The sequence below is a fragment of the Dreissena polymorpha genome, chromosome 3, assembly GCF_020536995.1.
Source record: "Dreissena polymorpha isolate Duluth1 chromosome 3, UMN_Dpol_1.0, whole genome shotgun sequence".
In the NCBI taxonomy this organism is placed as follows: domain Eukaryota; kingdom Metazoa; phylum Mollusca; class Bivalvia; order Myida; family Dreissenidae; genus Dreissena; species Dreissena polymorpha.
The window spans coordinates 117253477-117325565 of NC_068357.1; the positions used below are offsets into that span (position 1 = coordinate 117253477).

Consider the following 72089-nt stretch of genomic DNA (forward strand, 5'->3'; position numbering starts at 1 on the left):
AAATTGACATTTAATTTGATGCAATCCACATTGTTTAGCGGCCAAGCGCAGTATTCCGCTCTCCGCGGCCGATGGTGTATTGCAATATATACAATGAAAAGCTGGGTTTCTGACATTATTTCAATCGTTTTGTTGACGCGGAAGTGCTTTTTGGTGGCCAAAAATACTATTGTTCCCTTTATTTAAACCTAAATCAGTATTTTATTTACACTTGAAGGTTTGTACAGCGGGGATTTCGGTACCGGCGCGGGTTTATGTGCTTGTTAAGAATTACCGAAATCCCCGCTAAGAGGTAACATATTATCATGATTTATGCTTTGATTAAACATTGATAACTAAATTGCAAAAGTGTATAGCATATTGTAAATAAGGTAGTACGATATCGTTTGTTTCATCAGATTTGTTTGGAAAATACTTTCTGAAGACTTATTATTACTATGTCATGTTATATTTACATATACTTTTGTGTAACCAATGTTTTAAATGTACATTTTACCTTTTTTACATTCGTTTATTACATTTTTCACATTAATAAACTATTTAATAATGGAAAAAATATTCTGATAAGAGTGTTTAAATGATTAACACTAATATGATTGTGTACAAATCAACATTAATGCAAAGCCAAAACCCAAACATAATGACATATAGACCCTTTAAGGCGTAATATGGGGGATTGGCGTAAACATGGGTGATTTCGGCTATGGGCGTACGAATGTAGCAGTACCGAAATCCCCGCTAATTATTTTCCAAAAGAAGTAACCGAATGGGAGATAATACATGTCACTGGTTGCTAATGAAAAAAAAACACTATAATAATTTTGTTGACACTTGAAGGTTTGTACAGCAGGATTTCGGTACCGGCGCGCGTTTAAGTTCTAGTGTAGAATTACCGAAATCCCCACTGAGAGGCAACTTAATGCTGTCAAGAGTGCTTAATAATTAAAAAAATTAATATCATTTTTTTGCACCTTAACATTCATGTGAAGTCAAAAACCATTCATACCGATGACCTATTGACCCTTTAAGGCGTAAATATGGGGATTTCGGTACTAGGCGGGCGAATGTAGAATTACCGAAATCCCCTTTTCATCATCGCACATTAGTGTAACATAAATTTTAACACAATATATGTAGGGAAACTCATATGATTCGCGTAATGTGAAAATGATTATTATGCTATAATACGACCACGAAACTTGACGTGACTTAATACCGTACATTATGGAATGGAGCTACGCTTGCCGTATTTGACATAAGACCCATTTTCGCATATTATCTTATCAATGCTTATATGAATTTGATTGCTATAATCTAATGCGTATTCGACACGGAATTATTGTCAAGGTTTTTCATTTTGTCAATATTTATCATAGCAGGGGACATTGCTGACATCAATATGGATACTGTTTTCATTTTTTGTCGAGAAATGATATGACTTATTATCAAGATTATTTTATAGTACGGTAGCGTTCTCTTCACAAGTGAGATTTATTTGTACTGGTAAATTGCTCTTATACTCACCATTCGGACTCGACGATCGGCTCGAATAAAAATGTTAGTCGCTTAAAAGTACAAATTCATCATATTGAGCACGATTATTATTATTATTATTATTATTATTATTATTATTATTATTATTATTATTATTATTATTATTATTATTTAGCTTTTAGAAACTTATACCTTAAAAAAATCCCATTGGAAAAAAAAATCCCATGGGATTTTTTTCCCATGGGACAAAAAAATCCCATGGGAAAAAATCCCATGGGATTTTTTTATTATTTTAAAACACGATTTAACGCGTTGAAATCGCGAGAAATGCTCATCATTTGTTAAAAGGTAGTGTTTCTGAAGGTTACATGAATAAATCTCTAAAAATCAGAAAAAAAATCCCATGGGATTTTGTTTTCCCATAAAAAAATGGGATTTTTTTTCTATCAAAGTAAATTGAACGAAAATAAGCACAAATGCTTTAACAATGCTTAAAATCGATAACTAAGCACAAACGAACGTGTTTTATGTTTTTGAAAATCCCATGGGATTTTTTCTCCCATAAAAAAAGCTGGAGAAAAATCCCATGGGAGAAACCAAAATTCCCATGGGATAATGAAAAATCCCATGGGGTATTACAAAAATCCCATGGGAACCCCAACTTTGCAAATAAAGTTCATAGTGAAGAAAACGCATTTAACAAGCAAAAATAACCAATTATTAATCACAAGTTAGACTTTCATCTTATACGTTATCACAAATAAGCAAACCTTCAAGAAAAAGGATACTTAAGTTTGCGAAATTTCGGTTTCGCAAAGTTTTTCCGGTGGCCGTTTGTTGTATCGATCTCGAGCCATGGATCACACTCAACATAGTGAGCACAACGGGTAGCAACACAATTCATATATTGTACTATGTTGAATAAAGATAACTAATTAACAATTTATACGAAATAACACTATGCATATCAACTTTACTCAAAATATGAAAACATGAACACACATTTAACCGCTGCAAATATATCATATATTATGTAAGTTACATTTGTCTTACAAATGATTACGATTGCGACAGAAATCTTCAAATCTTTGTAATTATAATTGTATGACAAAGAGAATCATACACTTACTGAACAAAACAACTATTAAGTAATAACCATGTATCACTGTTTTACTTACTTATGTTCACTATTTATACTTTATTTAAAAAAAAATCAAGTACATGTGTAATTATTTCTTCATTTAAAGTATTCTATCTTGTTTCTGTTATATATTAAAAAAACACACACACACATGGATGCAAATCACATTTAAAAGCATTTTGACAGATTGAAGTACAGTTTTTCCATAGATTTGAAAATCCTTCTTGAAATTTCCTTATAGAAATGTATGATTAAATTAACGTTAATGGTGTCCCCATATTGTTTGTTGGATTTCTCAAATCCATTCTGATAGAGGGAATATATAATTCACAATGAACGATCGGGAACGACATTTTATTAATAAAGTAAATGAAAGTGAAACAACACTTTTTATAAAACACATACCATCCGGAACACTTTTAAAACGAACTATTTACTGATATCGATAGTAACGATTATATAACTATTTTTTTTACCGTACCTGTTAACCGGAGGGGGAATATGGGTTTACCCTCCGTTCATCATGTTTGTCTATCCGTCTTGCCGTCTTTCTGTCTACGTCTGACCGTATGTAAGTCCATCCGGACAATGTGTCATTTTGATTTGTCTTAAAGTATCGAAATTCCTTGTATTTAATTTAGTTCACGTATAAAGGGAAATACAATTATTATGCTCGACTTCTTTTTCCAACATAATTCTAATTTCAGACAATTGTTATTATAGGTGTTCTCTGTGACAGTCTGTAACTCCCTTTTAAATAAATATTTTTTATTTCTGTATAGGCTGTCAATCTGCAAGAAAGTCATTTAATAGGCCGTTGTCTCGATGCTTTGCTGAGATAGATATATACTTCTGAATATCGTAACAATTACACAACTATTCTAACGTTTTCGATTGAGATCTATTTAATTTGTTCATGTTATTTTTGCAAGATTGTTGATAACAAAACATGGTCAACAAGAAATTTATTCAAGATAATATGCCTATCCGTAAACACTCTTTGATAGGTGATATTTAAAATGCTGAATTGTTTAATACTGTTACGGATTTGTGCTTTAATATGCAACCATTTTCATAGTTGTAGATAAAAATTGTAGTTTTGGCTTCTTTTAATAGTTCTTTTTTGGTATTACAATTTGCTTGAAACATCGCTGACTTGTCGCAACTTAACGGTAGCTTACATAGTTTAATTAGGATAATACCACGTCATTAAATGCTGAAGTTGTGGAATTATAAAACGTTTTTTCTTGCAATATTCAACAGTTGTCCATAATCTAGACAGATTTAGAATTGATATTGAAACATTTCGCCCCTAGGCGTCAATCATATAAATGACTAGACTAACTGACACTCATTCGCGCTGCTAAGTTGCATCGACATCGACTGCGCGTGATACTTGCAGTGTAAAGGGTAAGGGAGCATCTGTCAGCGTCAAATGTGATAGCATTGATATCGACCAATAATATTGTAGCACAACTGTACGTGAAATCTCTAGGATGGTACACATGTTACCGGCTTCATGTTTTTAATTATATTCTCTAATGTCAATTTCAAGGAAAAATTTCGTGTTCAAACTTGCTAGTTCGTCTTGTGAAGGATACACACATTATTATGCATGACTAAAAGAATTGTGACTATGCTTTTAGACTACACTATTATACTATAATTAATTGAGAGTATTGTTGAGCAGCCAATTATATATTTGATATTGTTGTTATAAAGAAAGCTATTTTTACGAAAATTTAAAACATGAATTCATAAAGATTACATAGTTTAATAGCTGAAGCTGTTGTAATAATATTAATATTGGGCATTAACAATCCATGGTGAAGAATAATCTTGGTACAGTAAGACTCAAATGTGTTAACTATAGTGGTTCGTTTTGGTTTATTGGTGGGCTTGAATGGCGAAACCACGACAACACGAAAATACGGCAGAAAAATTCACGCGTCAACACGACAATTAAGAAATTTCTCGTTCATTCGTATCAAGATATGTGTGACGTTTGAACCCGCAAACACACCAGAGCGACAAGTCAGGTGTGCCAACGCCCAAAAAAATTTGCCAAAATTATGCGAGAAACATATGATTTCTCGTTCTGGCGTTTTTGCTTGTATAACAGTCGAAAACGCGCAAACGAGAAATTGCGAGACATATCTGAGGTTACCATCACATCCATTTTTTTATGAATGTGTTAATATGACCTTCCTAAAAACAAAATATATTTCCACTATAATTATGCTTTGCATTTATAATGTTTGTACACTAGCATCATTTTTTTAAATTAATTTTCATGTGAAAAGGGCTCTTTGATGAACAACACATATATTCATTATTTAAATACATTTTTATGAGAATGTAGGTTATTATATTTGTGTGTAATGATGGTTACGCAGCTATGTAATTCTATGTCTCCGCCAACACTTCACACAACTCTTGGTTGGATTTTTGATTTCACATACAAACCCTAATTCACCACTAAAAATTACACTGCGTAAGTCTGATGAATATCCCGTACATAATAAGTTTACATGTCTAAAATCAAAATTCCCAGTGAATTTGCTTAATTTAATGAGTTGAAGTTTTAAATTGAAGCCGTTTTCATCGAGTATGTTATTCATTTTACATATAATGCGAGGCGCGTTTGTTTGTTGATTTCCCAATTCTGTAAGTACATCACTGCCGACATGCTGGTTGATTGTAACAAATGTAATTAAATAAAACTGGAAGCATCTTATCTTGGATATCTTGTAGTTTAATCAGCATAAACTTCACATAATATGACACGCGTTTTCAATTCAGACCTATTTTGTAGAAGTCAACAAACAAGTTTGAATGCATCTCGCAAAAGCTTCTCTGCAGGCAATCATATGTGGAGATGCAATCTGCACCTTTATTAAGATTTACTACTTACAGTTGGTATTACCTTTCCCAATAAGACCATATAAACGATAGAAACAAAATTAAAATAGTGATGGTGGTATTTTTATTATATTTCATAAACTCGAAAATTGTATCTTACATAAACAGTCATCTGACCTCGATTTTAGTAAAGATTTTTTAAGTAGCGGTGATGAGTACGTTCAAGAAAAGATATTATTGCAAGTATTTGGAAAAAGTAAAAATTGGCTTAAAACATGTATGTTGATATCGATTCATTTTAGCTGTCTGTTGCATAAAAACTTATATTGATTAACGTTTATGTAATGTATTAGTTCATAATTATCGGAGATAATTGAATAATGAGGACTTTTGCATTAAACCACGCGGTATTGCTTTTCATACTCAAATTGTTATATCACAATTGAAGCATTGTATAACTGTTAAATAATAACAAATATGCAAGTTCTTCGACGATAAATTTACAATGTGAGTTCAAATTGATGGAAACAACCCCTTTTATTGAATTAATGTTGATGGCCGTAACTATAAAACATTTCTAAATCAACACAGACGATTAAAAATTGCAACCACCATCAATCCATAATCAGCGTGAACAATGTCAATAATTTTTAAAATATTGCCAATTGAAGAGTGAGGTAATTACACGAATGGTCGATGTTAAAAAGTCTTGATGTTTTGCTCTTTGAACAAATATGATGTTTCCTTGTATTAGGCTAGTTCATTATTCGACAATTAATTTTACAATAAATTTACAAAAAGTATAGTTATTCTTAACAAAATGTAACATAAAAAGATGTGCCAGTACCATTGCAAAGAGTTTAATGTTTTGAAATAAAAAGTGCAAGAATATTTACATAAATGTATATGTTCTATGCAATATTCACGTTCGCAAATTGTCAAATAAAGTAAATCAGATACGCATACAAATTAGACCATAAGTCTGATACGTATGCATATCTTGAATACATTATAAACAAGCATATTGCAATTTACCAACGTATGCAACAACACATCTTCAATAAAGCAAAGACAACGAAAACGTTATTATTTTCTAAGAATTTCCTTAACAAAACGCTATTGATCTTGGTTAAACATGCTTTTAATTAACGTGCAATTCAATATTGTTGGAACAACTTTATTGGATGTAACTCAATGCCACTTATGCAAGTATCTGTAATGTATTGTTATTTACTCAACTTGCCAGTCAAGTTTTGTAACACCATTAGTAGTCATGTTGTGGTGTTTATGGTGCCAACACTTTCATAACCTCTCGTCGTTTCTGAAGACTTTGACGACCCGCATGGTAACAGGTTCCTGCTGAAGAACAGGAATATGACTGGATTGCACGCGCTGTTGAGGGGATATAAGCGCTGCAACACTATGTAGTAGCGACCATCCAGCAAGTTGCATTGGTATACGTCTAGGATGTGAAACACTGTTGCCGGAAGCCAGCACAGAAAAAACGCTGAAATATTTTTAGGTACACAAATACATAGTATTTAATATGCGCAGTATTGTTTTCCGCAGTGATGACAATTGTGTTTAATGTCTGACGCGGTACCATACTTGAACGTCTATAAAGGTATTAGTATGATTAAATATCATGCCAGGCGAATGAATATGCTAATCTATAGGTTCAGCAGTTCGATCGTTAGACAACTTGAATTAGGTTCATTTTCTTAATCCTTTTCAGAAAACAATAAAGTTCCATAACTATAATTCTAAAGTCCTTCAGCTCCTGATTAGTTTGTCTAAATAATTGGAGTTATTAATCAATAAAAAAATAAAATAAAACTTACCCACTCATGTTTGTCATAATACCCCTTAGTACACATGACACTTATACTGATTGCAGTTATTAATACAAGTACAATATACGCTACCATTAACATAATTAAGACAATGCAAACCATGTTCCGAAAGTAAATGTAATTATATTATACGATTTATGTTTACTGCTTATAACCTTGTTTATAATGGGATACAAAACATTGAAACTGTTCGAATACTTATAACAATAACGTTAATTATGCGGCTAAAATTGATTTTTTTTAAAACATTGTTAATATGCCCTTGTTATGTTATGATCCTTTTCAAAAAGGCAATTACTCATTATTGTAAACACTATTTGTAAAACGGATGTATACGATGTTTGTGGCCTTTTGAATAGTTTTGTTTTGCATGCAAAGAGTATTGTTTTATTTCAGTATCAGCAATAAATGATTCGTTGCGGTCACTTATAATAGAATTTTGTAATTCAAATGATCTTGCATCGTAAAAAAAGCAAATAATTGTTTGCACATGTTACAACTTATATATTCCTTTTTATGTTTTTGCAATGCAAACTCGTAATGCAGCTGTCATCATAACATGTGTCATTTCTCTCTATCTCATATTTTGTTAAGTGTGGAAAATATTGTTAAATGAGAACAGACTAATTCCAATAACGTTCAACAATATATTGTAGTTGCATTATTATATTTTAATCAAGTGCATACTTTTGTGGATCTACTTGTATTGCAGTATCAACTTGAATGATGTAATTAAAATACAATTTTAAAAAGATACATACCGCAGCATATTATCAAAGTCATCTTTATTGTTTTGATTCTTGCTTTTGGTAGTAAACCATTGTTTTTGGTTTTGTGACATTGCTTGAAAGTGGAGTCTGCAATAATAAACAACGGCATGTCATGCTGACTTAAATGTTACTTTAACACTTTAATAAAGTAAAACATGTTATGTCATGCAAATTGTATACTCATTTATCAAACATGTTCAAATAAAGCATATCAAGTAACAATAAAGCGTGCACTCAAATTAAACAATTTATCCAATTGTTTAAGTAGTGAGATTTTGATTTCTTTATAAGTGTCACGTTATCTTAATTCTTAATAAACGCTACGTTCAGTTATGTTAATGTAAATGCATGTTTATTACATACATATACTTTATTGATTGCAGATTATTGTATAAGAAACCGAAAATATTAAAAGTGATAGTGCGAGCTAAGAAACAGTGATCCACATGTGGCCAATACGAAGCATGCCGAATCTTGCAGACAATATTATGTGCATATGTGGTGCTTATTTTTAATGCAACTATCGTAACTTAACCTTCTAATATAGTGTTCATTTCTGTGAGATTCCTGCTTTCCCGCCAGTGATTCCAGACGACAATTGTGATGCCAATGTAGCAGACAGAGACAGCGAGGAAGGGAATGAAGAACACAAGAAGCAGTGTGAACCAGACATAAAGCTGAAATTAAATTATGACAAATTGTGAAATATTCTTTTTTTAAGAATAACTTCTTACATAAGTAACAAACATTTTTTTTTAATCAAAATTTTGTGCCACCTTTTGTTAAAGTCGAAGTTTTTTTATTATTTTCATTTGAGCACTATTAGTTAAATAAACATACAGTGTTAGAAATGGGTTTATTAATACAACACGCAAATTTCCAATCAAAAGGATATTTTTTGTAATACGTAAAAACTAAGATACAGACATTCCACACATTAATTTTTACACTTGTTTGTAGTATCGTATGTAAGTCAGAGTCTTTTGAATATAAATGTTGCTTAAGCATATAATTTTTCACAGTGCGTGTGTATGGTGTTGATTTTAACATTTTATTTCCTTCTGCAAAATGATTTATAAGAACGTTTACACACCTTCCAACCAAGTTCTGTCGAGATATTTATGTCACAGTAGTGGGTAGTTTTATAAAGGACAGCGCCCGTGTACGGAAACGTCCACACAGGAATCAGAAGGGCCATTATCCATGAGCCGATAATAATGGCTTTGTATGGGCGGTACTCTGCAATGTTAAAAAGTAGAGGAACAAAAGTGCGACAAAGTACAACGTTATTCACACAAATATTGATACTCGTTTTGTATGTGCAATGTCCATTTCATATTGATCAACTTATTTCATCCACTATATTTGTACTATGTACAACTTTATTATGTAATATTTTAATATTAATATTACAGAATCCAATTACGTTGACATTAATTGAGCACGCTTATTTTTGAATCTACAATTGCAAAACAAATCATACAATGGATATGTTGGATACTCGAACTAAAGTATATATATTCCACATAATATACCTCCAGTAATTGCCCTTAGCGGGTATCGTACAGCCAGATAGCGGTCCACGCTCATTCCGATCAGAAGATTGTTGGACACAATTAGGACTACAAACGTAGAATAGCGCCAGGTGCGACACATGACGTCACCCAAGAACCAGTCCCCTCGCAAAATACCGATGAATACCCCTTCACCAAGTACGCTGACTAAGCCGACACAAAGGTCTGAAATATGAGATGAATAGAACGTTCAGTTTAATATGTGATTTCGAATTTTGGACAGAAGTGTTATCAAATTACATTTTAGCGATTTTTTTTCCATTAAACACACCCTGTCTAAGTGCTGAAGTAGTTTTGCTAAACGCTTTACATAGAGATCAAATGTTCACAAATTAAAATATTACCCATTTAAAATATTCAATAAAAATATCAAAACACAATCAATGTACTATACATTGTGTGAGCATTAATGTTTCTTTCAATATGATGTGAATTTCTAGCAAATGTTGTTGATGCAGAAAATATTACGTTCGATACATTGTAATTGTAAAACTATACTGAACTACACTATACTAAAAATAACGTGCATGCCAAATGCAATTACCAGCAATGGCAAGATGGAATATGAAGAAGTGAAGCCTGTTGTTGCCTTTCTGTCGGGCTAAGATGAAGATGACCAGACCGTTGAGGAAAATGATGACTGCCGCCATCAGCAGACATACCACAGAGATGGCCACATAAGATACCTGCACAAAAAATAAGTTAAATGCCTCAAGGCTATGATGAAACAATCGATATAATGCTCATTTATGTCATAGGTCCGTTTCCTTGTACTCATTACGCAAAAATATTCGCATCATAACAAAGGAAGTGCATATTATTGTCATGATGCGCATCATAACAAAACGAAGTACATATAATTGTTATGATAACCCTTTACAGCTGCTTTGATAGTGACTTTATATGAGACGATCCGTTTAAACCATTAGCCAGCTGCCTTTTATGTTGCCCAGATGTTATAATGCAACAGTAATTATACCCTTCGCAAGATAATATTTTGTTTCAGTATTCAAACAGTTTATTAACCGCTGTCAAGTGTTTTGGTATTAGCTTTTTTTCCAGCGAAACTATGAGATGTTATTTCCTTGATTAATATAAACTTGACGGTTGAAAACTTATATATGAACCGTGCTCTGTTAAAAGGGGGATTAATGAATGTGCGTAAAGTGTAGTCGCAATTTGGCCGGTACAGTCCGCACAGGCTTATCCGAGACGACACTGTCCCTTGCCTGGGTTTTTGCTCAGACGAGACTATCTGCAAGCGAAAAATACCATAAAGGCGGAAAGTGTCGTTCCTGATAAGCCTGTGCGGACTGCACAAGCTGATATGGGCGATTCTTTACGCACATGCATTCAACCCTCTACAACTGAACGCGATACGTCTCAGTAAGTGGTCTTCGAACAACTTGACAGAATTGGTAAATTCTTTTGGTATACAACCTTTCACAGTGTTAAATAAAGCACCTGCTAGAATCTGGTGACGTTTTGGTAGATTTGCATGTAGATATTGTGGCTATTTAATATGTAGAAAAAATCAGTGATTGAATCCTAATCGTCTAACATCACAGAGTTTTACGGATCAAATATAGTAAGTGATATATATGTTAGAATATTAAAACGTGTTTGTAAAATGCTTAAAAATCTATCATGATTATATAGCATGTTATGGATTATTGTACGAAAGATGTTAAAACGAAATGACTCGTGTAATGAAACCTGATTTCAGAGATTGTAACGGTGTAAAAATTCCTAGGACACGTTTACAAGATTACGATCATTTTCTCAACAATCTTGAAATTTTACGGTTAATGAAAAACTATACCCATAGCGATAATGTGAATATATAAAGACCGAGGCGAAACGCTTTCAATTGGAACGAACTAAATGAACGCATTTATTTAAATTAAGACTCAAAGTAAAACCTTATTGCGAAACGCATTAGTAATCCGTCGATTTATCTCACTGATCAGTATCTGTTTTAAATAAAAAGGCAGTTTATTTGGCTAATTTCTCGTGGCTGTTAATTACTTGTTTCCTAGAAGTTCAGGCACTTAACCATATATGTGGATTATATCATGGATAAATAGGAGCTAATAACAAAATGTGAAATTGATTAGAACCACTTAGTTTTCATTTGAAAATGCTGAAAATGTACAACCCAAAGCAAGCGATCGATTTAAGTGTGAGGAAACGCGATATCAACTAAATTGATTCCCCTAAATAAAACATACTTGCTATCATGTTTTCGTTAAGATGATAAGATGTTATAATATATACAATACAATTAGAAATTAATTCTGAACTTTTATTATTTGTATTTTTTATTTCATTAAAATAATATTAATCAGCTCAAACATGTCAAACATTAAACATTAAACAATTCGAGTAAGTTGATGCTTTAAGGTAATATATGTGGTAAGAAGAATGGTGTAGGCATTGTTCTCAACAGTTTCTGTGTTAACATGTTCAACCGGTCGTTTAGCAATAAAATAAAAACCATGCAAGTTATATTGATTATGTGTTAATGCACAACCAACAGAAAGAGGTATTGCTCCCGCCTCGCAAACAGACCGTCCCCACAGACATTGAATCATTTCAGACCGTCCTCACAGACATTGAATCATTTCAGACCGTCCTCACAGACATTGAATCATTTCAGACCGTCCCCACAGACATTGAATCATTTCAGACCGTCCCCACAGACATTGAATCATTTCAGACCGTCCCCACAGACATTGAATCATTTCAGACCGTCCCCACATACATTGAATCATTTCAGACCGTCCTAACAGACATTGAATCATTTCAGACCGTCCCCACAGACATTGAATCATTTCAGACCGTCCCCACAGACATTGAATCATTTCAGACCGTCCCCACAGACATTAAATCATTTCAGACCGTCCCCACAGACATTGAATCATTTCAGACCGTCCCCACAGACATTGAATCATTTCAGACCGTCCCCACAGACATTGAATCATTTCAGACCGTCCCCACAGACATTGAATCATTTCAGACCGTCCCCACAGACATTGAATCATTTCAGACCGTCCCCACAGACATTGAATCATTTCAGACCGTCCCCACAGACATTGAATCATTTATTAATTATTTCATGGCTTCAGCTGCACACGAACGCACCAACATAATTCGCATAAATCACGACCACCTAATGGTGTTAAACTTACAAGGGCGTACTGATTATCTTGGCATACATGTATATCCAGAATATAGATATCCATCTTTTTGATACGACGGTATTTTTAATATCTTAATAATATCAGTTATGCTGCAATTTTATTTATTTTTTATTTAAAGTGATAACGTTGCGATTAAGTGTTCTAAAGTGATTAATACAGAGAACAAATAATTGATAACTATCAGAACTATAACGATGGAAATACATTGAAAGATTTCATTATAAAAGCAGTATTTCGAATTCTCTTATGTGAAAGGCTGAAAAATACCGCGTGTACAATGGTAATTATGGTTTTGATGTTTAATTGATAAAAATATAATAAATAACAAGTATATAATAAATGTACTTACGGAAAAATCAGGTTGAACGTACTCGCTTTGATTTACTGTTGAACTGTTAATCTCCATTGGTATAATTTTCCTTTTTTTTGAACATAGTCATATAGAAACCTGTATAGTATTAAATTGCATGTGATGTCTATAGTTTTATCGTTTGATATACTAGTATTGCTTAGAAATTCCTGTTAAAAATTCGCAAAAACACTTTGTTTTTTATAATAACCCCCTGTAAAAACACATGTGTAAAACACGTTTTCACTTTAACTACCTTCACATATTTTCACAACACAGTTTGTCTCTGCTTCTTTGTGACGTTTAAATAGTTCCACATGTGTTAATAACGCAGTCTTAGCACATGCCCCTTCCAATACGTATTTTAAATACCTGATGCTCTCACTGACGGCGAGTGTCAAGTGTATCGAAGAACTGCACGCTGTGCGTGTTTAAGCGATCATCCAGTGGTTGTCTGCTTTCTGTCGTTTTATTTCATTCAGTACAATCGCATAATGTATTATATATATGAAGTAGTATGTACATTTTTATTTGTAATGGTAATTATTTATATAATGTTAAAAGAGGTGCATGCATATGTAAATGCAATGTGTACCTGGTCTGAATATGTTTGTTATTGAAATTTAAGAAATGACTGTACTGTCTTACTTTGTTTTTGCCTCTCTAGAAAATGATTGTAAACTATTTAAACAACGTTCAAGGTCGAGATATGACCAGATTCATTGGATTTTATAGGAACTAAACATAACAGCAAAATTACGCTTTCGATGATACAATTTCCACATTTCTTTCCGACTGAAAATATTTACTAAATATCATATGTGCAGACGTGCCAGTTTGAGGAGTTTACTGATATATGCTCAGACACATGGTATAAATAGTTTTATTGTATGAACACATTCATTATAACACTTCTGTCTTTAAAGAGTCACTAAATAATAAGAAAAACGTGTATCTAATCTTTAGGTTTCTTTTTGCCCCTCACCAAATGATTTTTGTTATTATCAAAAGACCGGCGTCATAGTTTTGTTTTTTAAGCTTCAAGTCGTACACATTGTTTGTAAACACTCTTAAAGAAATAAAAGAAAACGTCATGAAGTCTCAATACAGGAAAACATTGTCAGATTTAGCATAACAATTAAATAAGATCCTCAATTTCCACGAAAAAAAAAGGATAATTATTATTCAGTTTTAAAATGCGAGAACAAGTTATTTTTGTGTTGTTTTGGACACCGTGTAAAATGTAATCACTTTCCTCAAAGTGAACTGTTTGTAAAAAAACTTACTTTGTTATGCCTACTAAGTTTGTATATGTCCACGATTCCACGCTATTATTGAAAATTTATACCTCTTTATGTCATAAGATTAGGGCTCTCATCATTTTGTTCAGAATTTTAATAAATTATATACCTTTGTTCTTTTTCTCATACATTTACTTTATAATTTCCATCAGAAAGTCAATTGCGTACAAAAACATGTTTGTTTGTGTACAAATGTAATGTTTTTGTTAAAAGAGTGTTCATAAAAATGTCTTAACCATTTATCGTATTATTCAATTAAATGCGTATTATACATTACCAGAAATTGACCCCAAGTAGCTGTACTCATGCGTGCAGGCTTCGTGACTGGGGTTTACATGTTCTTTATTTGCACTTGGCCACAGAAAGTTCACAATAACATGCAGATAAACACACGTCCAATCCATTCTAATCAATAAATAAATGTCTTTGTTCATTTATCAAGTCTTTTAGTTCAATCGCTGTTCAAATATTATTTTGATCTGAATATTTATAAGAGTGTATTACTTAAAAGGACCATGGATTCTATTTGAAAAAGTACTGAAAATATACAAGCTGTTTCTTGAAAACTACACAATTATGGCGCCAATTTAATGTACTGTACCAACAATGGTTAAACGACGGCTTATTAATCAATGCCCTGTTGCCTGCGAACTAAACCGTTATGAAACACACTCGCCCTACCGTTCGCATTTGTTTGAGCAGGTTTGTCATGTAATTTAGAGTATGCAACCGGTTCGATCGTGATTATGATAAAATATGGTTTTCAAAGACAAAATTCAATTTTAACATCTCCAACTCTGTTTTGCCCGCTAAATATACCGAAAGACAAATTAATAATTCAATCGCTCGTATTCTAGTGCGAATGGTTATCTGTGAATTTAAAATGTGCAAACGGGGTTTTAATGTGTCTGCGCAACCTCATTGCGGATGAACATTTACGGGAAGCTTAATGACTTAGACAATACAAAAAAAAAATTGGGAATAGTTTGCTTTTAATGTTCGCTAAATTTATATGTTTCTAACATTGTATTGCATGTTGACGGATAGTCGGTTATAAGTGGAATCATGTTTTTTTTGCTTAACTAAGTATAATTAGATATTTGTATCAAATTAATATATCACCCCATTGGTGCAAAACAGTACCATGTGCCTCCTTATTTCAATGTCTCATGGTACCTGTTTGCAACAAAAGGGCAATATGTGCCATGTTATTAAAATCATAAATCTAATGGCTAGGCATGGGTTTAACGTTCCATTTAAGTAATATAATTGGTAATGCTTATACTGACTTAGAGTCTTGACCATACGTTTAGCGATTTCCGTTATAATTATTCGCATGCTAATTTACAATCAGAACCCTGGACAGTGGACATTCATTTAATTACTACATCTATATTAAGACAAGATCTTTCGTCGGTTATTGACCACGGGTTTACCTAATGCGAATGTTCACATGGCCAGTGGTGTAAATGAAAGTTCATGTTTAATTGTTTTCGTCTTGCATATGTCCGTGTCAAGTGTCGAATCCGCCATCATCTTCATCAAAATAGTAATAACGAACATGTTTAGACTAATGAAATATGTATCTGCTTTCTCTAGCATGTGGTTATTATTTATTCACAATTAAACAGTGTGTTTTCTTAAACCATTTTAGTTAGCTACTCAGGCACTTCTAGCACTTACGTTCATTTGTTTAATTTGACGAGTTTCAATTTTTTAATGTGTGGCTAAGAACGAGACTTGTACACATTTGGCGTTGATGTCGTTTTCGAGTTAAATGTAACACTCAGTAAGATGCACGAAATTCTACGTACACTAATTACTGCTTAAACAATATATTTTCATTCTAATATTATAATTGTAAACAATATTTATAGCAAGATGTGAACACATGGTGTTTGTTATGTCAACCTTTGATTCTAAATGTGTTGTACTCAACACATAGCTAGTGAACAGGTGAAACTTTTTAAACAAAACATCGGCATTTATGGTGAGTCGTACAATCATAACATATTCATAACATGATAAGATGTCCGAAAATGTTTGCCAATTTCGGACATGTTTCTTAAAGGTGTCTAAACCAATACCTGAAAATAATGGCGTCCATATTTCTGTTAATGGTTTGAAATGAAATAAGTGATATGTATTCTCCTATTTTCTTTACTCTCTGTTGTACTAAGCGGCAGTCCAATAGATTTAAATAAAAAAGGCAATACAATTGCTTTGTTTCCATAGCAACCAATACATTTTATATTATATTCGGTGTTTGTTTACTTAAATATCCATATTGTGAAATTATTGAACAAAAAATAAATAAACGTAAAGATCGAGAGAACAACATGTGTTTTGATTTGCGGTACCCTTTATGCCACATGGGAAGCGTGCATATTCTTCAACGTAGACGAGTACATTACTTTTACAGTGGCGTAGCCAGACCCAAGTTTTAGCCGAGGCAGTATCTTAGGTCATTCAAGGGGGGTCTAGGGACATGCCCCCCTGTATTTTTTCCAAACCTAGAACGTCTCTGGTGCATTTTAAAGGCCATTTAAACCTCATTTTATACCTTAATTATCGGAATCGTGGAACTACATATGACCGTTTAGTATCAATAACGTTAACTAAAAAATCTGCTACAAGTTTATTGTCAATTTTAGATTATGTTACCATAAACGGTGTTTGAAGTGACAATGGTGTAACAGCCTTAACTACATAAAAATATTTAAAATAGTCATATAATTCATTTGAAGTCAGAAAGAAAAAGAAAAAAAATTGAGACGCAGCTCTTTCATACAAGCCATAATATGTATATGGATAATATAATGTGCTTTATATATTTATTATTGAAATACTAAAATAATATAGATCTACCTTATAATATGAAGAAAACAGATCTATCAAACATTTTAGCGAATAAAGTTTCATAAATTGTAAAAAACTTTTTCACTGTCAGTGAACGCTAATTCAACTCTCCTTTCTCCAGTCGAATCCCACATTTGAAGAATATGTTATCGATCAAAATTCATTAAATTGCCTCAATTTGTTATAAAGATTTTATCCTTTGACCTAAATTTTCCTTTGTTTCCTTGTTATCTCAACATTGCTCTACACATTTTAGGCGAGGCAACTGCCTCGGTGTGCCTCAGCGTGGCTACGACGCTGTTTTAGAACGTGTGTCCATTTTATATGTGTGTGCTTATACAATAAAATAATATGTACACAAAAAGATGACATACGCCAATATGTTCTTAAGCTGCTTTTAAAGTTATGGACTTGCCGTGGAATCGTGATAAATATATTAAATACGCTGGGCTTTCGTTTCTATGACAACAATGATATTTGTTGCATTTTGTCCGAATTATGTTTTGCCCCCGTATGTATTGGACGTGTTTTACAATTTACAAAACATTTATGGTGAGCTTTAAAGCCAGAAAAAAGGTCATAACATGTACTGCATATTACCAAATCATGGTGCATTTTAACGACAAAATGTCAAAAAATCGGTGTTTAGGATCAAATATATACAATTAATGACTTCGCAAATATAAGGAGTTAAGCGCTTACATTTCCGATTTATTTAGCAGATGTTGCACATTCATAATATGAACTAAGCAAAACAAACATGTTTGACATCTCTTTTTAGACACATTTATAGCATTTTTTTTACTGTGTATCAACATAGTTCATAGTGATTTCTGCTTAAATTTGATATGTGCATAAGTTGCTTATTAAAACGAGACCTAGGTTTCTTAAATGCATACCGGTTGTATGCATTTTTAATGCATAAATAAATATTTACAAATGACGGCATCATATTTGTAAGAATAAACATCCGATACAAGTAGGAAAAACTTTCGTATTACATTATTAATTAAACGATGTCATATAAATACAGTTAAAACATATGAACAAGCTGATTAGAATACATAACTTTAATGTTGTTTTTTTAAGACTTGTGAACTAATAAATATAACAAATGAAAAATCCATGCATATTATATAAACGTTCTGCAAGTCCAGTGCGCTGAACGACTTGTAACAATGCTGCTGTTTTTGTTCGGTTCTGATTTGCAAATACAAATGCAATAAACAAATACATATAGGCAATACATTATTACATGATTCAAATACATCGTACATGCCGTTCATCGAAAAAATGTAGAGCAACAATTAACAAATGTACAATTTCTATATGCGTTACTTTTCAAGACTATTTGGTAATTGGCGTCTATAGGTTGTGTTGTTCTGGCTGGAAACAGGAGCAGTATGATATTGCATATTATTAAACACGCGAATCAAGTTCTTAATTTAACATGACAGGTACATTATTAAATTTAAGTATATATGTTTATTTCCAAATTAATTTTGGGTTGTAATTATCAAATGATTCAAATTAATTGACTATATGCTGACAATACTTTTTTCCATATTAGGTCAGTTGATTTTTAATAGTCAGTCAGTAACAATAAACGATGTTACCTAAGTAAAATAATAACGTGATTACATTATATTTATTATTTTATATTATATTATATTTCATTATATTAAGTATAGTATATTATATTTTAATATATTATATCTAAGTATATTTTAGTGTATTGTATTGTTCATTTCAGAAAGCAGCTCAGTACCCAATTTGTTACCATGATTCGATTCCTTCATCCTATTAGTATTATTTTGATTACAAAGTGTAACCATGCTTTAGCGTTTGTCTATGTCATGAATGTTCGGTTACAGTAACCTACTTATCAAATGGATCCCTGAGACATCCCCTTGTTCTACACGTATTTATTAAGAAGAGTAAAAGCTGATGAATAATTACTACTAAGGCAAACAATTTCAGTTACATGTTCATTATAATTTTTAATGTGATAAATTGCGTAAACACATTTTTAAATTGAATCTTTGAACAATACAAAACATATGAAAGTAAAAATAGAAGAAGATAAATGGAATTTAATTGCCAAATGGCGGAATATAATTTACACCAGACTAGCACTAGAGTAAATAAACCTCAGCTATAGACTAGCACTATAACTGAGGCATGTCGAGGAGGCGACCGGAAGTACTGCCCTAAAGATAGCCCAACCCCAGTTGCACTATTGATTTAGCTTCTCGTTTATGCAATCATTGCCACCAGATAATGCACCGCATTATATGCTATTTCGCAAGAGCTCCGCCATGTGCTTATATTTATTTATGCAATTCCTATTTCAACGAACACCGGCTAGTTCGGAAATAGATATTATACATGGGCAATCGCTAAGGCCACCGCAACCGGCCAAATAACTTATCGGTACGCCGTACCGTGCAACATATTGTACATGCGCAATCGCTAAGGCCACCACAACCGGCCAAATTAATTCTCGGTACGCCGTACCGTAGAATGTCCAGTGCAACATATATTAAACTATTCGCAATGCCACAATAATTTCCAAAGCCAAAAAGAGCTATTCTAGGTACGCCTAAGCACGCCGTGCCATCGAGCGAGTACTAGAACACCCATACTATCCCGAAAATAATTTTGAAAGCATTCCTGCCATCCTCACACAGACTAGCACTACGTGATAGATGACAACAAAATGCTAAGTTTACCTCCCCCGGACGTATGTTTATTATTAAATAGTTACATATTTATACTTTTAATGCTTCCGATCACCTCCAAGATATAGACTTTCCGCCTAAATGACATATTGGAATAAAGTATCAAACATAAAATAAGTTAAGAAAGACATATAAGTTATGGTGTCCGTTTGACATAAATGTTCAAAATTAACTGTCGTGGTGAGAACAACATCTCACATAATAATGCAACAACAAAATAACCAATTAATACACATTCATTTCGTTTTAAGAAGGCACACATCTTAGCACTTTTTACACGGCAAGTTAAGTAGCAGAAACACTCAAAACACATTGGATGACACTTTGTTTTCCTAAATTTCGATACTCTAATGTAGCGTCCCAGCGACATCCTGAAAATTGACCTTAATCTGGACGATAGCGATGTATCCCTGCCATGGCGCCGACGCTCTCCACTGTTTGAGGCCCGACGATAAAAACGACGTCTTGCATAAGGGTCTCGTACAGTTAGTGAATGTAACCCGAACGTGTTCCGTGGTTGCCCGTAACAGATTGATAGCAATTCTGTAATAAATATATCGGCAGTACATTCGAACATTACAATAAGGTTAAACAAAACTAACAACAATCTATTTGGGCGGGTGACCCGGTGGTGTTTCTCAATGAAAGCTTCTTCGCAAAAAGAACGAGGTACGTGAAACCCGAGCTTATATACCGCATTAGTGACGTAAAACAGTCAGTACTGAAATCGATTTCACGCATGGATTATTGTCGTCTTCTTGTATCTTATGATCGATACGATATTTAAACCTTTATCTACCGCACATATGTATTCGCTACTTCAAATAAAATAAAGTATTGTATATAGAAATTAATTTTTATTATAATATTTTAGTAAATAATATTTTTATATTATAATTTAGCATATTTTAAAATATTTTATATAATATTTAAGTATATTAAATGATATGATATTATATTTTATTTAAATCTGTGTCGTGTTATTTCGTTGATAATGGGAAATAGTTGTACTCGGCAGTATAAATTCATTAACGACTTCTGTCTGACAATATGGTTGTGCTAGGCTTTCGTCCTATAGCTGTTTACAAAGACTTTGAAACAACATTCGGGTTCAGTTAAAAGCCGTGTAACTAATAATCTTTCGACATTGTACACTTAAATATATATTCACTTTTATAGACTTAGAAGTTCTAAATTATAATTATACCGCTATCCGCGTCTTGTTATTATGGATACAAAAGGACACTTAAAAGAGATTATTTTGAAACAAACAATTAGGGAAGTCTACTGTTGTGAAGGTATTTCCGGAAATTTCATAAACATGTTCAGTAAATTGCACTTGTTTAAACACATGATCAATCAAATAAATACTTTCTTCATTATGACGACACTATATTATTCACGTAGGTTATTAAATAAAATCAACGTCATTTTAAATTGTTTTAATGTTTTGCCGTCACGGATACGAATGTGCGCATTTTTTTCAAGAATATCCTGTATAATACAATAATACATTTTAAGAAGTTTGCTGTGTTTATTTAAATGAATTCACCACACTAACACAAAACACTATTTGAGTTGAACTTACAATTAATTAATTGTCGTTCTTGATAAACTATCTTTATAAATGTTTCTATTCAACGAAGACCACATTTCTGTATATTTATGTTTACGTTTTAAACCAGTTAACATTAAAAACCTCTCCGCATGGTTATCTGGAATTCACAAAGTGTTTAGCATTGACCTTTCTAAAGGCAATACTGTTACTTCAAGTTATGCTAAAAAAACAGAGGAAAGATATAATAAGGTTGTTAGATCGGTCGATGAAACTGGATATAGCCTCTTTTCGTATTAGAACATACAATAATCCAACACAGTGTGATCTATCTTAACGTATATAATATCATTTTGGTTCGTTACATAAATAATCCTTCGATATGAATACATGAACTAAAACATGTTTTCTTGATTGATAAATTATTATGGCGTAACTCGTATCCACAACACAATAACTCCGAACAACAACACAATTCAGAACAAAGGCTTTCATAAAGTTGACTACTAGTTGATTTTGTTTGAATAATAATTATTATAAGATGTTAATGAATTTTCATATAAAGCTTTCAAATAATAAAATTTCAAAGTTTTAAACAATAATTGTTAGTTTCAAATTCATGAATTTAGCAGTAAGTCTAAATGTTCTATTACAAGCTAATTTCAAAATGCGCTAAACTGAAGTACATACAAACATGGCCCTTTTTATAGTAAAAACCACAAATCTACGTTGCTACTAAATATAATACTTAGCGACCTACTACATATGTATATTATCCTGTTATAAATATTCTTATATTATTACATAAAAACTGTCATTTTCGTGTTCGAAGTCAAAATTTATCTACACAACTTATGTCGAATTCCCAACCATTTATATATTTTATATGAAGACTGTCGTAATCTGGATCGTTATTATATATAAATAAATACATGTTTGATGACTTTAACAGGTGATTTTGATATTTTATCAATAAATTTAATTATGTTATTTAATACAAGAGAAACTCAACAACTGTGGCTTTCTATCATGGGCAAGTTTGTAATTATTATCTAAATTATTCATGAAACAATGTAAGGACCCCTTATTTTGATGTTCATATCAACTGTGAAAGGCTTATTTATGCAACCTTAGCTGCTTTGTTGAGTAAAATCAAAATTGTTTACATTTTCCCTTGACAGACATTTGTTTCACTTTAGCATATGTTTACTTTCGTCATTCCATACTGTCTTAAATATCTTAAATTCTTATGATAGAACTTTGCTACATTATGATCATTTAGGGAGAAACAATTTATGGTCGATATTTTACTTACAGCAAACGATATTATTAAAAGCAGAAACGTAAACTACGTTTTAATAGAAGCAGTTTTTTGCCATTCTCTGAAATAGAACTGATATGTAAGATCAGGATGTGTACTCACAATACGAAAGTGCAGTTAAATCATTTCGAAAGAAAGTTTTTTTAAACAGTCCCTGTATGATTTGTCTACATTAACGCCCTCAGTTCAAATTATATCATACAAGAACACTATTTCCCCTTTAAAATTATTATCGGGTGTGGATGATTCTGGTGAAACAATTATATTTATTTATAAGCAAATTATGAGGATTTATTTATTTTCGCACATGCATATTATACTCTAACACATTTTAGAATATTTCTTTTCAACTGTATTCGTTTGCATATAATATATTATTTAAAATTTTTAGATAACCGGTTGACCTTCACCAACATGTGTGTTATTACGAGGAAAGATGTTATTTGGTTATCATTGTGCGAAATGAAAGAAAACACTTGATTCAGACATAATATATTTAAAAAATAATTACCCGCGTGTTGATTCGCGATATCGTGTGTATAATACATGATAAATCGGGTTTGTATAGTACATGATACATCAATTATTAAACGGAAATGAAACTGTACAACATGTAGTGTAATCTCATCAAATCTAAATACGGCTCAATTTAACACATGTGTAATTTTATTTTCATTTGTATATGTTTAAAAACAACACATTTCTAATCAGATTGTATTGGATGACGTAAGGAAAATGCAAAGACAAGTACTATTTACGGAATGTTCAATTATTTATCCGTTGAGAACATCAGGGATTGGTAGCAAATACAGCAGATATTGCGTGTATAACAGGATGAAATCATTTTGCAATCATTAAAATAGCTTTTGAAATATCTTAAACATCGTCATCGGTTTAATGTTGTGGAATATAAAATCGATTTTGCCCTATGATTCGTACAAGACGTAGAACATGCATGAACACAACTATCTGCTCAAAGAAGGAGTAAAATAATATACAATATTGCAGCACAGACGTATCAATAATAAACGTTTATAGTTCCACAGACCTAATTACTATAAAGTCATCTAATATTCTTCCGTTTGTGATTGTTTTACCATCGGTGATGATAAATGCCGTCATCAGCAAACGTATGCAATACTATGTTAGTGTTATTTTGTATTTGCATTTATCCGACGATTTGAACAAAGGTTAACACGGCGAGGCTTGCCGCACTTTATCCTACACTATCTATAAAATATGTGACGATCAAAATATTAGCGTTTAACTGTTTAAATAGTATAAAAATAAAAACATTCACTGAATCGAACCTCTAGCAGTAATATCAAATTAAATTGTGATCTTTCCTGGTTACGCCACGCAAAATTGTCTTTAACAATTCAATGAATAAGTAGAGTAACTAGAAAATAAATCGCTTTATGCATCGATTCAGATTTAATCAGCATTTCAAATGTTACACGCTCAAGTATATCACATAAGTTTTGTAAAAATTAATACTTGATTCAATTGTGCTAAATACCAAAATGGCTGCCAAATTTCAACCTACAAAATATCTACCCCTACGTCACTCATGATGCAGTATTTATTTCCGCCAGTGTTGTTAATTAATAAGTTTCAACACATATACCCACTATCTATTAAATGAATCCATCGTAGACAAAAATAGTCACGAATAAGTATTCCTGCATTTCAAAAAATGTTCACAGACACTCGCGTCCTTGAACTGTCGTAACTGAATGAATCCAGTGTTTTTATGTCAGCAGACAATTGCGTGTAAATTGGTGATAGGTTTTGCTTTTTTGTTAAAGAATCATAAGATTAATAATAAACATATATGGATAATATAAAAATAATTTTTATTTTATAAGATTTATTCATTTAATGTATGACTTTATAGACAGTTTAAAATAAATGAATTAGGATGATGTTACATTTTAACGAGTTTAATCGTCTTTGACATTTAGCCTAAAGTGAAAGTCTACAAAAGGAAGTCCACTATATTCATGAAGTAGGCATATAAAACACACTATGCGTACAACGAAAAGATTTATATTACATGTGAATGTTCATTATATGAATTCATTTCCCGGAAAAATACTGCTAAAAGTAATATGCAGCACAAAACATCGAAAATTTGGTAATTATATTAACCAGTTAGAACTTCATTTGAAAAGGTTTGAATATATAAGAACGTGATTATGAGTTTCTTTTGACAATGTTGCGGATACGTCATATTATGTTATGACACAATTCATAAGTAATAATTTTGTTTCAGTATTTTATGTTGTACATTTTTCTTCAACGTCAAATAGCTGGTGTGTTGTTATTTCTACGACTACAATAAGGATGTCATGTTGATTCCTCGGTTGAAAAAACAGTTAAGCATACGATTTCATAGAACAGTCAATTTACATATATATTTAAACAACAGAAATGAATACGTCTATAAAGTGAGTTACTTTAGCCTTTATCGGATACCTTTACTGAGCTTATCAAATTATTGTTGCGAATTATTTTTTTATGCGACCATGTACAGCAGTTAATTAAAAAGTACACGTTTATCTAATATAATAAATCCTATTCGCAGTCACATTCTTAGAATAAAGAAGAACTTTATGTATGTAATTGTATAATATATGAATCTGATTATGACAAGCGACCGCTTTGTGGTGATGCATGTAACAAGTGCCGTTGTATCATGAATACAATTCAAAACTAAAACATTTAAACAAAGCACGTCGTCTGAAATATAAGTAGTATTTGATGGCTCAGAAACAAATGTTACAAACGAAATATGAAAAATATTAGTTTTTCCTTATCTTCATTCCGTTTTACAATATCTAATGCATGCACTTGCAATTTCTAAGAGCTTGAATGGTCTCTTTTAAGCAGATGTAAAACATAAAACCTATGATGGAAAAATAGTATTTAATCTTTGCTATTCCATGCCAAAACACTTCATAAACACATAAAGACAGCATAAGCTTACCTTTCAAGCAGTGTCACTTGTATGATTGATCCTTGTGGTCCTAAATTAAATAATAGAAGGCTTGAAAATTGATCAATGGAATAGATTGATGTGTATGAATGATACGTGTTCTATTTATTTCAAATAAATTCCGTTATGAAAGCGTCCGTTCTAACGATTAATGTATTTATATTAAGAGCATTGTCATGTAAATTGATATCTCCCTTACAATGTTAGACCAGTCTACGTTACATACATTGCAACTCGCAATTTGTTTCATGACAACCATAACGGCGCCGTTATTGAAACTTTGATTGTTTGGTATTGGGATATGACGCGTGCAAAAAATTTAATTACTTGACGATGCCTGATTGCTTTTTTTTCAATCTTCATTTTGTATATATAAATATTTATGGTAGACTGACCAAAACTCGTTTAAATATTTGAATTTTAAATTAAAGATTAAACGACATGTTTTATTATTAAAGTAATACAATAATGGAGACTCATAAATAAAAGTCATAACACATAGATTCAAGATAACTATCCAAAAATTGTGTATTTTGTCAGTTTAACAAGAAATAAAAGCATGTTCAATAACATTTGGTCATGTGTTGAGGATATTAATGTAGAATGTGGACAAACATGACAGACAAAACTCCTTCAGAAATCCGCCGTTCTCAGTATGCCAACGACAGGCAGTCATTATCAATATCCTGTAAGGTTTTGTGAACATCCGGTGCTTCGGAAATCAAGCGCAGATGTATATTGTCTCCCTAATCAAGACATCGATTGTCAGGAAAATCGACAATTAATCATAAAGTCATTATACATGCTTAATACATTGAATACTTGTTTAAGGTATAGATTTTATTTAAGAAGAATTGCAACCGTCTTCAAATGACCATAATACAATGCCGTTTATCGCTAAAATAACAATTATACATGAACATTAAACAAATGTTGACGACGTAATATATTAAAATATGTTTTCTATATTTGTCGTCTTTACTTTGATGAAAAATAAAATGCGTATTTTTGATGTTTGAATCATAATCTGGAGAGATTAAACTACACGTGACAATGCTACCTGTCAAAGGAAAATGCAACGCCATGGGTGTGCCAGGGAAAAACATAATAACAACTGCATCATGAAATTAATCGAAGTTTGTTATGAACATCAATCTTGCAGAAAACGGGAAATGATTCTGAATGAACAATTTCGCCCGCTTGTTATCGTAATGTTTAAATTGGCTCATTTCTAGCATACTTCCTCCCGGATGTTTTACTCCTTTATCATTACGAAACAAATGCTAAGAATTAATCATAAATGTAAAGCATTTAACACACTTAGCATTTAGACAGTTGTGCAGTAAAATAAGAAATAATTTAAAAGGTCCCTGTCAGTCGTGAGTGCAGATAGGGAATATTGTTGAAGAAGTTGCCGACATATTTAACTGCATACATTAATTTGCTTATAATTAAAGACCTCTAAATTCCAATGGGTGAGCATATGTAATAATTTTTAAGTGAATATGTATTGTATGAAGTTTGAGGCAATTACGTAGGTAGGTTTGGTCGCATTGAAAATTTACAGACATCATCATTAAAATCGTTAAAATAACGCAGTTAGATAATTTTTACATTTTTTTACATGATCTTAATTAAATATGTCAATTTCTCGTGACTACAGAAAAACAAACGTCTTTAAACGATCCCAATAGTTTTCATATGGGTATTACATGATTTAAGGCGTAGGCGTAAGACAGAGGGCATATTAACGATGGTAAAAAAATTGTTAATTGCATTTAACTTGTTTCAAAGATCCTGTGTTATAAATGATAACCTGTTTTATTCATTCGTAGTCCTGTCTTAACAAAATATAAACTAAACCTTCAGACGGCAATGTTTAAAAAAATCTGTAAATAGTTTTACTATAATTACTGATTGGTTCTATTTGGTATCCATAGTCCGAATGGTTTTCACAAGAAGATTTTTAAAGATATCACAAAATAGGCGCTTTATAAGCGTTTATTCAATTTTGTAATCCCCGGGGCAGGGTCAAATTTGACCCAAGAGGCATTATTTGAACAAATTTGGTAGAGGTTTATAAGATGTCACTACGTATCAAATTTGGTAGCCCTAGGCCCAATGGTTATGGACAAAAGATTTTTAAAATTTTCACAAAATAGGCCACATATAAGCGTATCTTCAGTGTTGTACCCCCCGGACAGGGTCAAATTTGACCCAAGGGGCACAATTTGAACAACCTAGGTAGAGAACTATTAGATGTCACTACATACCAAATTTGGTAGCCCTATGCCTTATGGTTAAGGACAAGATGATTTTTAAAATTTTCACAAAATAGGCACTATATAAGCATATAATCAATTTTGTGGCCCCAAGGGCAGGGTCACATTTGACCCCTGGGGCATAATTTGAACAAACTAAGTAGAGGACTATACAATGTCACAACATACCGAATTGTGTAGCCCTAGGCCTAATGGTTATGGACAAGATTTTTTTTATTTTCACAAAATAGGCATTATATAAGCATATGTTCAATGTTGTGACCTCCGGGGGCAGGGTCAAATATGACCCCAGAATAAAATTTGAACAAATTTGGTAGAGGACTATTAGATGTCACTACATACCAAACTTGACAGAACTAGGCCCGATGTTATGGACAAGATATTTTAAAGTTTTCACAAAATAGGCTTTATACTAATATAAGCATATGTTCAATTTTGTGACCCCCGGGCCACGGTCAAATTTGACCCCAGGGGTATAATTTGAACAAAATTTGTAGAAAACTATAAGATGTCACTACATCCCAAATTTGGTAGCCATAGGCCCAATGTTTATGGACAAGACGATTTTTAAAGTTTTCACAAAATAGGCTCCATATAAGCGTATGTTTAATTTTGTGACCCCAACGGCATAGTAAAATTCGACCCCAGGGGCATAGTTTGAACAAACTTGGTAAAGGACTATAGGATGTCACTTCATACCAAATTTGGTAGCCCTAGGCCCAATGGTTATGGAAAATAAGATGTTAAAAGTTTTCACAAAATGAGCCCTTTATAAGCATATATTCAATGTTGTGACCCCCGGGGCAGTTTCAAATTTGACCCCAGGGGTATAATTTGAACAAACTTGGTAGAGAACTATTACATGTCACTACATACCAAATTTGGTAGCCCTATGCCATACAGTTATGGACAAGAATACTTTTAAAGTTACACAAAATAGGCCTTATATAATCATATGTTCAATTTTGTGACCCTCGGGGCAGGGTCAAACTTGACCCCAGGGGCATAATTTGAACAAACTTGGTAGAGAACTATGAAATGCCACTGCATACCAAATTTGGTAGCCCTAGGCCCAATGGATATGGACAAGTAGATTTTAAAGTTTTCACAAAATAAGCCCTTTATAAGCATATATTCAATTTGTGACCCCCGGGGCAGTTTCAAATTTGACCCCAGGTGTATAATTAAAACAAACTAAGAAGAGAACTATTACATGTCACTACATACCAAATTGGTAGCCCTATGCCATACGGTTATGGACAAGTAGATTTTTAAAGTTTTCCCACAATAGGACTTATATAAGCATATGTTCAATTTTGTGACCCTCGGGGCAGAGTCAAACTTTACCCCAGGGGCATAATTTGAACAAACTTGGTAGAGGACTATAAGATGTCACTACATACCAAATTTGGTAGCCCTAGGCCCAATATTTATGCACAATACGGTTTTTAAAGTTTTCACAAAATAAGCCCTTTAAAAGCAAATATTCAATGTTGTGACCCCGGGGCAGTTTTAAATTTGACCCCAGGCGCATAATTTGAACAAACTAAGAAGAAAACTGTTACATGTCACTACATACCAAATTTGGTAGCCCTATGCCATACAGTTATGGACAAGAATATTTTTAAAGTTATCACAAAATAGGCCTTATATAAGCATTTGTTCAATTTTGTGACCCTCGGGGCAGGGTCAAACTTGACCCCAGGGGCATAATTTGAACAAAATTGATAGAGGACTATAAGATGCCACTACATACCAAATTTGGTAACCCTACGCCCAATGGATATGGACAAGTAGATTTTTAAAGTTTTCACAAAATAAGCACTTTTTAAGCATATATTCAATTTTGTGACCCCCGGGGGAGTTTCAAATTTGACCCCAGGGGCATAATTTGAACAAACTAAGAAGATAACTATTACATGTCACTACATACCAAAATTTGGTAGCCCTATGCCATACGGTTATGGACAGGAAGATTTTTAAAATTTTCACAGAAAAGGCCTTATATAAGCATTTGTTCAATTTTGTGACCCCCCGGGCAGGGTCAAACTTGACCCCAGGGGCATAATTTGAACAAATTTGGTAGAGGACTATTAGATGTCACTACATACTATTTTTGATAGCCCTAGGCCCAATGGTTATGGACGTGAAGATTTTAAAAGTTTTCACAAAATAGACCTAATATAAGCAAATTTTCAATTTGTGACCCCCGGGGCAGGGTCAAATTTGTCCCCAGGGGCATTATTTGAACAAATTTGAAAGAGGTTCACCCCAGGAACATTCCTAAGAAATATCATCAGAATTGGACCAGTACTTTAGGAGAAGATGTTTAAAGGAAAAGTTAACGCACGGACGCACGGACGCACGAACGCACGACGGACACAGGACCATGACATTGGCCCTGATGGCCTTTGGCCAGTGGAGCTAAACATCGATCGGCATACTAAGAATCTGGCTCCTTTAGAAGACAACTAGTGAGCACAACATTCAATGAAGACCAGACACAAGAGACAGAATCACACTATTAATCGCAAAATACAAAAGAATAAACGAAAAACGTAAATGTTTGGTTAACAAACTCATATCACAGAATTTATAGATACGAATATTTTATTGAACATGTAGTGTAGCTGATTGGCTTTGTAGGACCTCTAATTTATTAGATATACTTTTGTCACACAGAAATTGCTAGACAAAATTATATATTCTTGTTCATTACCTGTTATGCGTTATACAGACTGCCGCGACGTGTCAATGCAGTGGAAAGTCGTGTTGTCAATTAAAACAATTTGTTTGCACGGACGCTCAAATTTTCTGAAAACAAATACCCACCAACAATCCGTCATATTATCACATTTCAAGCTCATAATGAAATAAAACGGCACATTTCTCACAGCGCTTACCTTCCCTAGCCGTAACTACTGCTATCACAAGTACACTTTCTGACACACACGAAAATGTATAGATTTTAGCTAACTATGGGAATAAAATATAAAATAAGTAATAACATTATAAACAATAATTACGTTTGCATTGATCATTACGCGGTTTAAATGGCTGGAGGGATGTTATGAGCTGTGCTTGGAACCACTTACATTCCAATAATGAAAACGCTTACGGTTCCCCTACCAAATGAAAATAAAGTTAATTTTAACGAGACTATGTTTGGGCATCATGCTGTATTCTAATGCTTCGGTTGTTGGATTTTTATTTAATTCTCATCTTTTCCCACTTCCTCTGTTATCATAAGTATTAATACTCCCATTAAGTTTTGTAGATGGTTCAATATATTGGTAATGACCATTGTTACGTTTTGAGCTTACGTCGAGATGCATTATACAACAGCGCGACATTCAGAGTTATGTTTAACAGACAACCGAGCACAACTCAATAAGTCACATGACCATAGCATATTGATTATTTGGAGAAATCCCTCAAATGTAGTTTTATAGCATTGCTGGTAGACATTGAAAATCTAATATTTTACTAAACAATCTTTGAATGGTTACATTTCAGAACTTTGTGGCTTAGTACGCGTACTTGGTGACGGGGTATTCAACGGTATTTTGCGAGGGGAATGATTCCTGGGTGACGTCATGTGTTGCACCTGTCGCTATTCTACGTTTGTGGTCCTAATTGTGTCCAACAATCATTGAATCGGAATGAGCGCGGGCCGATACTGACAGTGCGGTAACCGCTAAGAGCAATAACTGAAGGTAGAGTATGTGGAATATACATACCTATTTGTTTATGCGAAAGTGTTTGTAATGATAATTTTTTTGTAACTTTAAATTCTAATAAAAGCATGCAATATGTCAGAGAAGATATGATCCTGTGATTTGAATGCCTCGTAGTACAATTTTATATTGTGCAAATGAAGTTTATTATATACATTGATCAATATGGACAAGACAATTTACATACTCTTCGACTTTTCAACCTTGCAGATTATTGTCGCTACAAAGCCATACTTATCAGCTCATAGGTAATGGCCCTTCTGATTCCTGTGTAGACGTTTTCGTACACGGGCACTGGCCTTTATGAGACAATATACAATTGTGACATAACTATCACAACACAACTTGGATGGAATGTGTGTAAACATATTTTTTTATAACAAATTGATAGGGAACCAAATAGTAAAAAATAAAAAACTATTTAAACACATTACAATTCTCAAGACTCAGTGATACTGCATAATACTATGAAATTCATTGTAATACAGATAAATGGTTGAAGTTGTTTATCTGTGTGTTTACTTATTTAACAAATAAAATTTACATTTATTGGTGAAAACAATTATAATAATATGGCAATAACAATAGTTCAATACATTTCTTTGCGTTTTGTATAAATACAATACATTTCTAATAATGCCTGTTTATTAAAATGCTATTGTTAAAATGAAAACAATAAAAATTGTGAACATTACTTTTCAAAAATTGACATAAGGCTACATGCTGTTCTAAAATAGTTTTATTTGCTTATTTTTTAACATATTATTGTTTCTTAGAAAATTATATTTGAACATTGGTTATTACGCAATTAAAGCATTCTGTCGGGCGTACCCTGCTCCTCGTGTTTTTCATTCCATTCCTAGCTGTCTTTGTCTGCTACATTAGCATCCCGGTTGTCATCTGTAAGCATTAGCGGGAACGCAGAAATCGCACAGAAATGAAAACTATATATTTTAAGCTGTACGTACGAGTGTTGAATCGGACAATAGCTATTACTATAATAGTTTGCGCTGTTCTTAGAGGGTATGTCTTGACCCTCAACATCTGCATGAGGCTATAATACGTCCAAATTATCCAATGCGTACCATTTATTAAGTCACGAGCAAATAACATGGCGCAAAGCATTTTAGCGTATTAGACGTTACACATGCGTATTGGTCAATTAGGTTGGACACGAAGTCCTCTGACTTAAAAAGCTTAGTACCCCTTGGACGGTACAGGTACTTACGTATGCCATTTGGTCTGAATTGCAGTCAAGACATTTGGCAAAGGCAAATGACGAGACATTTGAAGGTCTAAAAGAGGTATAATGTGAATTTGACGAAATTTTAATTTGGAGAAGAACTATGTCTGAACATGACGGCAATCTACTCGCTTTCTTGACGGGGCACGCGAGAAAGGGGTACGTTTCAATCCAGAGAAACTCCTGATTGACGTAAAAGAAGTGCCATTCTTTGGTCATGTCATTACTTCCAATGGTCGTAAAGTTGACAGTATAAAGGTTAAAGCAAGTACGTCTTTGCAGTACCCAAAATCAAAGACAGGACTAGAAACAGTTCTTTGAATTATGAATTACCTGCAACATTTTACACAACATTTGGCTGACATTACAAGCAGTTTACGTGCTTTACTCAATAAAGAGGTGGAATTCGATCAGCCACAAATTTACGTTTACAATAAAATGAAGGACGTAGTGACGCAAAGCCCAGTACTTGCGTACCTTTACAATAAGAAACAAGTAACGCTTGAATGCGTTGCAAGCAAAGATGGTGTTGGCGTCAACATTTTGCAAGACAGCAAACCTATTACCTCTTCAAGCAAAACATTGACCGTTACACAGAACTCGTTTGCAAACATTGAAAGAGAGATGTTGGCACTTGTGTTTGGTAGTCAAACATTTCATCAGTACGTGTATGGACGAATTGTCATAGTTCTTTCTGACTATAGACAAATAGCAGCCCTCATGAAAAAAACTCTGTGTAAAGCACCGCCTCGTTTGCAGAGAATTTTACTCATGATTCAAAAATATGACACTGAGGTCAAATATGTGCAAAGGAAACAAGTTCCCATAAGCGACCTACGGTTTAGACAGCCAATAAGTCAAACGCTTGATGAATATGAAGGGCTTGACTTGCATGTTCATACAGTTCTAAAATGTTTGACATTTTAAGACAGCAGACTGGAAAAGTTTAGAGTTGACACAAGGTGTGACTCACAAATGCAAACACTAAAACAGACTATAAAACAGGTTGGCCTGAAAATAGGTAGGGCTGTGACAACTCCATAATTAATTTATTCAACCACAGATACAAACTGTGATGGTTTGATATTTCGGGGACAACAATTTTGATTTCCAACAGTCACGTGCGGAATTAATAGAAAAAGCAGGACCAAAGGCGCATTTTTCTGGCCTGAGATGGTCAGGGGAATCACAGACTATGCACTACATTGTCCCATTTGTATGAAACACAGAGCATCCAATGTTGAGGAGCCCATGGTGTCTCATAAAAAAGCAAGACATTGGCAATATGTCCACAGCGACATATTTCATCTTGATTGGAAAGATTATCTTTTGATATTTTGATAAAGACTGCCTACCAAAAGCAAACTCACATACTGAAACTTCGTGGTCATTTCAGTCGATTTGGTGTGCCAGATATTTTCTATAGTGACAACGTAAGTCAATATACTTCTAAAAAAATGGATGACTTTGCAAAAAATGGAATTTCACATGCAAAACTAGTTCACCCACTAGAGAACAATCAAATGGTTTGACTGTTGACATGGTCAAAACAGCTAAACGCATTTTAATTAAGAAAAAAAAGGCAAAGTCGGATTCATAAATTGCGATTCTTTAATAGATAAATACTTCGTTGCAAGGTATGGAATTCTCGCCTGCTGAATTGTTGCAAGGTCGACGCACACAATCTGTTATTCCTGTGAAAAGAGAGATACTGATGCCAAAGGCAGTCAACACATCAGTTGTAACACACAAAATTACCATGGACAAATCTCAGCAGAAACACTGTTATGATAGGTCATCAAAACAGCAGACTCCGCTTGCACATGATCGGTGTGTTAGGCATCAAGTTGGTAAAACATGGCTACCATGGTACTTTCTGTACACAATTACAGATCACACAACATTCAAAAACCTGATGGGGGTATATACTGCAGAAATCGACATTACTCATGAAAACCAATGAAAACTTTGACATTCAGGAATTCGCCCCAAATGTCATTTTAGAACAAGGGAACACAAAATAGACTAGCCAAACACCAGCTAATCAGCAATTCAATTCATCTTATACAAAAAAAAACCTGGGACGAACATTTCGTGAATTCAGGTAGAAAAACAAGTTCTGGAAGTCTTGTCAAGCCAAAAAATATATTCTGGAGATGAATGGGTCAAATTATTAAATGTAGATAACAATGTGTTGTTAGACGTTAATTGGTATAAAAACAAAATACCAGTCGTGCCTTGAAACTAAATGTGTGAAGATAACAATGAATGAGTTTCCCAATAACATTATCTACATGAAGAGCGGCAGTACCGATACACTTGATTGTTCCAGTACGCAATGTTGTTTCTGATGAATGAATTTACTATGAGAATGTTTGGTTGTGAATGAATGCTCTTGTTTATTAATAATATATTATATTGTTTAACATATGTTGATTTGCGTTATCATTAATGAAATCAATATGTGTATAAGTTTTTTACATATATGCTATTTATATATTTTGACATAAGGTATTCAAGAGTTGTTTACATCTTCAAAATGTATTTCCTATACAAAGAGTTAGATGTCCCATGATTCAGATACATAGATACAGGCTGTAGCTAATTAACATACTTAAGGATTATTCATACCATCGATGCAGACAGCCCGTTAATTCAGTCTTTTATATGTAGTGCTTGGGGTAACATCATTATTAGTAGTTGCAGAGTTAAGCTTCATTATAATGCTATTATATAATAATATATAACCTCACACTTGTGTTGTTATTAAGTCATCTCACTAATATAGATTTGTATAACAAACCTCTACACACCAATGAGAAAAAATTAGAAGTTTTAGAACATGTATCAAACGTGTATCATTTTTTCTTATCTCTCGATAGCACTCGACAATATGTTCGGATCGTAATACATGCAATAAATAAAACGTATTTAATAAAATAAAAATTTATATCCGAACATTTTTCTTAGTTTTGATTAAGAATTAAGATAAAGTGAAACTTAAAAAGAATAACAAATAGCTCACGACTAGTACAAATAGATTTATTGTAGTAATTGTTTAATTTGGTGTAATATTTTTGGTAAATTTGATATGCTCAATTTGCATTTAAATTATACATGACTATCACATTCCCCTGACATAACATATATACAATTTTACGAAAGCGTTAAAGTTATATATTAAATCAGAATGATCTGTCGTTGAGTACTTTTTCAGATTCAAATTTCTAGCCATGTCACAAAACAAAAAACAGTGTTCTACTACCAAAAGCACGAATCAAAACAATACAGTTGACTTTGATAATATTCTTTGGTAAGCAAATAAGGTTGTCGTTGTTTAAAAATATATATGTCCATGTATTTTTATTATAAAATTAGAAACTATGTTGCAAATAGTACCACTAAATTATGCACTTGATTTAAATATTATAATGCAATTACCATATATCGGTGAATGTTAATATAATTATTATGAAATTGTTAAATAACATATCACATATTTAATAAAAGATGAGGCACATATAGAATATTAAAAAGGTAACGTTGACAGAGAGAGTTGCTTTAATGCAGCATAAAAGGAATATATATATCTTGATATGTATATTTACAATATACTACGCTTTCTTTTACTATACATGTATATTTGATTAACACAAATGTCTTGTACGTCACCGCCATGTTTTATCTTTTTCTGATACTTATTAAAGTACCCTCTTTGCAGGAGAAAATTATGTAACAGGCCGTTGATAATATACCACACGCATCGTTTACCATCGCACGGCTTCGGTAGCAAGTTAATTTTCATGTAAATCAAGTATGTCAAGGAGACTATACAGGCATAACTTTGGTAAATTAACTGTAAAATGCTTTGTTTAATAATGAACTACCAAATCAAACGGATACGGTTTTATTTTTGGAATATTTTTGGTTTGTGCACGCTGTTTATAAATGATGTTGATAATTGTAAGAGGGGTTAAGTTTATTCAGAATGTATATTTTATTACTTGCGTCACAATTGGATGCTATAGAAAAGGTTAGCTAAAAAATAAACATGTTTTCTCTTAAATGACTTGTAATATGTGCGCACTATGTAAACAAATGTTCACACAAATTTCGTATTTCTTTATCTTTAAACATTTTAGCAAATCCCTGAATAATTGCAGAACAGTTTGATTATAAAACGCAATGACGCATTACTGTATACATTATTCCTCCTTATTCAATGCTCTCAGAAAGGAGTTAATATACACATGTCACATACAGATGTAAATTCGAAGATCATTCGATGTGCCAGACAGTTACATGACTGATATAGTAACATAATATCATTATGTTATACAATTTAATGTATTTGATTGTATATTTAAGAAATAAGTTTCGATGTAATGAAATATAATACAATCACTCCCTTGTTTGTTACAAAGGTAATTATCGATTTTAATTTGGATAAGGGTTTATGCCCTAGTAAAGAGAATACATGTATGTTTGTAATCAACCTGAAATAATGAATCATATTACTTCTCCACATATGAAAGTCAAAATATCTTAAAAGTAATAGATTCATCTCATCTAACAGACGAATTTCCTGGTCGCCTTCTATAAAATACGTCGATTATAAAAACTGCATGAAAGATGATTTAAATCACATTAATATTAAACGAAAAGAAATCTTAGTACAGAGGCTTAAAATAATTATTTATTCGTTTTTTTTCCAAACACTTTGCATGATTATATTGATTAAATTGAAGACTTTTGACATTAACACACATCAACCTTTTATGCACTATGCAACGAATATATGTATTCTGTAAAAGGCTTCAATTTCAAACTAAAAATCATAACATTTAACTTGTGACAGGCATTGTAAAGTTAAATTTAAACATACATTGAATTCGTACTTAACATTCAACAATATCACGCAGATCGAGATCTTGAGTGGTGAATGTCATAGTGTCTGTGGCATCTTAACTCCGTCAATAGTTGTAAGTAAGTGTTGATGGAGACATTAATTTAAACAGCTGGATAGTCATCGATAAATAAGAATATTGTTAAGTCAAATCGTTAATAAACGTTTAAAAGTGTGTCATTTCTATTTTATATCAATAAATAAATGAATGTCATGGACCGCTAAACAACGTGTTCACTATTTGAGTCGTGTTCTAAGAAAACTGGGCATAATGCATGTGCGTAAAGTGTCGTCCAAGATAAGCCTGTGCAGTCTGCACGGGTAAATCAGAGACGACACTTTCCGCTTTGATGACATTTTTTGTTCAAATGAAGTCTCTTGTTAGCAAAACTCTTAATCAGGCGGAAATTGAACAAGATACCTTTTATCTTGTGAGGGAAATTTTTTGTAAGCAAAAATATTCATGTAGTTTGCTCAACCAAACTAAAAACAACCTATTATCGCATTCTTGTTTAAAAAAAAACTAGGCTCAGAAAATAAAACATGCAGGGAAAGCATGTCATCTAGTATCATCTGCCTGAAAAACGGTCTTCTATTTTATTTCCCTCGTCACATTTTATCTTGCGTCATTCAATTTTAAAAAGAAATTGTTACTTATTAACATTTCAAACCATTTAGCATTGACATTGCAGAACGACGTCATTGTTATACATCTCATATTTCAGAAAATTCTATGAAAATATTTAAAATCAATAATAAACGTCATCGACCATGAACTAAACAGTTGAATCCCTTTGTAGTTTGTCAATTTAAAATCGATGTTAACAAACGTTGCTATTTGTTTACCTATCACTAAATTGAAATGACGTAGAGCACATTGTTGTGGCTCGTGTTAAATTTTAGATTTTAACAATATAAATTGCGCTTGTACTAAATTTGTTGGATAGAATCATACACATATAATGTATTTGTGTAAAGTCATTTCGTTAAAATAACATAATATGTAGAATTAAAAGTCTCTTCGACGAAGGTTTGAAAAACATAGCGTCCTTCAAAAAAAGAAACGTGCAAACATTCCAACATGTTGTCTTTATACGATATTTGTTTAAAAATTTATGGGCCCGTATTCACCAAACAATTCTTAGACTTAAATCTTATAATAATTTTTTTCTTTAAATTAGAATACTCAAGAAATTCTTTAATTTTGAGTCAAACTCTGCAGTAAACATCTCTATCTATATTATTCTTCAGAAAGAAAATTGTGTTAATGACATAATCACCAGGGGAGCCCTGTTTATATTCAAACACTGAACACATTTTTCTTGGTTCTAAGAATATTCTTTATTCTTAAGTCTAAGAATCGGTTGGTGAATACGGGCCCAGGCTGATATGGATATGAAATGATGAATTGCTGAGCAATATAGATTGTTCATATTAGTTTAAAATTACAATAAGTATTTGAAAATAAATATGCGTTCATGTTCTTCCTGGGGAAAGAGTTTATGTTTTCGGATAGGTTCTTTAAATAGGATTTATCTTACGCATACTCCAAGTAGAAAATATGATACGAAATGCAACAGGTTTCTGTCACAGCCATCAAGTCATTAACGTGAGTTTTGTGGCGTTTAGTTTCTAAGAGCATACACCAACCCAGTGAAGCAGACGTTTCGAATGCAAGAACTTTATTAATTTAAATATATTACATGTAGAGCTTTGAGTGTATGCCTCAAGGTTAGTAAAATTTTGTTTTGTTAAACATAATCATATCAACATGTTACAAACATGTTTATCCGGTCCGAGGTGTAAGTGTGTTTCCATTGACGTATAAAAATATATTTCCTTTTCAACATGAGCGTGTAAGAAACGAAATAAATACTCGACATTTGCATTAAAGAACGTACGTAAAAATAGTACTCAGTGCCAAGTGTATCATCTCTAAACATGTATCTGACACTATGCTATATACTTTTATTGGTCAATAGCAAAGCACATTTGACGCTGACAGTTATTCCTTTACGGTAACACTAACGATTAACGCCCCATGACGATAGACGCACATGATGACATTAAAAGGCAAGAACTACTTTCAGTTGGTCTAGTAAGACATATGATTTCAGCTCAGGGAAGGAACGTGTCAACCTAATACCCTTTTACTATAAACATCAGGACATAGGTATCGATTCTAAATGTTTCTTCATTTGGATAATGTTTGAAATATTGCAAGAAATAACGTTATTCAATGCCTGAACGCAGCAAAATAAATACGAAGAATTAGAAAATTAAACGCTTATGGCTGCCGTTGAATAGCAACAGGTCACTTTAATAATGTGTTTAAACATATGCTTACACTAAAAAAAGTTATTTAACAGAAGCCCACCCTCAGATCTATCATATGTATGTTAATGTTGTCGAAATCAAAACCTTCATTGCGTGCTATCGCAATGGTTGATTGATAGAAAAAGAAACCGAAACGGTATTAAACACATGGACATTATTTATAAAAATCAACAAGTTTTGATAGACAGTTACATTTTGTTTAGTAAATATTTGTTGTTGCTGTTGTTTCTTTTGCCATGCTTGGTTAACAATAATCACGTAGGTAACATGAACACAATATACTGATCCAATATCAACCACTCAAGGTAGAATACTCAATTATTACGTAAATGTTAGATGTTTTTGGAGTATATACAAAAATATTAAGATATGTTTTAACGGCGGATCAACAGTCCATTAATGTATTTATTTGACTAGTTACTTGACCGCCCACACACATAATTCTAAGAATTTCATATAGAAAAACGGATATGAAACAAAGCTGTGGATTCAGTCAATCTTTCATATGAACGTTAATATAAGCGTTAATGTCGGTTCTCGCGATTATGCCGATCTAGTGATTTAAGTGATAATAACCTAAATAAAGCCTTTGGCAGACATAACGAGTGTTTTATTTGCTACTAAACTCTGATTTGCTCCGCGGAATCAGTGCTTTCCACAGGATTTTTGTCAGACGCCCCGGGGCTGATAGGGAAGGTTTGGGAGGGGTGTCCCCTCCCGACGTTGATTTTTTTTTAAATTTAATGTGTCAATTTACGTTCTATGGTGCGTTATAACTCAAAGAAAAACAGCGTCAAAGGACGTCATTTGGTGCGCTATGACTCTTCACGAAAACCCCCCAGTCATTAAAAAATACATTTAATTTTTTATATTGTTTAATTGTTTTTAAAATTTCCCGCACATATGGTAAAATCTCGACTCGAACGATTCCCACATACATCGGTTTCAACCCGACTCTATTACTAACTACTTTTCAAGTTTCAATTTATTACCCGATAATTCCTTTTATTTACGATAAAAGCTCTCAATTATTTCTTTTACACAAACCTTACCATTTTTCTATAGTATCAAATAAATTTTAAGTGACTATGTATTGATTTGATGAAATATTGCCTCTGAACACGCGTCAATCCCCTTGCTAATCAAGCTGCGATAAACTCTTACTTTTTGCCCGACGTCAATCAAAAATAATGGTCGATAGTTCACCCCACCCTTATAAGCATTCGCGTAACCGATTGGACGATGAACGTCACAGTTTGACGACTGGAAAGTTACCTGATACATCCTTGTCAGCATTTAAATGACTGTGTAATGTGGCTAGAATAATCGATATGCGCGTCATGCGATTCTCTTATTAGTGGATTGTCCATTACTCCATGTTGTGTTTATGGTGATTACTTGTGAAGATAGGTACCGAGTGCACTTTTAAAACAGGGAATATTGATACACTGATAGAGAAACCTTGATTTTTTTTACAATCTCCACTTTCATTTACTGAAAAATACACTGATCGGAAAATTTGAAGAGCCCCGGGGACTCTGATTTCGAAATTCAAGCGCCCCGGCGAGGGATCCTTAAATGGCCTGTGGAAAGCCATGATATATATATATATATATATATATATATATATATATATATATATATATATATTTCACTGAATCTCATATAAGAGTCGCTTTACTCCTAGTTGATACATTAGGACAGTGCACATCCAGAAAATAAAAATAAAAAGTGCAAATAGTGATAGAGTATTTTGTTTTGAACACATACTCATACTTTGTATATTCCACAAAGCTTAAGCCGCAATGTAATTAACATGTGTGTGCGTTGAAATAAAGCCGCAATGTAATTAACATATGTGTGCGTTGAAATAAAATAAACGTAAACATTACAATATGGACATATGTTACATCAAAACCGTTCGGTTTAGGCGCACACCATATGTAAAAGCCGTACACATTGAAATCTTAACAATGATGTGCAACAGAGGATGCTCAACGAGAATTATAAATTGAAATTACAAAGAGCATAATGTGTCCCATGAGACGTAATTAGCTGTGAATAGAGATCCAGTGAGTTGGACCAACTACCATTCTAAATAGTTACAATGTGTATTGGTGATGACCTTTTTGACTCCGTTCATTGAACATCACTCTGTTCTGTTCTCGTATCAATAAAATAGTGTACCTTATGAATAATGAATAAATACACGCTCGTTCATTGCGTAGAACATCCAAGTATGTGGTCCGTGATTGAGGTAATTTTAAGGATGTCGTTGTTAAATTGAAAGAAAGGAAGTTAAGACAGGTTATTACGAAAATGCTGATTTTGGAAACATTTCACCAGATAATAAATATGGTCAAATCGTGATATTTCTGAAAGCTGTACAAATGAACGCTCCAATGAATGTAAACAAATTTAATGACAATTAAATAAATTTACTACCACAGCAAGTGTAGTCATTCAAAATAAAATGTATATAAAAAGTCGGCAAACTTAAGGACATGTTTTTGGTTTTTTTAGGCTCCAGTGTCATTACAAACGTGTTTGTGTGTTTCATATAAGGCAGCCTAAAGGGAAACACCATCATTGACTTCCCCATATTTTCCTTGCCATCTTAGCCCGTCAAGTAAATAAACATGTGTAATTTACTTGGTTTTAACACGCCGATCGTACTTGTTTATGTCCCGATATGAAATACACGTCTTATGTCGCATCGACGATTTTTACGTTCACATACATTAATATGATGTAAAATCTCCCTATATGCCCATGCTCACTTAAAGTATATCGTATAAACTACAGATCAACAAAAAATCCGAGTGCCTATAGACTACCGTTGTGCATAATTGTACAATCCAGTTTTTTTATAGTTACGGGACTGGGTGAAACATAGGAGCCCATATTAAGCTCCAAAATCTTATCAACTCGTAAATATTTTCAGACATTTATGACAGTGGTATGCATTTGCAGCTAGCCGGCTACGACCTCAGTGTGTTGAACTTTGCCACGTGCACCTAACTTTTAATTCTACAGCCTCCTCTACCATGTATTTCCCCTGCAAATGGCATGTCTACCAATTATATTTGTAGTGTTCAAAATAGTAGGAGGTATTTTGCAGTCTTAAGAAAGGTGATTAGGATGCGACAGTTTTACCATTTGTTCTTAATCTTCAAAAGATTATTTAATACATATACATTATTTAATAATTCATTACACAAATACAATTCAACAGTTGTAAACAAAACTTACGAATATCATAGACTAGAATGCAAAACCTGTTTGCTGAGCGTAATATTTACAGTTAAGACTATAATGTTAAAGGCAATTGGTCGTTTGCTTTAAGGTTATTTCTTATAGGTTTGAAAGCAAAGCATTTTCCTGATCAATATGTTTCTGTAAGTTAAGTGTCCATGTATTAACGAAATTAAATAAGGAATATTACTTCAAAGCGTATCTATAACAATTTCTATAAACTTTGATTGTTTTCCCAATTGTATAAAAATGGAGAAATTACCCATTTTAATATAGACAAATACATCAAACAATGAAACATACATAACACCACAAGCAAATCGTACCCGATCAAACGAATATGAAATATGAGATGTCATTGATAGAATTATTCGATTTTGCAATATGTGGTTATATCGTCAACATGGAAGGAGCAATTTGTGTTGCCTGGTAGTTCTGATAATATCTAGATTACAATAATACAGCATTCCAAAAAGATGTACATTTCATTTAATTTAGTTAGGATATGACTAAATAAGTAAACCCTGATTTGCAAGTCACTGATTAATAAGATTCATCGATTTTGTTTTTCATTGGGGTAAAAAATCCAGATTGAGCGCAACATTAAGTATTTACTACTAAATTTAATTCCAAATTTGAGAATTACCGTTCTATACCATGCACATGTCATAAAAAGACAAAAGTATGTATTTATAACAATGAGTTCTGAGTTCTTGTTAAGCTTTATTTTCTAGCGGAGATTTGTTACTAAAATATAATGTTTTATCATTTATAATTAGTTGAATTTGGCAATGACTTTTCAAGATTACAATCGTTATTGTCTGATTCATTGATAAAATGTATTGTACTACCAACAGATCAAAAACGATCTACAATTATACTTAGACTAGTTCCGTGATACTTGGTCCCATATGTGCAGTTTGGCACAAGTCTTATACAATAATAGCGTTCGTTAGTTAACGTGATTGATTTATTGTTATAACAATAAATGCCTATCATATGGAAATCATCAACATAGAGAGGCATTATGAACGTTTCAGGGGAACAATGCTTACATAATTCTTTTTTTCAGTAGTGGATGGGGATTAAAAGGTCAAAACATTCAACATTTACATTTTTTTCCCAAACGCATAACGAGCAAGTTGCAATCATCTGCGGCCATTGAGTATGTTAATTGATAATTAAACAACATTTTATAGCATGAATGACTATATCAAATATCACATTATAAGATTCTTATGATATTTGAAGTGTCAGACGTATTTCATTTTCTTTTATCTCAGTACAAAGTGGGTCAAACACGTGACAGTGAGACGCTAGTAATTTGGTGCTGCAAACAATCCCCCCCCCCATTGCATTCAGAAAGGCAATAAATGTCTTTATTTATAATTTTGTATTCCAGTTACGTTCGTTCTTAATCATGCAACTGTATATATTTCAAGGCGAGGGAGAAGAACCATGTAAGACTTGTTATTATTTAATATAAATGTTGTATGAAATTGTATGCATATAAATGCTTGTTTGAAATAAATATGTTTAAACTATTCAGTAAGGCACGCACGTTCAATCTTTCGGTTTATAATTGTTATGACATTATTCAGTTTAAACCTAACAAAAATGGATTGACAATGATCATTTTGACCGATACAAAAGACAAGTGACTTACAATACATGCTATGAAGTGGCCTCAACTTATAATTAAACCAATTGTAATAATATACTTTACTGCTTAGTTAAATATTCGTTTTCAAAAGCTTTTTCGGACATTTGGGGGAAAATAGAAGTATTTGACTGATGTATTCATTATTTCAAGATTGTATGAATTCTCTATTGAATTTGTATAAAGCTGATTCTGTGTCTTAATCTTCTACAACGGAACTGTTAAAAATGAAATCTAATCAAGTGACAAATATCAAAAACGATTGGTCATAATACTGTCTAAGCATAAATATGAAACGTGGCCCTAATATTCAAAACATCGGATTTATTCTTGGAATCTCCGTCACATTAGAATTTACGTTGACGAACAATTTCCCCAGTTTGCAGAAAAAACACAAAATTACACTATTGATTTCACGATGACGATGCCTGTTGTGTTGTGCATCTAACTGCTTGTTGTTCATATCCATAAGTGATTTTAATCATTATTACTTTTTTTCACAATACGCTTGCGTCCGTGTGGAGTCGACTGCATTGGGGCTGGACAATAACAAATCGACAGATAATTTTATTCGTTTATATCCAGTACAATAGCGATTAGTTTATTAAAATTGTATTTGTGCAATGGTTGAACGCTTGAAACGAAGTGTACATTTTTTGCAATGAAGTTTGAGAATTTACACTTTATTTTTAATATTTCATTATGATAACAACGTTTGACATGAAGGGTTGATTTAAACTCATATCAACGTTAAAGTTGATTTATTCTTAAACACTTTAATACTTACATTTCTCTGCAATAAGAAGCGTGGTGAGAAAACTGTTATAAAATGTGGCGTTAGATGTGACGGCACTTTTGTGTCGAAGCAAATCTGAGTGCTCCATGTCTATACAAATATATTGCTTTGAAACATAGACTTGAACATTACCTTTTATAAAAAAAATTATATACTTTTTTTTAATTAACTAATCGCTATTAAACACAAGTAAACATCATAGTTTAAAGCTATTTTGGTATTAGGCGCTTTTATTTTAGAACGCAGGGCAACATATAAAACACTATACATAATCAAAGTACTGACAGTACTGGTGTGACGATGCTGTTGAGAGGATGGATATAAAAGCATCAAGTTAAGTTTATCTACATCACAATAATCACCACAATTGTGTATGTTGGTACGAAAAAAAATTGGTACAACAATTTTGCGAAAAAAATTTGGGTATGAACACTAATTTCGGTACGAACAAAAATTTGGGAACAAAAAAATTGGGACCGAAAAAAATTTGCGTACGAAAAAAAATTTGGGGATGAAAAAAAAATTTGGTACGAAAAAAATTGGGTACGAAAAAATTGGGTACGAAAACTTTTAGGCACGGACAAAAAGTTGGGGGAACGGAAAAGTAGTACTTGTCGGGAACTTGACCGACAATCGCACATTTTCGGCCCTTTCCGTCAAACATCAGATAAGTTCCTCGAAGGCAATAGTATGAATACACATTTCGGAAGCGGTAATTGGGTCCTACCTACGCGCGTCAAAATGTAAGCGAAATATGTACACAAGTCTGTCAGGAATGTTTGAATTAACGAAGAAAATCGTGTATTGATGTAAGTTTTTTTAAGAAATGTGCAGAAAATATATTAAACAAGAGCTGTGTTTGTGAAACACAATGCCCCCTTGCTGCGCAGCTTTGAAGCCATATATTTTACCTTTGACCTTGAAGGAGGACCATGACCTTTCACCACTCAAAATGTGCAGCTCCATTAGATACGCATGCATGCCAAATATGGAGTTGCTATCTTCAATATTGCAAAAATTGTCCTTTGACCTTGACCTTGAAGGATGACCTTGACCTTTCACCAATCAATATGTGCAGTTCCGTGAGAAACGCATGCACGCCAAATATCGAGTTGCTATCTTTAATATTGCAAATTGGACCTTTGACCTTGACCTTGAAGGATGTCCTTGACCTTTCGCCACTCAAAATGTGCAGCTTTATGTGATACGCATGCATGCCAAATATCGAGTTTATATCTTCAATATTGCAAAATTTGACCTTTTATCTTGAAGGATGACCTTGACCTTTACCACTCAAAATGTGCAGCTCCATGAGATACGCATGCATGCCAAAAATGGAGTTGCTATTTTCAATATTGCACAATTTGACCTTGACCTTAAAGGATCTTGACCTTTCACCACTCAAAATGTGCAGCGTAATGAGATATGCATGAATGCCAAATATCTAGTTGCTATCTTCAATATTGCAAAATATGACCTTTGACCTTGACCTTGAAGGTTGACCTTGACCTTTCACCACTCAAAATATGAAGCTTCATGGGATACACATGCATGCCAAATATCAAATTACTATCTTCAAGATTGCAAAATTTAACCTTTGACCTTTGACCTTGAAGGATGACATTAACCTTAACATTTCACCACTCAAAATGTGCAGCTCCATGAGATACACATGCATGCCAAATATCAAGTTTCTATCTTCAATATTGCAAAAGTTATGGGCAATGTTAAAGTTTTCGGACGGACGGACGGACTGACGGACGGACAGACTGATGAAAAGACAGACGGACAGTTAAAAAACTATATGCCACCCTTCAGAGGCATAACAAAGTTATGGCGAAAGTGAAAGTTTTCGGACGGACGGACAGATGCCATATATTTGAACTTTAACCTTGAAAGATGACCTTGACCTTTCACCTCTCAAAATGTGCAGCTCCATGAGATACACATGCATGCCAAATATCAAGTTGCTATTTTCAATATTGAATAAGTTATGGCCAATGTTAAAGTATTCGGACGGACGGACAGACGACATATATTTGACAGTTGACCTTGAACGATGACCTTGACCTTCAGGCTTCACCTTTCACTACTCAAAATGTGCAGCTCCATGAGATACACATGCATGCAAAATATCAAGTTGCTTTCTGCAATATTGAAAAAGTTATGGCCAATGGTAAAGTTTTTCGGACGGACGGACAAACGACATGTTTTTGACATTTGACCTTGAAGGATGATCTTGACCTTCACCTTTCACCACTCAAAATGTTCAGCTCCATGAGATACACATGCATGCTAAATATCAAGTTGCTATCTTCAATATTGAAAAAAATATGGCCAATGTTAAAGTTTTCGGACACGGACAGACGCTTTATATTTGACATTTGACCTTGAAGGAAGACCTTCACCTTCACTTTTTACAACTGAAAATGTGCAGCTCCATGAGATGCACATGCATGCCAAATATCAAGTTGCTATGTTCAATATTGAAAAAGTTATAGCCATTAAAGTTTTCGGACGGACGGACAGACTGACACACTGACTGAATGACTGACGGACAGTTCAACTGATATAGGCCACCTTTCCGGGGGCATACAAGCAATGGCGATATTTTACTCAGCCACACACTTGCTAATAGTTTGATATCACAAAATGAAAGTGAAAGTAGAACTGTCAAAAATGACAACCTGTCAACGTGTTGTTTTCGCTGGCACGAGAGGGCGATTACACTCAATGTGTTCACATTTTTACCATAGGCTTTTTCAATGACCTTTATAATATGGGTAGCTTTGATATTATTTATTGCTATCATGTAACTGCATGATTGTGTATATGTGTTTACAGGACACAAAGCATAAATAATGATATAAATATACTGATTGAGCTTATAATAATCTGAGAAATATAGCCAGGTCAATTAAGGACTTAAAATACAATGTTTTGTCCTGATTTCATGAAGAAATAACCATGCATATCCTAGATTTCAAAATCAAGGCCCTGGTCTGACACATTGGTAACATTACCGTTAAACTGTTACCAGGCTTCTGAACTTAGTTTGTATTGAATTATATAAGGAAATCTAAATCAGGCACTGATTTTTCTTGCTTGTTTTAAAACAGTCATAGATCAGTTGTGGCCTCTGGGTATTTGGTAATGACCAATTTTTGCTTACTTGTCACACCCTTAAAACTTTCCACACTTCTAATAGCAAATCTGGATTTAGGTGGTCTTCAATGGTACATTTAAACTTTAGCTCTGTTACAAGAGTGCTGGTAAAGTCAAGTCACATATTTAAATCTAGGCCATGTCAAAATCAAAGTGTCAAAGACAAATGAAAGATGCGTTCATTAATTATTGTCCAGTTGTTTACTACTGCTGTGAGTTTTTATATAATATAACTGATGAACATCATGTGAGAGAAAATTCACATACTCATTGTATATCAGGTTTAGCAGCCTTTTAGATAACAAAGTTGGCTAGTTTTCAATGTCGCTTCTCGGGATTAAACCCGTAGGGCTTTTAGGAAGATTCTGATTTTTTTCGATCCCTCGAGAGCAACCAAACCAAAAATTAAGTCCAATATTGCCGACTCGGTTTTTTTGAGTCGGTTCATGAGGGATAATGGAGCTTGATTGGTCATTGTCGGCTCTGGTACTACTTACATGTACTCCGGGTTCTCTTAAGTATACTTACATGTACTCCGGGTTCTCTTAAGTATACTTACATGTACCCCAGGTACGGTAAATATACGTAATTGTACTCGGTCCATATAAGACTGTACCCGAGTTGTATTCGCGCCGAAAATTCAATGTCATAAAACGCGCAACCGATTATCTTAAACAAACTTCTCTTCAAAAAACACTTCATCAACATGCTTTTTGAGTATGTGTTCCAAGAATATAGAGGCCATTCTACAGAAAAGTGACATAAATGTGTATATATAATTAATAAAAAAAAGTCGACAAGGACTGATTAAGGGTTAAATTTCCCGGGTACATTTTAGTATATTTACCGTACCCGGGATACATGTAAGTATACTTAAGAGTACCCGGGGTACATGTACGTAGTACCCGAGCCGACAAAGAACAATCGAGCGATAATGGAAGGTGCAACATCTCTCACGCCCCTTAGCATCGCCTTTAGCAGTATTCAATTCTGAACAGGAAAGTGCTGGAGTCATTGATACCGAGGGACAAGAAAACAATTTGATAAATGTTCGAAATAAATAATTTGATTCATGACAATTCTATTATTTGAGCCAGGTCACAGCAAAAGCGCAGTCCAATCAGTATCCAATTAAATAATTTGTTATTGTCAAAAAAAACGCTTTTAAGCAAACAGCTTTCAAGCGACTGCCGGCTGATCTAGATCCAAACTGGCCACAATCGCCTTAATGTCTCTTTTACTGTGACACAGTTCATTTAACTTTAAAATGATAAAAAGTACTAACAAAGAAGAAAAGAGTACAAACCAGTAAAGAGTCTGAAATCAATGTTGAATTTCAGGACAGGCTTGGTGATCTGCAAATCCCCGATGAAATGTTGATAACGGGTATCATAGTCATGCAATAAGTCGCAAGATGCTCGAATACAATTTATAAAGCAAAATGTGACTTAAATTGATAACTAAAAATACCAGTATGCCAGTTTTGCCGTGTCTAGCTATTACGATCCAGAAAGTCCTTCATTCACATCGAGTATATATCCTTCGAATTCCATCTATTGTTGTCATAAGCGGAGATTTAGGGAATAAATAATTCATATATCCTAAATTACAGCTTCTAAATTGCGAAACAATCAAATTTATGCTGTAAGAAAGTTTTGACACGAGACTCTCATGGGGGCGGCCATTGTTGAATGTTGAAACACGAACGACAACTCTGCTAGGCGAATGTAGAATTACCGAAATGCCCGCTACAAGTCAATATTTTTCAACAGAAGTGGGATATTGTTGTTAAGTTTTTGACTGTACCGCTGCTTTACAATATAAAAAAGCCCCAGATGAATTTGTGACACTTGAAGGACTTTACTGCGGGGATTTCGGAATCTGATCGTGCTTATGCAAATATGCACTATGAATCTATACTGGGAATCCAAATAATAATGTTCTAATAATAGTGATTTCAGTGTATTTTGCAATATTTTATATTAATATCCGCAGTATTTTGAGAAAAAATCATGATTAAGGGGGATTTCTGGGGATTTCGGTAGATATCTGGGGATTTTGGGGGATTTTGGTAATTACGGGGATTTCGGTATTTCTACGACCCGAGCATTATCTCAATCGGACTGGCTCGGTCTGTTACATAGGTCGCCATTGTGAAGATTTGTTTTGATGGTATCATACCTGACACAGCATCGTCAAAAATGGTATCAATAGCCATCGCTTGGAATGATCTGATCGAAGTACTTAGGGATTATGTAAGTAAAACGATGTCAAAATCCCAGCAAATATGACCATTGCAATACCGAGGAATGTACGCATATTATGCAACGTCAAAATACCACTACTATGTTCACGTGTGCACTAAAACGATTAATTATGACACCCTGAGAAGTTGCAAATATTTATTGGGACTTTAACCGCTTGGAGCTTCCTCATGCCAAGAATGAACATTTACCTAAATAAATTTATCGTAAAACTTGACAACAATTAAAGACAACACATACATTACAATAGCTATTAATTTAATACCCAGTTGTGTTATAGTCATCAGTTTCATATTATTGCTATTTCAAAGGCAAGATAACATGAGCTGAATAAAAAGATTAATACATCCTTGTGTGTTTTCAAGAATCTAGAATATAACATCCATACAGAAATAAACAAAATCTTGCATCGTGACACTTTCTAGAAAGGAAACCATGGTGTAATATGTACATTGCCTTAGTAATTTACCACCGTGTATCGTAGGAGACGTCATAATGCAACTCGGTTGCTTTCTTAAACAAAACGCAAATATTGTGCATGCATTATTAATTGCACAATATTTGACAAAGCATATTTCGTCAGACATGTGAAGAGTTTTATATTATTATCATAATCTTTAATTTAAATCGCAGTTTTATAATACGGTGAATTTAGTACACCACATAAAGTTTGCAGACTAGCACTAATAATTGTAACGGTACAATACTCATATTTTATTGTCTACAGTTAAACGGTTGTTTGCTGTTTGTTTTTAACTTTTATCCTAATCTACAATTTATTTAGTTTTATTCATATTCATTTAGGAAAAAAATAAATATTTTTCGGTACTTTGAATCATTCTAATCGGCTTAATGGACAAAGACATATCACACGTTTTAAATCAAATCATGGCACATCTAAATGAACATGAACGAAACAATAGCGACCTTAAGTACAACATAAATATTTATATAAAAAACTTTGCGATTGAACGGACTTCGGATGCGTGGCGTTATATTTGCCATAAGCTTTCCTTTGAACTGATTTTTTTTCCAAATTATATGTTTTCAGACGAACCGTCGGAAAGCCAGCACACATTAATATGTGTTCAAATCAACGTACATTTTGGCACTTAATGCGTCAACTAGGCCCAGCCCATGACACAATATTAAACACCATTCTATTAAATCACTACTGACTCCTGGCGCCAAAGAAACCTGCTAAACATGAAGCATTCTTATGTACAGCATAACACGGATAAGTGCACATTTTTGTTTTATTGATCATTTATCCTTAATTAGACTCAAATTCTAAAACAGACATGCATTTTTGATAACTGTATGTGCAAATATCAAGCTCTATTACTAATAAAATATCCGATGATATAAAACACGAGTGTCTACTGCTCTGGCATATTCACAACACTTTGACGTAAACTGATATGATCACGGAAATGAACAATAACACGTAGTTATTTAAACAAAAGTTTACACTCTCCTCCTACATATCAGTAAACACTCTGGTTTTAGGCTTACATTTCTTTATATGAGGTTTAAATACCGAATTACAAAATGTTGTAACAAAACGATTCTACGGTTATAATAAAGGGTATAAAGGAACGATAATTTGTATTCGCTTTCTATTTTTGATCCACTGTCAACACATGTGTATTACGATGCGATAACTAAGACGAGTAATTTCCGCTGATATCAGTTTTATACGATAAGAAGTTTTCGCATGTATAATACCGGACTTTAATGCATAACTCTTGTCCGCAAAGTTTAATATAAATTAACAAAGATGCGTTATAAACACAAACATATTATTAAGTGACTACATCGGCCAATAGCGAATGTTGTGATTTAAAGCTTTCACATTCTGATTCTATAAGGCGCACCTTGAGATATCAAACATTAATAGAAGAATAATATTAAACGTCCACAATTAACGGAATAACAATAAAAATATTTATAATAAAAACTTTAGTTGTATTTGAAGTCACGAAGCGAATAAAAAAGGAGATACAATATTTAAATTATATTGTTTAAAATAAATGGAAAAAAAGAGGCTCCAGAATTTTTATAATCAATTCGTTTACATGTTATTTGATTACATTTCTTAGCGCACACGATTTTGGACAGATAACATTGTTTAAGTGATTTTTCCGACAATATTTACCTTTCTTTTGATAAAGTGACCTTTTTCAAAATGATCTGCTTAACGACAAATATAAAATACTCCAATTATTGCAAATAAAATTAACCAAAATTGAAAAAAAACATTTTTGAGTTGATATTTTGATAGTAAAAACCAAGACATGATCAGACGCAGAAAACACGCGTTAAAACAATTAAAATGGAAGTGTTCATGGCTTACTTTAATGTGTAGAATACCGCTTTATTGACTGTTGGAAAACAATACATGTTCCCCAATACTTTTTATACAAGGCGTTAAATTATGAATTTTTTTTAATTTTTAACACATTCCCCCTATACTACAAATCCGGTGATAGATGTGACGCCTTATAGAGAATACATAGTTGGTGCCGAGATGGAGAAAGTTTATCCGGTGAGGCTTAGAAAAAGAAAATAGGGCGAGCTTTAGCGTACTACTACTACTACGTCCCTCGGTCGTCCATCGGTCGTCTCTCGGTCGGCCGTCGTCGTTGTTGTCGTAGAAGTGGTAGTCGTAGTTGTAGTAGTAGTAGTAGTAGTAGTAGTAATAGTAGTAGTAGTAGTAGTAGTAGTAGTAGTAGTAGTAGTAGTAGTAGTAGTAGTAGTAGTAGTAGTAGTAGTAGTAGTAGTAGTAGTAGTAGAAGCAGCAGCAGCAACAACAGCAGCAGTAGCAGACGTAGTAGTACTAATAGTAGTATTTTATGTGATATCAGAGCCTTGCCTTTAGGACGTTTTCATTGGCTGATTAATTTGAGGGAACAAGATTGTATCTTGTTCCCTCCATATAATCCGCGTTTGTGATTGGCCGATTATCCTGTTGTGCGCACAATATAGCGATTGTGTTTTCCGCTCAAAAAAAAACAGGAAAACACAATTTCTGTTTTCCTGTCTTTTTTTGGAGCGGAAAACACAATTTCTGTTTTCCTGTAACTTTTTTTTGGAATAGGAAAAACACAATTTCTGTTTTCCCGTCTTTTGTATTTGTTTTTGGAGCGGAAAACACAATTTTTCTATTCCTGTCCTTTATTTATGGAGCGGAAAACACAATTTATGTTGTTGTTTTTTTGGACACCAGATGTCACCTTAGTTCCACCGTACGCAAGCCATAACAATAAGCAGCTACACCGAAACAGGCTAGCAATACAATTCCTGTTAAAATAAATAAACTTTTGATGATCAAGATAGCCAATTTCGTATAAGAAACTAACATTTACAGTGCCTTTACATTAGATATGTATCGCTACATGTACCAGAACATGCTAATGCGTGTTGTTTTAGACTTATTGGGCGGATAAAACGGTATTTCTTGACATGTTCATGCTCAATATCAGGTTGTTCAAGAAGTTGTCCGTGTATAAGGGTCATGTGCGTTCTCAATATCAATCGTCAAAACCAATCGAAACTCAACTTCACCTTGAAAATAACGCCATGAGCAATCAATTTATCCATTTTGTTGTCAACCAAAATGCGTCTACATGAACAACTGGTACTTAAACAGTGCTAATTAGTGTGAAAACAGTGATATTATTGTTCGTCCGTGGTCAATTTCAATTGACGGTTCAGGAATTCGCGAAACATTCCATGAGTTATCTCCACACACAGACCAACCAGAGGAAAACGGTTGATACTCGCTGAAACTGCTTCCGGCTGGCCCTATGATAGGCGTCATCCGATTAAAAACAATAAGTAATAAGGAAGATGTACCTGTTTGAACACTCAATTTATCCATCTAATCGAGGCATCGGCGGCCATGTTTTTTTCAATTCTGACCACGTGATTCCCCGCATTGAGTATTGCATCCAACGCTTATTGTATTAATTAACACATCCTAAACAGTCTGGCGTATAAATTTATGGTTTGTTTTACTATGGAAATGCATAATATATGCATAACATTTGTGTTTGATCTAAGAAATAAGCTGAGTTGTCGTTCAATGTCGTCTCCCTTAGTTTTAATCTACGATGATATATTTCTTAGACTAGTAAATTGGCTCGATGAATTTAAGAATGAAATACGTAAAGTAGTAGGTATTACACTCCGATATAGTATCAAATGCAATGTTTCCATATTTTATTTACTCACAAGTTTGTTGACTTTGAATTGGGATTCTTTTGAAACGTCTGTGGGTCGAGATAAGTTTTAATTGATTATCAAAATAGGTTGTAGGTAATTTAGACAAAATGCGACGGTTTGAAAAAAGCCTGCACTTTATTACGTATATAAAGTTTTTTTGAATCGTTACAGCTAAATATTATAGCTAAAGATACCCAATGTACAATTATTTACAGAAATCGTAATTTGTGTTAACTTTTCATATTTATAACCACTATTGTGGATATGGACCTTAAGTGAATTAAATAGAATTATTTCGAAAAGATATTATAATAAGAGCGCTGTAGTAATATATAATTTAAGCCATTGGGAATAAATGACATTTTTTTCCTTAGAAATAACGGTAATTAGTTGATGTCTTTATGTTCCCATGATATTCAAAATGTGCGGAAGACTAAAGCATAATGCACTAATATTTTGCGGTGTAACTCTAACATATCGATATCATTCCCGCACATAATTTATTGGTTTATTAAATTTTATGGAACTAGTACGGGCATTACATTTTTGGTCATGTCTTTTAAATACCACAGAAAGGCATGTACGACAAAATTTGAGTAGAAGGTTGATACAAATAATTCGGAATTGTGGGCATTTTCGTTTTTCTTGCCTGTTCTATAATTCTTTTTAATATTTAGATTTACTACCCCTGTAATTCTCAAAACTAAACTTAATGCGTACGATATAATTTGAGAATGTTTGAAATCAGGGAAAGCTTCGCATTTTCCGTAGCGACTTATACCCCCCTCCCCCCCCCCAAAAAAAAAGAGAGAAAATATGCTGCCGACGTTTGTTAAAGGATTGAGATCTTATTATATTTGTTTAGTAAAACACAATTATGCAGGTATCTTTGCGAACACGTTTTTTGTTAGAAGCTTACATGTTAACTACTAAGCAGTATGTATCTACAATTTATGATAAAAAACATAAAGCATCTCACGTTAACTACTACGCAAAACCTATTTACAATTCACGATGTTATCCAATTATGCTTCACATATTTCAACTATGGTCTCTGGTAGCTCCTTGCTTTTCTTATTTGGTATGAATCTTATATAATTCATCAGTGCGTACTGCATTATCGCAAGCCAATTCATGGTAATGTGGCAAGTGATCAAAGGCACTATGATTGAAAATAACTTTCATTAATGCAGGTCATCCTCTAAACGTATGTCTATAAGCCCCATTATTTGTATAGCCGAGGAATCATAACATTTGCTTAACCAGTAAAATGCAGTCACATATAACGCCATATTACATGCGGCGCATCATCATCGCTATTTCAAGGGTGTTTTTCCGTGCGTTTTGAACTGGGTAAACTATGAGTAGTATATGTCGATATGCGTTCAACTATCATAATGCTTTGTACAATTCCTGCTATTCCATCTATATATGCAGTACTTAGCAGTAAAGCCCACGTTTAAACATTAACGTTTAAAAAATATAATTGATTAATTGGCACATATTCAATATTATTCTTAAGTTTGAATTTATACATTCATGAAATAACCGGAATACATATTCATCAGTGAGGTAGCGTTCTAATTTCATCCCACTGTCCGAACATGCAATCGGAATATACACTTGTGCCGATATGAATTTAAACTCTTAAATGCAATCAAATCTTTATTGCTATTGGTCTTACTTGATTTATATCAAGACATCCGAAACAATAAAACAAAAACAATATGCAACTCTGAATGAGGCATACTAAAAAACTAACAAATACAAACCAAATATAAAAAGAAAATAACGGTTTTAAGGTCAAGTTATAAACCATATTAGAGCACACATTCGCACTGTTCCGGTTCCGATGATTGAAAGCTGATTTTAGAGCATTGAAAAATGGGAAACTTCTATCGCAATAATTGTTAAATTTGTCATAAACATTGTTATTTTATATGCCTGTTATTGAAATAACTCGTTATTTGTTTTCCAATAAACATACTCAAGGGCTAGAATAAATGTAATTAGCTTGTTATGCGAAAGTATATGCAAGAACAGATATTCGTAATGTTGAATGTTTTATGACCTTTTGATCCGCATTCACAATAGAATGACGGATGAATGCTTTTTATTTAAATATCTCTTGAACATAGTGCCTCTAAAACGATCATAATTTATTTCTCCTTCGACGTTCTGCATATAATAAAAATGTGTTATTGCAACAAAAAGTAATCATTTATTCGATCACTAAAACCGGCGAATTCTAAAATAGTACAAGACTATTGCCAAACTGCTAATTGCTGATCGAATATGGGTCAAATAACACGGTACTAATTTCAACCGAATTGCAGAACCGAAAAAACGCCATATCGTGATTTCGTTTTACAACTGCGTACGAGACTTCTTCGGGATCGTGTAAAGAAAACGTTTATGGCTTGGCATTGAAACGAATGGTCTTGAATATGTTTATGAGGCTGTTAAGAAAGTTTAAACTTTAATGTTTGGATGTAATGCATGGTAAAAACATGTGGTAGTGTCCGCAAGTTTTGTCACAGTGTATATCGAATCATGAAGACTAATATTGGTCTAACCCTCAGAAACAATAACCAACCATAATAATGTAAAGCTTGCAGTTCTGATATTTTGGAAGGAAAATTGATTTCATCACAGAATCAGACAATTCTTACAGTAATCGTGCAAAGTCATCGTCTATGTCAATCAATATATACTGTAGGTACAACTCCTTTAGAAAATAGTATCAGACCTTAAAGTTATCATTATATACGTTTGTCTTTTTCTGACATGCGCACGGCATAAAACAGAAAGAACTCAAATCTGGAATAAAATAGACTTATAGATACTAAATGCAACCATAAATCTAGATGTTTGACCACAAGGAAAATAAATCGATGAATCTTGTAATTCAGCGACGGGCAAATCAATATTGTCTAACATTGTCATATCCCAACTGATTGACATGGCATTGGCATCTTATTGGAATGTGAAATATTTGTAATCTATATATTAACAAACATCACAGGACAGGAAAGAAGCATATTCCACACGATTCATAACCACATATTACCAAATCGAGTAATTAAATCAATCTCATGTTACAGTTCGTATTCGTTTGACCAGATGAGATTTTCACGTGATGTCATTTACTTTTCCTCGTTTGAGTGTATTTGCTTATATTTAAAGGGGCTAAAGCTTCAATATTTGATACAATTGAATAAACAATCAAAGTTTACGGAAATTCTTTATTAGTCAATATATATTGTGCAGAAACATGTTTAGCAGGTAGCTTCTTTGCTTTTATTTCCTGAATAATGTCTTGAAGCAAATGACAAAATGTATTGAGATTATAGTCTTTAGTATTAATAGTACGTTAAAACATAACGTTTTGTATTCTAGTCAATGTAATGCATCAGTTATGTAAAATATTTTGATTGAGCTTTTGTTAGGAATTAATAAATAGTATGTACTGAATGAATGACCTTCGCGGGTAAATGCAATAAACACTATGTTAAGTTACATTTTAATATACAAAAAGTTTGCTATTTTAAGGCCATACATATTACTCATACATGAAAAGAACGGGTTTAAAACGAACGCGCTTGAACTTACAAATTACTTATCCCCCTTTAAAGACCGTAATCTTTAAAAACCGTAATGCAGAAGGCTGGAGGACTTGGGGTCTCCCAGTAGCGTTAGGATATAGAGGCATTACTGCCCCGTCTTTCAAGCTAGAATTGAACTACATTAGACTCAACGGAAAAAGTGTGAAAGTGTAAAGAGCTCCTGCTTCAAGGCAGAGGAAGCAGAGATAGCAAAAGCGTACCATCCCAATATTATTCCCCTGAGTCGGGAGATCCTATTATTGCACTGGGGGTCGAAACGCTTGATTAATGTGACATCTGTGATGAATATGATTGCAGCATTTGATTTTGTATTTTTGCAAATGCTGATTTAAAATGCAATTTATGCTCAAGCTGGCATTCAGCATTTAAAGTCGATACTTTCTTAGTCTCATTGATTTTTTAATAGCTATCATCTTTTAGTTTTTATGTCTCAGGTCGCATAATAATCGATCGTTATTTACACATAACGTGTGATCATACCGATGTGTTTAATATTTAAACTCATATGTGTTATTACATTCAGTATTGTGATTAAATCAGGATTCAAGGGAAATCTTTCGAATTAATACTCAATTTGCCGCTATGATAAGCTTTATTGGATATAACTCTAATATATAATATTAGAAATACTGGACATAAGATAAAAACTAGATGTTTTCTTTTTTTAGTGATTTCCTTCATTTCAATTTATCAAAAAATCGATCCTTGTATCAATACAGAAATACGAAAACCCCAAAACCCACCCAGACATTGATTTATCCATACATCGTATAATACGCTGATTTTCTGAAAATAGTCACATCAATTATATTTATATTGGTTTTCAAGCACATTTCGTGCCCAGCCAGTATGGTAAATCTTCCTTTGGTCATGCAGATGCGTTTTGTACTCGAACACTTTCAAAACCTCTCCTCATTTCCACAAACAGTGGCGACGTGAATGGTAACATGTGCTTGCCTGATATTAACACTGTGCATCACAGACGCTGGTGTCAATTGATTCATGTTTGGACACACAAACAAATTCACCATTCGGTTGACGAAGATTCGCTTTCACACACACATTATATTTACATATTCTTTGGACAATTGCAATACGGTCTATTTTCCTTACATTTGTTGCTTCTGCAAATTCTTTTGACCATTAAAATAACGGCTATTTAGTTTCAAAGTGTGAGCTTATTTACCAACTTATTGATTGTGAAGTTACCACCACGGTTTAATTTTTTTTAAGTGGAAAGTAAAGAAGCTATACAATTTCGCAAAAAAATGGTCGCACATTAAGATTGTCCTGCTGTGGAAGTTTGAACGAAATTTGCCAAGAGTTTGTAGCGGGGTTCAGATTACCATAACAAATAATGGAAAGAGTCAAGCTGCTATAACAATTTACCAAAGACATCGCATCCAAATATCCATTCCTTACGATATTTTATGGCTTAACTTTTCTGAACAAATATAATTGACATACCGACACAGGTCAGGGAATATACGTTGTAGAGATCGCTGTAAACGTTAAAATTAGGTATACGTAGCGAAGGTGAGCACACTCGGATCGTGTAAGATCGTTTTAATAATATAAACTAACTGATCTGATTGTTTGTGCTCAATGAGGGGTTGTATGCTTACCCAGCCTCGTACAATATAATATTCCATACATATGGTTCATCATAAGGTAAAGCTGACTGGGTCAAAAAATTGGATTGATTAAGTTTTTAAATATGCATTCATCATGGAATATCATGGCCAGGACATGCATCTGTTAGTGTCTAGAAATACGGAAATGCGAGGAATAAATCGTTACCAAGCACACGGTGCTGTCATATTGATATGTAAGAAGTCAGATTTTACGATGATATCTAATACTTTTAATCATATGTCAGTACACATTGAGTTCACAATTAGAATTTCCTTGGAGAATACAATACAATTCATTTTCATTTCTCGCTAAGTGGCTCTGACCTCTAAGTTTTACAAAAGCTGTTCTGTAGAGTATGCACCTTAAAACTTCAAATTCATAGCGAGAAGAAACCCAATACGATTGACGTGCTCACAAGAAGTTAAATACACAATTGTATTTAAGATGGTATATGTTTCTTCTTCTTCAACTGATTTTTTCTGCCAGGAGATATGTAGAAGTTAAGTGTGTTTTTGCCTTTCTGTCTTCTTTATATGAAAAAAAACCAACACACTAAAACGTTGGTAACGACACTCTGGCCTTAACAAATCAACACACAGTTGCACGTCCTTACTTTTGTAAGAATAATCTGTATTACCGATAACGATAGTCATTTACTCTTCAAATATTATGCTGAAAAAAGATAACAATTGCAAATATTTTTAAATAGATTGCTGTTCGATAAGGTTCATACAGAAACACACTTATCTATGATTTTTGTGTCGACTTATGTTTTATTGCAATCGTCCGGATATCTGCTGATTGTTGCCTTCATATAATGTACGCCACAGAGCAGATATTAGTTAAACACGAGGTCAAGTTCGTTCCGAAATCGGTGATATTTGCCATCGCCTACATATTAACTGTCGGATGTCGCTCAAGTCTGATCCAATCACGAGAAATAAGACAAGCCTCGCCATTAATTGTATTCTAACCTTCGCCTCATGTATTTAAAACAGGCAGTAACAAGTCTCTCTCTTCTCTCTCTCTCTCTCTCTCTCTCTCTCTCTCTCTCTATCTCTCTCTCTCTCTCTCTCTCTCTCTCTCTCTCTCTCTCTCTCTCTCTCTCTCTCTCTCTCTCTCTCTCTCTCTCTCTCTCTCTCTCTCTCTCTCTCTCTCTCTCTCTCTCTCTCTCTCTCTCTCTCTCTCTCTCTCAGTATATATATACTGAGAAAACACCCGCTCTATTAGTAGTTTACCTGATTTATCTAATTTATCTATCTAAGAAATATAAAATAACCAAAATGATTAGCGCATTATGTCCAAGGATTCTTTTAATTTCATTTGACCACTCTTTGCCGAATCGGACCAAAATAAGATGGATTTATTTTTTCAACTTAGGGGACTTTGCTTCTGCTTGTTTGACTTGAGGTTCAATATATAAATATAAAAAAACACTGCCGACGGTTCACATACCATTTTGTTTGAATGACCAAAATGGCTACATTTTACAGGTGCGTTCAATTTACCAGCTTTCAGAAATATCTCGATTGACCATATATCTTGTCTGAAGAATATTATTCAACAAGTCGTAATAACTTGACTGAACTTCAATATTTTTATTCCGTATATCCACTAGCTTTAACAACGACATTCTGAAATTGACCTTAATTAATGGCAACTCAATTCACGTTGACGTTATACGTTAGGAACGAATATATATATTCATTACGCATAAGATTAACTATTTAATTGATACACGAACAGTACCAAGCGCTATTAAATGAACATTGACGAAAAGTCTTGTGATTATCACCGATGAAAATAATTGAATATTTAAAATGGTAATTTGTACAACTCATTGGCTATCCATTTACGACCAGCTAAGTACGTCTCTGATGACACATTTTGATTCCAATTTGTAATCGTGGTTGAGAACCCACTGTATAAATTGATGGATTTCAATGTACACAACATTGAAACGTTGTATGTGTTTAGCCGCAATTGTGCTTATACACCAACTGTTCCTATATGGTTTCGTTTCATGTTTGTTCACACACATATTTTTTTGTATACTTAAGCGTTTCCTACTCTCCATGGGATATTGAACCGTGTTTGTTGATTCAACATAAAATACCTTATACATTTTTTATTACAATGTATCCCCGTTGTTGGAGCAATGTATTGATCACACGACATGGATCACCCTCAACATTGTGAGCACAACTTAGGGCAACACCATTCATATATTTTAAAAAGTTGAATAAAGATAACTAATTAACAATTTATACGAAATTACATAGTGCATGTCAACTTTACTCTACGCAACAATGCAAACATGAACACATGTTTCACCGCTTCAAAATGAAAGAGATTACGACAGAAAAATTAAAATTGGAATTGTATTTGTATGGCCAAAAGCATCATACAAAACAATTATTAAGTAATAACCATGTATCACTGTTTTACTTACTAATGTTCACTATTTATGTTTTATTAAAATATATTCAACTAAATGTGTTATTATTTCTTCATATCAAGTATTTTACCTTGCTTCTGAAATAAACATACACAAACACACATACACGTGTATGCAAATTACAATTAAAAGCATTTTGACATGTTAAAGTAGAGTTTGTCCCTAGATTTGAAAATTCTTCTTGAACTTAACTTTAATGGTTTTCCTATATTGTTTTTAGATTTCTCAAATCCATTAAGATATATGGAATATATAATTCACAATGAACGTTCAGGAATGACGTTCTATATATAAACTAAATGAAAGTGAAAAAACACTTTTCATAAAATGCATACCATCCGATATGAACAAATTTAGTTGACATTTTTATTTTTTCAAAACTGCGTTGGAAGCGGAACACGTTTATCACGAAATAATTACTGACATCCATAGTAATGATATTATAACTGTCAGGACCGTACCTATTAACCGGAGAGGGAGTATGGGTTTACCCACCGTCCATCATGTTTGTCCATCTGTCTTGCCGTCTTTCTGTCTTCGTCTGTCTGTCTGTCTGGCTGTCTGTCCGGAGAATTTTTGATTGTGATTTATCTAAAAGTATTGAAATTGCTGGGATAAAATTTAGTTTACGTATAAAGGGAGATACCATAATTATGCCCAACCACCTTTTCCAACATAATGTCAGATCACTGTTATTATAGGTGTTCTGTGTGACAGTCTGTATTCTGTGTGACAGTCTGTAAATCCCTTTAGAATAAACATTCGTTATTTTCTGTATAGGCTGTCAATCTGCAAGAAAGTCATTTATTAGGCCGTTGTCTCGATGCTTAACAGAGATAAATATATACTTTTGAATATCCTAACAATTACACAATAGTTTTTAAGTGTTTGATTTAGATTTTATTTAAAAAACGAAAGTACGGTTGATATTCAAATGGATTACTTTTCTCTTTCCGGGATATTGTTTTAGTATGTTGATGCTGCATTAACAAATATAAGTGTATATGAAGTGAAAACACACAAAATAAACAACGGATGCGATAGACACCTATATACTGTTAGATGCCAATAATATCACTTTAAGTTTAAACATTAAATTCGAGGAGCGTTTGTTTGTCCCTACTCTGTAATTTCATTAGTGCCAACATGCTGGTTGTTTGTAACGATTGCAATTAAATTCAATTGGAAGCCTCTGATCTTAGATATCTTATCGTTTAAGCAGCATGTAATTAACATAATCTGACACGCGTTTTGAATTCAGGACCTATTTTGTAGAAGTCAACAAAGAAGTTCAAATGTATGTCGCTTATATAAAGGCAATCATATGTAATTGAGTGTTGTATTATTATATTATTATTATATTTCATAAAATCGAAATTTGCATTTTATATAAACCGCCATCTGAACTCGATTTTAGTAGATGAGTTTTTAAAGGTTTCAAGCGGTGATGAAAACGTTTAAGAAACTATATTATTGCATTATTCGGAAAAAGTCAAACATGGCTCAAAACATGTATGTTGATATCGAGTAGTTTTAGCTGTCTGTTACATAAAAACATTTATTGATGTACATTTATTTATTTATTGTATTAGTTTATAATTTTCTTAGATCATTGAAAAAGGATGACATTGGTATTAAACCACGCGGTATTGCATTTCATACTCAAAATGTTCTTTCGCAATTGAAGCATTTTCTAACTTCTAAATAATAAAAAAAAGCAAGCTCTTCGACGATAAATTCACATTGTGAGTGAAAATTAATAGAAATTTGAACAAACCCTTTTAATAAATTATTATACTTGCCTTAATTTTATAACATTTCTAAATAAACAAAGACGAATAATAACTGCATCCACCATCAAACCATAACCGGCGTGCAAAATGTCAAACCATTTGAAAATATTGCCCATTTAAGAGTGAGGTAATTACACTAATAGTCGATGTTGAATAGTCTTGTTTTTTATCTGTGAACAAATATGGTGTCCAAGTGATCAACTTGTTTATTTTTTGACAATACATTGTTCAGTAAATTTACCAAAGGTATGTTTTTTCTTGATAAAATGTAACGTAATAATAATTTTGCCCGTACCACTGCAAATAAATGTATTTTTAAAATAAACAGTGCAGGAGTATTTACATTAATGTACATGTTCTATGCAATATTGATAGTCGAAAAGTGTGAAATAAAATAAATTAGATGCTTATTCATATTAGACAATAAATTTGATACGCATACATATCTTCAATACATTTTAAAGAAGCCTTATGATTTTGTATTCACAACACATCTACATTAAAGCAAACGCAGCGAACATTTATCCATTTCTTACGAGTTTCCTTAACAAAACGCTATCGACCTTGGTTAAAACAGGCTTTTAACGCGCCATTCAACATTGTTGGAAAAACTTTATTGGATGTAACTTATTGTCACGTATGCTAATATCTATAATGTGTTGCTATTTACTTAACATGCCAGTCAAGTGTTGTAACATCACTAGTAGTTATGTCGTGGTGTTTGTAGGGTCAACGCTTTCATAACCTCTCATCGTTTCAGAAGACTTTGATAAACCGCATGGGAACAGGTTTCTGCTGAATAACAGGAATATGACAGGATTGCAGGCGCTGTTGAGGGGATATAAGCGCTGCAGCACGATGTAGTAACGAACATCCAGCAAGTTGATTTGGTAAACGTCAAGGATGTGAAACACTGTTGCCGGCAGCCAGCAAATAAAGAACGCTGAAATGTTTTAGAAACACAATTACATATTATTTAATATGCGCAGTATTGTTTTTTGCTAGGGTGGTGCGGTAGTCGAGTGGTAACACACTAGTCTACCATTCCAGAGGTCCACGGTTCAATTCCTGGTCGGGGCACTGGAAATTTCAGAAATGCTTCAAGTGTTTCCCACCAAACTAGAGATGAACTGGTATGAAACCCAGGTAATTATCGGATGTTTCGGTGCTATACACTGAGCACGTAAAGAAACCAAGGGATCTTTTCGCAAAGAGCTAGGGTATCGCACCCGGATTCCTTGTATATCAATACTGTCTTATATGCATACTGTCTCTTCAGCAAAACCAAACTACCCCATTGGAAATAAGTGCTTGCACTTTGATGGGTTATCCTTGACTGCAAGGTCTAAATAATTTAAAAAAAAAATCCGCTGTAAAGATAATTGTATTAAATATCTGACGGATAAGCATACTTGAACACATATGAAGGTATTTGTATGATTAAGTATCATGCACTGCGAATGAATTCGCTTATCTATTGGCTGAGCACTTTGACCGTTAAACAAATTGAGTTAGGTTCATTTATATATTTTTTTTTCAGAAAACAATAAAGTTCCATAACTTTAATTCCAAAGTCCCTAATCTTCTGATTAGTTTGTCCAAATAATTGAAGTTATTAATCATCTAAAAATTTAATAAAACTTATAGCTATTGGTAGAAATTCCAAAATACAATCGCTTATTTACCATTCTTTACCCACTCCTGTTTGTCTATACCCTTTAATACACATGACACTTACACTGATTGCAGATATTAATACATATGCAATATTAGCTACCACTATTAAGACAATGCAAACCATGTACCGATAGTAAATCTAGTATTTTTATACGATTTATATTTAATGTTGCTAAACTGGTATATAATGGAATACAATACGTTTAAACAAACTGTTCGAATACAAATAACACATTGGATTTAAGTACCATCTTGATATTAAACGTTCATTATGTGGTTAAATGCATTCTTTTGAAAATATTGTTTATATGCCTTTGTTTTATAATACTTCTTTTAAAAAAGGCAATGGATCTTTATTTAAAAAAATACTTGTATGAGTTAGGTATGCGATGTTTGTGGCCTATTGAATAGTTTTGTTTTGCCTGCAAAGAGTGTTGTTATATTTCAGAATCGGAAATATATGCATCATGACGGTCACTTATGATATAATTTTGTGATCCAAATAAACTTGCATAGTAAAATAAAGCGAATAATTGTTTTAATGCACATGTCAAACTTATATATTCCTTTTGATGTTGTTGCAATGCAAACTCTCGATGCAACTGCCAACATGACATGTGTCATATGCTTCATACCTCAAATTTTGTTAGTTGTGTGAAATATTGTTACGGAGGTGCAGACTAATTCTAATGAGGTTCAACAATATATTGCAGTAGAGTTATTATATTTTAATCAAGTGCATAATTTAGTGGTTATATTTGTAATGTGGTATCAACTTTAATGATGTACATCATACATTAAAATACAATTAAAAAAAGATTCTTACCAAAGCATATTATCAAAGTCATCTTTATTGTTTTGATTCTTGCTTTTGGTAGTAAACCATTGTTTTTGGTTTTGTGACATGGCTTGAAAGTAGAATCTGCAATAATAAACATATCATTTCATAGGCATATCATTCTGGCTTAAAATGTTACTTTAACGCTTTCTTAAAATAGTATTTGTTATGACATGCAAATTGTATACTCATTTAAAGTATAAACATATTCAAACTAAGTAAAGCACTTTACAATAAAGATTGCATCCGAATTAAACAATTAATGTACATGTACAAGTAATCAGATTTTGCATTCTTTATTAGTGTCCCGTTATATTTATTATTAGTTAACCCTATGATAAATTGTGTCAATGTAAATGTATGTTAATTACATACATTTTCTCTATTGATTACATGCTATTGTATTAGAAACCGACCATAGTAAATGTTCTATTGAGAGCTAAGAAACAGTGACCAACATGTGGCAACTAAGAAACATGCCAAATCTTGGAGACAATACTACGTGTTGGTTATTTTCGATGCAACAATCGTAGCTTAACCTTCTGATATAATGTTCATTTCTGTAAGATTTTTGCTTTCCCTCCAGTGCTTCCAGACCACAAGCGTGATGCCAATGTAGCAGACTGAGACAGCGAGGAATGGAACAAAGAACACTAGCAGCAGTGTGAACCCGACATAAAGCTGAAATTTAATTGTAACCAATTGTGACATATTTTTTTATATAAAAATACCTTATTGAGCAATTAAAAAAATATAAAAACTATTTTTAATAAAAATTTCGTGACTTAGTACCATTTTTTGGTGAAGTTCAAAGTTTTCATTATTTTTATTTAAACAATATCATTTGAATGAACATACAGTATTAGAAACGTGTTTATTAATACAACACGCACATTTCCAATTAAAGCGATATATTTTGCGAAATAAGTAAAAACAATGATTTGTGACACACATTTTACACGAGATCTTTATTAAAATTAATTCAACAATTGTATTTAGTATGGTATGTAAGTCAGAGTCTTGCGAATCTAAATGTTGCTTTGGCAAATTACTTTTCACAGTGCGTATGTATGGTGTTGTTTGAAACAATTTATTTCCTTCTGCAAAACTATTTAGAAGAATGTTTACACACCTTCCATCCAAGGTCTGTTGTGATAGTTATGTCACAGTAGTATGTAGTTTCATAAAGAACAGCGCCCGTGTACGGAAACGTCCACACAGGGACCAGAAGGGCCATTACCCATGAGCCGATAATTATGGCCTTGTAGGGACGATACTCTGCAATTTGAAAAAGTTGAAAACAAAATTGCGACTAAGTACAAAGTCAAACACAAAAAATATAGGTACTCTTACTGTTTGTAAAATGCCCTTTCTATATTGATTAACTTATATAATTCACTTTATGTATAATATGTACAAATGTATAATGTGATATTTAAATTACAGAATCAAATAACGTTAACATTAATTTAGCACGCTTATATTCGAATCTAGACGTTACGAAACTTTTTTATCAAATCATAGAACTGATATGTTGATTGCGCAACTGAAGAAAAGCATGTGTATTTCACATAATATACCTCCAGTAATTGCCCTCAGCGGATATCGTACAGCCAAATAGCGGTCCACGCTCATTCCAATAAGAAGATTGTTGGACACGATAAGGACCACAAACGTAGAATAGCGCCAGGTACGACACATGACGTCACCCAAGAACCACTCCCCTCGCAAAATACCGTTGAATACCCCGTCACCAAGGACGCTGACTAAGCCGACACAAAGGTCTAAAATATGAGAGTTAATAGAATGTTCAGTTCAAATATCGGACAGCAGTGCTATAAAAAACCTTTGATGGATTTCTTCCATAAAACATACCTTGCCTACGTACTGCAGTAGTTTTGATAATGGCTTTACATAGAGATCACATATTTACAAATTATACTAGTACTTGTTTTTGGCATAATGCGAACCACCATTGCTAATGTGTTTAAACTATTCAATACAAAAAATATTGAGAAACAGTCACTGCACTGTACATTTTGCAGCATTAATGTTTATTTAAATATGATGTTAAATTATAGCAAATGCTGTTGATGCAGAAATTATTATGTTTGACTAATGGTCAATTGATAACTTAACTGAAAATAACCTAACCGTGCATTTCAAATGTAATTACCAGCAATAGCAAGATGGAATATGAAGAAGTGAAGCCTGTTGTTGCCTTTCTGTCGTGCTAAGATGAAGATGACAAGACCGTTGAGAAAGATGATGACTGCCGCCATCAACAGACATACCACTGAGATGGCAACATACGTTACCTGCAAAAGAAATAAATTGCTCTGTGAAGAGGGGGTTTAATGAATGTGCGTAAAGTGTAGTCTCAGATTAGCCTGAACAGTCCGCACAGGCTTATCAGAGATGACACTGTCAACCTTTCCTGGATTTTTGCAAAGACAAGACTATCTGCAAACGAAAAATATCATAAACGCGGAAAGTGTCGATCCTGATTAGTCTGTGCGGACTGCACAGGCTACTCTGGGACGATTCTTTACCCACATGCATTCAACCCCCTACAACTGAACGCTATACGTCTTGACATGATTGTGAAGTAATTATTTGTTTCACATTGGTAAATAAAGCGCCAGCTAGAATCGGGTCACGTGTTGGTAGATTTGCATGTAGATATTGTTGCTATTTAATATGTAGAAACGATTCAGTCGGTGATTTTATCCTATTCGTCTAACATCAAAGAGTTTAACGGATCAAATATGGTAAGCTACATTATATGTTCGACCATTCATTTGTGTTTGTAAAATGCTTTTATAAATCTTACATGATTATTTAGCATGTTACTGATCATTGTACGAAAGATGTTAAAACGCAATAGCTCGTGTAATTAAACCTGATTTCAGAGATTTTAACGGTGTATAATTCCCAGGACAGTTTTCCAAGATTTTTTTATCATTTTCTCATCCATCTTTACATTAAACAGTTAATTGGAAGCAATACTCATAGCGATAATATGAATATATAAAGACCGAGGCGAAACGCTTTCAAATGAAACGAACTTGATGAACGCATTTATTTAAATTAAGACTCAAATAAAGACCTTATTGCGAAACGCATTACCAATACGTCGATTTATCTCACTGATCAGTATCTGTTTTATATAAAAAGGCAGTTTATTTGGCTTATTTCTCGTAGCTGTTAATTACTTGTTTCCTTGTAGGTCAGGCCCTTTACTATATATGTAGCAACTCAAAATCGAGCCTAGTGGCATTTGGTCCCGAGATTATATTGACTGTGTAAGAGTATGAATATTGCAACTGAGCAGCGAGTATTTGTGTTATAACCAAAGCCGGGACTTGCACCCAGATTTCTTCTCCCTCGAAGAAGGAAAAGCGTTCTGCGTTGAACTACTGTGGTTGTGTTAACACGTTTCATACAAGCTACATGATCAAGAGGTGTCACTCAACGTTTTATACGGGCTTGTGACCGTTCTTTTCACAGCAAAATGAAAAGAGCCGCTTTACCACCTTGCAATATGCAATACGGACTAGCATACTAGCAAACAATATAGCCTTTACTTTTGCCATGCATTAACGAAGAAACATTGGCCTTTCGGCGATGGCTAAACCTCAGAAATCCCATTTAAATAGATATTTTTTTCACATCTTGCAGAAATGTTCTGTTGCATAATTTCTCAAAATATCCTAAATCAGATAATATACAATAACATGTGGACATCTGTTCCAGTATCTTGCAAGACGAATAACTATTTGTGGAGCTGTAACATAGCACAACATTAGATATGTTACTGCCTTTCAACTGTGTTATTTTATCAAATATATTTCATTGATCAGACACGACAGATTTTCATTTCAACTTCACGTGAACAAAACACGTTCGTATCAAACTGCAAAATCGCATTGTAGTGATTGCAGACCAGCTGCTGCTGAGAATTTTCTTCTACTATACGAATGTGCCTACATATCTGTTACATCAATGCATCATATACTAGTATTTTATCTTACAACCAAACCATAGCATTGAAGTAATACTGCTTTTCAAACAGCGCTTGTTAATATCAACCTAGGTAGCAAACTATGCGATCGAGTGTAGATTTGGCCAAGAGGCAAAAGTAGTTAATATCGCAAACTGTTATGTAT

At 33.3% G+C, this 72089-nt stretch overlaps 2 protein-coding genes across 2 annotated transcripts; both read right to left on the reverse strand.

The window, feature by feature from the left end:
• Positions 1 to 8650: 8650 nt before the first annotated feature.
• LOC127872532 (cardioacceleratory peptide receptor-like) lies at positions 8651 to 12939 on the reverse strand. The gene is made up of 5 exons (XM_052415856.1): positions 12886 to 12939; positions 10239 to 10380; positions 9656 to 9859; positions 9214 to 9359; positions 8651 to 8797 (listed from the first exon to the last, which is right to left on the reverse strand). Exons 1-5 carry the CDS (start codon positions 12937 to 12939, stop codon positions 8651 to 8653), a joined length of 693 nt encoding a protein of 230 aa, XP_052271816.1.
• A 55515-nt stretch (positions 12940 to 68454) lies between these two features.
• LOC127872533 (cardioacceleratory peptide receptor-like) lies at positions 68455 to 70780 on the reverse strand. The gene is made up of 5 exons (XM_052415857.1): positions 70754 to 70780; positions 70097 to 70238; positions 69501 to 69704; positions 69053 to 69198; positions 68455 to 68601 (listed from the first exon to the last, which is right to left on the reverse strand). Exons 1-5 carry the CDS (start codon positions 70778 to 70780, stop codon positions 68455 to 68457), a joined length of 666 nt encoding a protein of 221 aa, XP_052271817.1.
• Positions 70781 to 72089: the final 1309 nt, after the last annotated feature.

Excerpts from the sequence above, each read along its gene's own strand:
- LOC127872532 (XM_052415856.1), bottom strand. The coding sequence starts at position 12,939 with ATGGATATCTATATTCTGGATATACATGTATGCCAAGATAATCAGTAC. Across the intron at positions 10,381-12,885 it reads AAGATAATCAGTACGCCCTT|GTATCTTATGTGGCCATCTC; the intron begins GTAAGTTTAACA and ends TTTTTTGTGCAG. Across the intron at positions 9,860-10,238 it reads ATTCCATCTTGCCATTGCTG|ACCTTTGTGTCGGCTTAGTC; the intron begins GTAATTGCATTT and ends CTCATATTTCAG.
- LOC127872533 (XM_052415857.1), bottom strand. The coding sequence starts at position 70,780 with ATGATCAGTAACATGCTAAATAATCAT. Across the intron at positions 69,705-70,096 it reads ATTCCATCTTGCTATTGCTG|ACCTTTGTGTCGGCTTAGTC; the intron begins GTAATTACATTT and ends CTCATATTTTAG. Across the intron at positions 69,199-69,500 it reads GCTGAGGGCAATTACTGGAG|AGTATCGTCCCTACAAGGCC; the intron begins GTATATTATGTG and ends TTCAAATTGCAG.